Source organism: Homarus americanus, unplaced genomic scaffold (assembly GCF_018991925.1).
Source record: "Homarus americanus isolate GMGI-L3 unplaced genomic scaffold, GMGI_Hamer_2.0 scaffold11202, whole genome shotgun sequence".
Taxonomy (NCBI): domain Eukaryota; kingdom Metazoa; phylum Arthropoda; class Malacostraca; order Decapoda; family Nephropidae; genus Homarus; species Homarus americanus.
The window spans coordinates 33,417-104,096 of NW_024757073.1; the positions used below are offsets into that span (position 1 = coordinate 33,417).

Consider the following 70,680-nt stretch of genomic DNA (forward strand, 5'->3'; position numbering starts at 1 on the left):
TGCATATTTATGCACTTTTTTACAATTTTTACAATTTAATATTATATTTTTCAGTGTTAAGTGGTTGTATTTGGGGGCCTGGAACGGATTAATCCTATAACGAACGAATGCTATAACGAACAAGGTTCTAGAACCAATTAGATTCGTTATAGCATACCCCACTGCACCTTGTACAGGTTGTACCTCTCTAGTCCGGCATTCTGTGGTCCGGAAACTCCTGTGGTCCGGAACGATTTTAGTTTGTCCAATAGGTAGATAGGCAGTTTTTTTTTTTTTTTCTTATCTGAATTATTATTATTATTACAGGAGTATTAAATTTTTGCCCCTCAGGCCCCAATGTGGGTCAGTGACCTATGCCCGGGTGGGCTAATCCCCTTAAAAAAAAAAAAAGCCGCGGGAAATTAAGGTTTGTTTACATCCGGCAGTTCGGCTGCTCTCTCTCTCTCTCTCTGCTTGTCTATACAGAGTACAACATTTAACCCTTCAATATATATGAGCAGTAAATAAGTGTTGCTTTCATATTCTTATGTAGAGTAATGACGATATATTTTCACATGTGCGCACTTACATACGAGCAGTCTCACTTTTTTTTTTACCATTAATGGTTAGCTACTTATATTGTTCCATTTATTAACATTAAATAACATTACAGGTACTTCAAGCAACCATATTAATTTTTTACATTAATTTTACTACAGCTAAACTCAGGGTCTTATTTTCTTCAGTTTTATATGTAGAACCAATCAGTCACTGGTTTCGTAAGCTTTAACATAAACAATGCCGGCAGCCGTCTCGTCTCCTCTAATATTCCACGTATTATTAATAAATTGTATTGTTAATTTTGCACACACGTACATTAATTCAATAAAAACAAATTCAGAAACATTAATTAAAATATATATGAACAGTAAATAAGTGTTGCTTTCATATTCTTATGTAAAGTAATGACGATATGTTTTCACGTGTGCGCATGCGCACTTACATACGCGATCTCTCTTTTTTCTTTACCATTATCATTAGCTACTTCTATTGTTCCATTTATTAACATTAAATAACATTACTTAAAACAACCATATTAATTTTACTACAGCTACAACCAAGGTCTTATTTTCTTCAGTTTTATATGTAGAACCAGTCAGTCACTGGTTTTGTAATCAACGAAAACAATGCTGTGTCATTTCCTCGTGTTTTAATATTCTACGTATTATTAATGAATTGTATTGCTCATTTTGCACACATAAACATTAATTCAATAAAAAAGACATTCAGTAATAAACAATAATGAATCTTTTGTACACAAGAGAAATGATGCTGTTTACACGATTATGCACGTCGTCTGCACGTTGGCGGGCCGTTCAAACCCGTCGAAATTCAAGTTTCTGCCGTCAAAATTTTTATTAATTTATTTTTTTGTGTTCCAATAAAATGCGTTAAGAATTAAAAACTCGCGAAATTTGAGAAGCTACTATATGACATTTAACCCTTCAATATGTCTTCAAAGAGACCATGACGAAGAGAAAGTGGTGCTAGTGCTTCCAGGCATAAGCACAAGTCACTATCTATCCAGGAAAAGGGTGAATTTCCATGGTCCGGCAATTTCCATGGTCCGGCACCGGTCAGGTCCCGAGGTTGCCGGACTAGAGAGGTACAACCTTGTAGTACCAGTAACTTCAGCACCTACTGAGAGAGTATTCAGTGTTGCTTGCCGAATCTTCATGCCAGATAGGTGCCAGTTTAGTGATAAAACTTTCCAGAGTATAATAAGCATTAATTTCCAAATCCCTGCTGTCCTGAGGTGTAACCATTCAATATTTTCTTACTGTTATTAATGTATATTATGTACAGGACATTTTATTTGTTTAAATGAATAGCATTAGATTGTTTTTATTCTTAAAACTATGTTTGATTTAATGGACATAGTATGTTTCAAAACTTGAGGTCTAATTCATGTCTATAAATAATTAATGTTAAATTTGAAAATTAATAATACAGTATTGTTTTGATAATCTACATTTAGTGAAAGTAACGTCTTAGGTATATCTGAGTATGCAGTATACCATACATTTAATTTTATCAGAGCACTAAATTACTATCCTCTAATAAGCATTTATGTTAAAAAAAATTCCAAAACTTGAGAACACTTCAGAGTTACTTAGGTCAGATACATTCCTGTACAGTATTTATAATTTCCATATTAATCTTATAAAAATTTAGAGCCATCTATTCAAGATTTTGATTTATGCACATTCCTTTCGAAGTAATCATGATTGTAATCATGATTATGCTTCATGTAATCATAATTGATTACATCCATTTTTACTGTAATTGTAATCATACTGCAATCATAAAATTACCATGTAATCGTAATTGAATACATTACCGATGTAATCGCCCCAAGTCTGTTGTACTCTCCTGAATATTTACAAAGAACACATTAAAAACTGGTAAATATTTAGTAGTTGCCAACACCTACTAATATATTGAGTCATATAAGGAGAATGAGAAAAAATAAAAATAACTTATTCTATAGCATTTCTGTTAGAAATTTTAATTTTTTTAGTAATTCAATCAATAAAATTATGAACAATATTAGTTAATTAAAGTGGGCAGGCCTTTGAAGTAGAGAAAAAGTGCGGGGCAACACACTAAAAAGAACACCAAACAAACCTTTAAAACCCTTACCTAACCTTTCCTAATTCGTAAAAAGGTTAAGAATCGCGCTTTCAAGTTTATGAGTCTCTCCTCACCTGAACACTGAAAACACCACCATCACATACGACACACTGAAAGCACAAATTACGTAAGATTTTTATAGTTTTAGGATTTTTATAAGTTAGGAAAGGTTAGGTAAGGTTTTCAAAAGTTTGTTTGGTGTCTTTTTTTTTTTGGTATTTCAACCTAACATTTTCCCTCTACTTCAAAGCCCTGCCCACTTTGAACAACTAATATAGTTGGTAATTGGAGGGGTCATATCAGTTAAAATACTTGAAAATTTTAGGATTTTAAATTTAGGTTAGGTTAGATTAGTTTTGGCATGGTTAGGTTGAAATTATGTTTTTTTTCCAGTGGTTTTTTATGTTTTTTGAACAACTTCCAAATAGGTGCATGACCAAAACAAAAGTTTTATTGAAAAATATAATTTTCTGACAGAAATGCTATAGGATTTTTTCTTTCTCACTATATAAGGAAGCATTGGTAACTAGTAAATATTAACCGAAAAAGTAAACCTCATTGCTTGGTCGAGGAGTTGGTGTGTATATAATCACCGTGCTTCCTCAAGTTGGAAATAAGACTATACCACTCTCATCAAGTATTAATTTACCCCCTTGGAATTACACTACTCATTCTTTGGTACTGACATATAAAGTTAAATGGTTAATATTGACAACTGACCAAGAGACGAGTTATTTGTTTTGCTGTTTATTTTCTTACTCTACTTTTATCAGCGAGTTCTGGTATGATAATCAATTCTTGTGCAAATGCTTCGTTTGGTAGATAATTAGGAACCTATGCATGCACTACTCTGTTTTTTCAGCAGTAATGCAGCGAGGGCGTCTCATCCCAGGATGTAAACAGCCAATCATATTGACGTATTTCAAAACACTCCGCCGCCCAGGCTGGATCAACGCCGATGCTCAGTTTATGCTTATGAACCGGTCGGTATGGGCAGCTGCTCTCACGTCCACAAAAAAATTAAAATTACACCACATCATAGTAAGTTCTTTCTGTTTAATATACAGCTAGGAAGTTAGGTAAAGTGATAAAATTCCAGATTACAGCAACCAAAGAATCTAATAAAAAAAAAAGGTGTTACCTAACCTAATTGTTACCGCAAGCAGTAATGATTACGATGACCCATAAACAAACATTATGTTAGGGTGTAAGTCATGTCATGTTTATTGGGCGTGCCTGCCCATATATAGAGTATTGAGATGGTGGAGATGGAGATACCCAGAGGAGGTTGGGGTGTTGGGTGGTAGTAAGGGCTGGGCATGTGATGCCGGGAAGGGCACAGTCACTGTAGCTATCCCCATCACAGAGTCAACACCTAACCTGTTTCTCTTGAGACTTTCAACCCGTAAGTTTAACTTGTACTTAAGTTTACACAGGTAGACTGTGTCCATTGCATCGGTTATCATTGTGACAACATAGAAATATGGCAAATTAAGTACTCTTTATAAGTGTTAAGATTAGACTAATTACATAGCTATGATTGTTATGTGAATATATATTGGATTAAACATTTATGTATGATTTATTATTTGAAATACTAAAATGAATTGTATTCAACAGGTTTGACCAAATTATAACGTGAAGAGTTTAACGTGAAGAGTCTGATTAACCTTTAAACGCTCAGAAGGCGTTTACACTAATGTAATGTAAGAAAATGATCATTGAAAAAATAGTTCTATTGATTGAGTGTAGTGAATTCCCAAAATTCTATGGTTGCTGTTTACTGCAATATTATCGGTAAAGTTAGGTAGGTTTGTTTGGTTAGGTTGGTGAGGTCTTCTAACAATGCTTTTACCACTTGTTTACCTTATCAACTAAGGTTAGGTTAGGTTTAATTTAGAAATAACCACTTTTTAACACATTTGCTCAAATTACGACAGTGTCCAGTAGAAAACACGGTCAATTTATATTACCACACCGGAAATCACGTTTTTTTTTTATACCCCCCCCCAAACAATCATAATGGAAAAAGTTGGATTTTTTTTAGAATAAAGAACATAAGTTATTTTACCAACCAACCAAGAAAGAATAGAATCAAACCAAGAAAGAATAGAATAGAATAGAAAAGAAAAGAAAAGAAAACCAAACCTAACCTAACCCCCGTCGGAGGCCTGTAGCGATGTGTGAGCAGGGGGTCAGATCACCTCCGCCATAAGCAAAAAAATCATGGAGACACTTGTTACTGAGCGACAGTAATAATCTTGAAAAATTATCTCGTTTACCCTTAATTTCCGGTGGAAATATCATAGAAGAAAAAGCCTTAGAATTGTGTAAACATTACGAGATACATATTTTTAATACATAAGTAAAGACCGGTGTGATACTATAAATTCACCAAAAGCAGTGAAATTGCAACATTTTTATAATAATGTTCTATGAAAAATCGGCCGCAGGTCAATCGTCATTAATTATCAGTTAAAATTGGATTATTGGTGTTCCATACCAATCAGATATAGGACCAGTAAATTTGTGATATAAAAATTACATTCAGGGTAATCATCCACAAATTCAGTGTACAGTATGAACTTTAAAGGAAGTGTTTTTGCTGTTTTCCACTTAGAAAACAAAATAAATTTTACCATATCCATGAAAATCAATTCGACATTAAAGCTTAATGCTTGTTAATCTCTTGATCGTTTATAAATTTAATTGGAAAGTATTGAGTTGGGAACTTGATAAGGGTCAACATACGCCCACCTGAGGGAGGCCTTGCACCATCACATATCAACTTACCGCTAAAACAGAGCTTTCGCACCTTCTTTATGTCTATCACATCTTGGCTCAGTACCGTGTCAAACTCTTGCAACCTGAAAAGCGGGTGACATTTAATACGAGGATCATAATACCAATATATCATAAAGTGTACGGAAATAACCAAGGGCTTTGTTTACCTCGCTTTGTATGCAGCCATGATTTACTGAGACATGAGACGTTTTCTGTGGAAATAAAAGGTAATGATTGGTACCAAATTAGTGATTCACATAACATACATTGCTAGGGCATAATTATCTTATTCATAATTTGTGATGCAAAAATATTTGTAATGTGAGTTATTGAGGTTGAATAAAGAGGTGACAGTTTGGATTGACGCATGCGCTGTACCCGTCACCATCCGTCCCCGAGAACGAGTAACAAGGGAACACTTCAAGCCAATCTTTGTTAAAATTCAATTAAACTGTTTATTCCATATCATAAGAAACGGATTTTTAGTGCTGTCCCTGGTTCCGCCTGTACTATGCTGCCATAACTACTTGGCTTGACTCTCGGGTACATACAAATTAAATAATATATAGGCCTTAATAAGCCTAAGTAAGGAGGGACATTCCTTCAAAAAACATTATTATTTATGAAATATCTAGCCAGCATGCAACGTTTTATAATTTGTCCCGCGAGGGGGCTAGTTGATTGGGCATCCCGTTGCATCCTGTGCAAGGCAAAGCGCAAAAAACGTTACTAGGTACTCAGTTAATCGAAAATATCCAAAGGAGAGCCTGTAGTGGATTCCTCCCCTACAAGCACCGAACCTTCTCGAATTCCCGTCTACGCCTCCAGCGCCGCCCACGGAGCGGGGGTCAACTATCTACCCATGCCTACCCCCGCCTTTTATAAGGCCTGACACCGCTGTGACCACCCTCTTTCTACACAGTGCCACCAGCAAGCAACACCTCCTCCTCCGCGCCAGCCTAGCGGCTGCCGTTCCCGCCAGCGACCTTGGCGTCCCTCAACCTTGTAGGGGTATCGAAATATTAATGTTGTCTAGCACTCAGGATGGAAGGAAACTCTAATGTGGTTTTCTTGTATAATATATAAGTTATATGATAGACAGTCTGGTGCTGGAGATGCCGTGTGGTGGGGAGCAGCTCAGTAGAAGACGTTCGGTGAGTAGCGTGTTGAAGGAGGTAGATGTGCAGGAGCTTCGTTAGAGAAGATGTTGCCTGTTGCTGGCCTCCTGGTTGAATGAATGCTGGATAGCTAGGAGCTTGCTGGAGGAGGTGTTGCGTGCTCAGGAAGATGGGCCAGAATGAGAGTTGGTTGGTGAGGAAGCTCAGAGAAGGACAGCTGGTGGGTCGCCATGCTCGCTGGCGGGAGCGAGGACCGCCAGGCAGGCGAGGAGAAGCGAAGGGAGCCAGGCAGCGGCTGAGGAGGTGTTGCTAGTTCAAGAAGAATGGTCAGAATCAATCTCAATGGAGAGACAGAGCTTATATACCCAGCAGCAGCCGCTATGAGTCATGTTGGGAAAACCCGAGAAGTCGCCGGTGACTAGTTCCGTTGCTAAGATACGGTAATATCTGGTTGGTTGCTAGGGAGGCGGTAGCAGTTTGGTGACGCCGCTACGCAGTTGTAGGGGAGACGTCCACTACAATACTCCCCCTTCCCTCCAGGCGGTGTAGGAGACTTGTTGTCTGTAGAGTTGCTTAGCACATGTGAGGCAGACCGGGCGGTGCATGCCTCATGTGAGACAACGGCGATGGCGTGATGAGCCGATCGCTGAAATACAACTGTCTAGATACACATTATCTGTGGGAGAAGGGAGAAAAAGGGTGTGTGGAGGCGATGGATGTTGTGCTTCCCTCACGACAGGTACAGGGTCGTCAGATGCGCCTGCTGGGGTGTGGGCCTGGGTCAGCGTCTGAGGCAGGGCCAGGTGTGCTGGGGTCGTGGGATGTGGTGCTTGGGGCAGGAAGAGGCAGTGTCTGCTTGAAGACTGGGAGGCGTGATCAGTGTCTCCTCCATCCTGTGTAGTGCTAATCTCTGGGAGTCACCATTGTAGGGGTATCGAAATATTAATGTTGTCTAGCACTCAGGATGGAAGGAAACTCTAATGTGGTTTTCTTGTATAATATATAAGTTATATGATAGACAGTCTGGTGCTGGAGGTGCCGTGTGGTGAGGGGCTGCACGGTAGAGACGTTCGGTGAGTAGCTTGTTGAAGGAGGTAGATGTGCAGGAGCTTCGTTAGAGAAGATGTTGCCTGTTGCTGGCCTCCTGGTTGAATGAATGCTGGACAGCTAGGAGCTTGCTGGGAGGAGGTGTTGCGTGTTCAGGAAGATGGGCCAGAATGAGAGTTGGTTGGTGAGGAAGCTCAGAGAAGGACAGCTGGTGGGTCGCCATGATCGCTGGCGGGAGCGAGGACCGCCAGGCAGGCGAGGAGAAGCGAAGGCAGCCAGGCAGCGGAGGAGGAGGAGGTGTTGCTTGTTCAAGAAGAATGGTCAGAATGAATCTCAATGGAGAGACAGAGCTTATATACCCAGCAGCCGCTATGAGTCATGTTGGGAAAACCCAGAAAGTCGCCGGTGACTGGTTCCGTTGCTAAGATACGGTAACATCTGGTTGGTTGCTAGGGAAGGCGGTAGCAGGTGGTGGCTGTGGCTACGCAGTTGTAGGCAGTTGTAGGGGAGACGTCCACTACAATACTCCCCCTTCCCTCCAGGCGGTGTAGGAGACTTGTTGATTGTAGAGTTGCTTAGCACATGTGAGGCAGACCGGGCGGTGCATGCCTCATGTGAGACAACGGCGATGGCGTGATGAGCCGATCGCTGAAATACAACTATCTAGATACACACTATCTGTGGGAGAAGGGAGAAAAAGGGTGTGTGGAGGCGATGAATGTTGTGCTTCCCTCACGACAGGTACAGGGTCGTCAGATGCGCCTGCTGGGGTGTGTGTGGGCCTGGGTCAGCGTCTGAGGCAAGACGGGTGTGCTGGGGTCGTCAGAATGTGGTGCGTGGGGCAGGAAGAGGAGCCGGTGTCTGCTTGAAGACTGGGAGCGTGATCAGTGTCTCCTCCATCCTGTGTGAGTGCTAATCTCCGGGAGTCACCATTGTAGGGGTATCGAAATATTAATGTTGTCTAGCACTCAGGATGGAAGGAAACTCTAATGTGGTTTTCTTGTATAATATATAAGTTATATGATAGACAGTCTGGTGCTGGAGGTGCCGTGTGGTGAGGGGCTGCTCAGTAGAAGACGTTCGGTGAGTAGCGTGTTGAAGGAGGTAGATGTGCAGGAGCTTCGTTAGAGAAGATGTTGCCTGTTGCTGGCCTCCTGGTTGAATGAATGCTGGACAGCTAGGAGCTTGCTGGGAGGAGGTGTTGCGTGTTCAGGAAGATGGGCCAGAATGAGAGTTGGTTGGTGAGGAAGCTCAGAGAAGGACAGCTGGTGGGTCGCCATGCTCGCTGGCAGGAGCGAGGACCGCCAGGCAGGCGAGGAGGAGCGAAGGCAGCCAGGCAGTGGCGGAGGAGGAGGTGTTGCTTGTTCAAGAAGAATGGTCAGAATGAATCTCAATGGAGAGACAGAGCTTATATACCCAGCAGCCGCTATGAGTCATGTTGGGAAAACCCAGAAAGTCGCCGGTGACTAGTTCCGTTGCTAAGATACGGTAACATCTGGTTGGTTGCTAGGGAAGGCGGTAGCAGGTGGTGGCGTGGCTACGCAGTTGTAGGCAGTTGTAGGGGAGACGTCCTACCCCTCCTCTGGGCACCCTCACCACCCAGCTCTCTCTACTCAACGCTCATTACCATGCTACCTACCCAGCAACAAGCTGCATTGTACATCCAATACAATATGTATACAGTGAGCACATTGTGAGTTTCCTTTCTCCATCCCATCCTGAGTGTGAACCAATATCTCATAACCCTACAAGACACCAGACGGGTGGCTGTACTTCTTTTTTACTTTTACTTTTATCCTCTTCACCACTGATCGGCTCGTTAGCCGCTTGGGCGATCAGTCACGTCTCTGTCACGCACTGTTGGCAAGTACTGGGCATGCACCGGCTCCTGAATGTACCTGAACCCGCTCCAGTGGTAGTCAAGTCTTGTCTTGAAAGAGTTCACACTCGGTGCTGTCACAACACCTTCTGGTAGATTGTTCCAAGAGTTTACAACTCTCACTCCGAAAAAGTTTGCCCTCACAGTTTTCTGGACTTGCGACTTCTTCAATCTTGAGCTGTGACCCCTTGTGGGGCGAGCGTCCGCCAGCTCCAAGTAAGGACACTCGACTGAGTAGTACCCCCTCACATGCTTATACACCTCAACTAGGTCACTCCTTACCCGTCTATAGTATAAGCTAGGCAAGTTCAGGCTCTCCAATCTTTCAGTGTAGCTGAGGTGCCGAAGTGCAGGCACCAGTCTGGTGGCCCTCCTTTGAACATTTTCAACCAACTGACAGTCCCTAGCATATCCCGGGCACCAGACGGGGTGACAGTACTCCGCATGGGGAAGCACTTCACTCTTGAAGATCGTTACGAGGGACGGACCGTCTAGATATCTGAACGACCTTTTTATAAGACCGAATAATTTATTTGCCTGATTTACCTTCTTCTCGTAATGGCCCGAGAACTTCAGCTCATTGTCAACATACACACCTAGGTCCAACTCACATTCAGTCTCAACTAGTGCAGTTTCTTCATCCGTTGGGACATATGATACGCCTCGTTACCGTTGGTACGCCCCAGGTGCATCCTCTAACACTTCGTGACAATTGAATCTCGGCAGCCATTTCTTCGACCATTCCTGGAGCCCACAGAGGTCCTTCTGCAGCTCTGCACAGTCCGCTTGGTTCTTAATTTCCCGAAATAACTTGACGACATCGGCAAACATTTGTATGGAGGAGTGTACAACGTCAGGCATGTCATTTATGAAACAAACAAACAATAGCGGGCCCAATACACTGCCCTGTGGTACCCCACTTGTGACAGGTACGAATGACGATTTCGTGCCATTAATCACCACACACTGCTTGCGGTCATGTAGAAAGTCTTCTATCCATGCTAGGACATTTCCCCGAATTCGGTACCCTTCCAGTTTGATTTTCAGCCTTTACTTTTACTTTTATCCTCTTCGCCACTGATCGGCTCGTTAGCCGCTTGGGCGATCGGTCACGTCTCTAATTACTTTTCCTTTTCATTTATCCTCTTCACCAAAAGATCGGCTCGCTAGCCGCCCGAGCAATCGGTCACGTCTCTGTCACGCACTGTTGGCAAGTACTGTGCATGCACCGGCTCCTAAATGTACCTGAACCCTCTCCAGTGTTGGTCAAGTCTTGTCTTGAAAGAGCTCACACTCTGTGCCGTCACAACACTCTCTGGTAGATTGTTCCAAGAGTTTACAACCCTCACTCCGAAAAAGTTTGCCCTCACAGTTTTATGGACTTGCGGCTTCTTCAATCTTGACCTGTGACCCCTTGTGGGGCGAACGTCTGCCAGTTCCAAGTAAGGACACTCGACTGAGTAGTGCCCCCTGAGATGCTTATACACCTCAAGTAGGTCACCCCTTGTCCGTCTGTAGTGTAAGCTAGGCAAGTTCAGGCGCTCCAATCTCTCAGCCGATTCAACACTCGGTGCCATCACAACCATGCGGCGGTCGACAAAATTAAGAAGAAAAACCAGAAATTCAAGACGTGGGTTGGGTCAAACGATGAGCAAGACAGGAGGATGTATGCAAGAGCCAGAAACCAAGCAAAGATAGAGTGTAGGAGGGCTGAAAAGGAGTTCCAAAGGCTGGTTGCACGCGAGGTCAAGTCAAACCCAAAGGCGTTTTACCGCTATGCAAAGTCGAAATTGAAAACGCGAGTAGGAGTATCAGACCTGAGGCTTGAAGATGGTAGCTACGCAGATTCTGACCAGGATAAAGCTGAGGCATTGAACAGCTTCTTTTCCTCAGTGTTCACAAGAGAGGATGCAACTAACCTTCCTGCGGTTGAGGACAGACGGTTCGACACAGCACTGACCCACATTGTGTTCACAGAAGAGGGTATTAGAAATAAACTGTCCAGGCTAAAGGTCCATAAGAGTCCCGGACCTGACATGGTGCATCCTAGAGTGCTAAGAGAGCTGTGCAACGAGCTTGCAGAGCCCCTGAAGATCCTGTTTTGTAAATGCCTGGATGAACAAATGGTCCCCAGTGAATGGAAAGTGGCTTATGTGAGTCCTATCTTCAAGAAGGGCGATAGTCACTCCACGAACAACTATAGACCGGTGAGCCTGACCAGCATAATATGTAAAGTACTTGAGAGTATTATCAGAGATGCCGCGATGGAACATCTACCACGAAACAACCTTGTAAAAGATTGCCAACACGGTTTTATGCCGGGGCGCTCTTACTTTTACTTTTATCCTCTTCGCCACTGATCGGCTTGTTAGCCGCTTGGGCGATCGGTCACGACTCTTTTCCTTTATATTCTTCACCAAAAGGTCGGCTCGCTAGCCGCCCGGGCGATCGGTCACGTCTCTGTCACGCACTGTTGGCAAATACTGGGCATGCACCGGCTCCTGAATGTACCTGAACCCGCTCCAGTGTTGGTCAAATCTTCTCTTGAAAGAGCTCACACTCGGTGCCGTCACAACACTTTCTGGTAGATTGTTCCAAGAGTTTACAACCCTCACTCCGAAAAAGTTTGCCCTCACGGTTTTCCGGACTTGCGGCTTCTTCAATCTTGAGCTGTGACCCCTTGTGGGGCGAGCGTCCGCCAGCTCCAAGTAAGGACACTCAACTGAGTAGTGCCCCCTGAGATGCTTATAAACCTCAACTAGGTCCCCCCTTGCCCGTCTGTAGTATAAGCTAGGCAAGTTCAGGCGCTCCAATCTCTCAGGGTAGCTGAGATGCCGAAGTGCAGGCACCAGTTTGGTGGCCCTCCTTTGAACATTTTCAACCAACTGACAGTCCCTAGCATATCTCGGGGACCAGATGGGGTGACAGTACTCCAGATGGGGAAGCACTTCACTCCTGAAGATCGTCACGAGGGACGGACCGTCTAGATATCTGAACGACCTTCTTATAAGACCCAATAATTTATTTGCCTGATTTACCTTCTTCTCACAATGGCCCGAGAACTTCAGCTCATTGTCAACATACACACCTAGGTCCTTCTCACACACAGTCTCAACTAGTACATTTTCTTCATCCCGTTGGGACATATGGTACGCCTCCTTACCGTTGGTACGCCCCAGGTGCATCCTCTTACACTTCGTGACATTGAATCTCAGCAGCCATTCCTTCGACCATTCCTGGAGCCCACAGAGGTCCTTCTGCAGCTCTTCACAGTCCGCTTGGTTCTTAATTTCCCGAAATAACTTGCCATCATCGGCAAACATTTGTATGGAGGAGTGTACAACGTCAGGCATATCATTTATGAAACAAACAAACAACAGCGGGCCCAATACACTACCCTGCGGTACCCCACTTGTTATAGGTACAGATGACGATTTCGTGCCATTAATCACCACACATTGCTTGCGGTCATGTATAAAGTCTTCTATCCACGCTAGGACATTTCCCCGAATTCCGTACCCTTCCAGTTTGATTTTCAGCCTTTCGTGGGGTACACTGTCGAAAGCCTTGGCAAAATCTAGGTAAATATTGTCGATATTACCACCCCGTTCTAGAATATGGGTCCAAATATCCAATACCTTGAGCAATTGTGTCAAGCAAGAGCGCCCCGGCATAAAACCGTGTTGGCAATCTTTTACAAGGTTGTTTCGTAGTAGATGTTCCATCGCTGCATCTCTGATAATACTCTCAAGTACTTTACATATTATGCTGGTCAGGCTCACCGGTCTATAGTTGTTCGTGGAGTGACTATCGCCCTTCTTGAAGATAGGACTCACATAAGCCACTTTCCATTCACTGGGGACCATTTGTTCATCCAGGCATTTACAAAACAGAATCTTCAGGGGCTCTGCAAGCTCGTTGCACAGCTCCCTTAGCACTCTAGGATGCACCATGTCAGGTCCAGGACTCTTATGGACCTTTAGCCTGGACAGTTTATTTCTAATACCCTCTTCTGTGAACACAATGTGGGTCAGTGCTGTGTCGAACCGTCTGTCCTCAAACGCAGGAAGGTTAGTTGCATCCTCTCTTGTGAACACTGAGGAAAAGAAGCTGTTCAATGCCTCAGCTTTATCCTGGTCAGAATCTGCGTAACTACCATCTTCAAGCCTCAGGTCTGATACTCCTACTCGCGTTTTCAATTTCGACTTTGCATAGCGGTAAAACGCCTTTGGGTTTGACTTGACCTCGCGTGCAACCAGCCTCTGGAACTCCTTTTCAGCCCTCCTACACTCTATCTTTGCTTGGTTTCTGGCTCTTGCATACATCCTCCTGTCTTGCTCATCGTTTGACCCAACCCACGTCTTGAATTTCTGGGTTTTCTTCTTAATTTTGTCGACTGCCGCATGGTTCATGTGTAGGGATCCCCTCGTATTCCTAGAAGCACTGGGTTTGGTCTTGGGTATATATTTATCGATCAAATGGGTCATTTTACTAGTTATGATATTCAGCGTAGTGTCTGCGTTCTTGTACCTTAATAAGTCAGGCCAGTTGATACCCCTCATCTCTTCCCTCATCCCATTGTAATTTCCCTTGTAATATTTGCACCTTGGCCTGGCCTTATCTTGAACTAGGTAACAGTTAAATCTGAATGACAACACTGTATGGTGACTGGTGCCAACTGGGGCAAGGTGTTCCAGTTTGGCCACCATACCCTCCTCGTTTGTTATGATGAGGTCAAGTGGCTTGGGTGTTTGCTCCCCTCTGTAATGTGTCGGGTCTCTCACATGCTGGAACAGAAAATTATCTCTCAGAGTTTCTACAAAAAGAGTAGCAGGATTATTCAAGTCATTCGGGGTGGACTCGTTTCTCCAGTCGATGTCGCCATAGTTAAAGTCCCCCATGATAAGGAGGTGGCTGGGGTTGAGCATCGCCGCATTGTTTATGCTAACACAATTGCTCAAGGTATTGGATATTTGGACCCATATTCTGGAATGGGGTGGTAATATCGACAATATTTACCTAGATTTTGCCAAGGCTTTCGACAGTGTACCCCACGAAAGGCTGAAAATCAAACTGGAAGGGTACGGAATTCGGGGAAATGTCCTAGCGTGGATAGAAGACTTTCTACATGACCGCAAGCAGTGTGTGGTGATTAATGGCACGAAATCGTCATCTGTACCTGTAACAAGTGGGGTACCGCAGGGTAGTGTATTGGGCCCGCTGTTGTTTGTTTGTTTCATAAATGACATGCCTGACGTTGTACACTCCTCCATACAAATGTTTGCCGATGATGGCAAGTTATTTCGGGAAATTAAGAACCAAGCGGACTGTGAAGAGCTGCAGAAGGACCTCTGTGGGCTCCAGGAATGGTCGAAGAAATGGCTGCTGAGATTCAATGTCACGAAGTGTAAGAGGATGCACCTGGGGCGTACCAACGGTAAGGAGGCGTATCATATGTCCCAACGGGATGAAGAAAATGCACTAGTTGAGACTGTGTGTGAGAAGGACCTAGGTGTGTATGTTGACAATGAGCTGAAGTTCTCGGGCCATTGTGAGAAGAAGGTAAATCAGGCAAATAAATTATTGGGTCTTATAAGAAGGTCGTTCAGATATCTAGACGGTCCGTCCCTCGTGACGATCTTCAGGAGTGAAGTGCTTCCCCATCTGGAGTACTGTCACCCCATCTGGTCCCCGAGATATGCTAGGGACTGTCAGTTGGTTGAAAATGTTCAAAGGAGGGCCACCAAACTGGTGCCTGCACTTCGGCACCTCAGCTACCCTGAGAGATTGGAGCGCCTGAACTTGCCTAGCTTATACTACAGACGGGCAAGGGGGGACCTAGTTGAGGTGTATAAGCATCTCAGGGGGCACTACTCAGTTGAGTGTCCTTACTTGGAGCTGGCGGACGCTCGCCCCACAAGGGGTCACAGCTCAAGATTGAAGAAGCCGCAAGTCCAGAAAACCGTGAGGGCAAACTTTTTCGGAGTGAGGGTTGTAAACTCTTGGAACAATCTACCAGAGAGTGTTGTGACGGCACCGAGTGTGAGCTCTTTCAAGAGAAGACTTGACCAACACTGGAGCGGGTTCAGGTACATTCAGGAGCCGGTGCATGCCCAGTATTTGCCAACAGTGCGTGACAGAGACGTGACCGATCGCCCGGGCGGCTAGCGAGCCGATCTTTTGGTGAAGAATATAAATGAAAAGAGACGTGACCGATCGCCCAAGCGGCTAACAAGCCGATCAGTGGCGAAGAGGATAGAAGTAAAAAGTAACACATTCTCGTAGATTGTTCCAAGAGTTCACAACTCTCTCTCCGAAAAAGTTTAACCTCACAGTTTTCTGGACTTGCAGCTTCTTCAATCTTTAACTGTTACCTCTTGTGGGGCGAGCGTCCGCCAGCTCCAAGTAAGGACACTCGATTGAGTAGTGCCCCTTGAGATGCTAATACACCTCAATTAGGTCACCCCTTGCCCGTCAGTGGTATAAGATAGGCAAGTTCAGGCGCTCCAATCTCTCAGGGTAGCTGGGGTGCCAAAATGCAGGCACCAGTCTGGTGGCCCTCCTTTGAACATTTTCAATCAACTGACAGTCCCTAGCATATCTCGGGGACCAGACGGGGTGACAGTACTCTAGATGGGGAAGCACTTCACTTTTGAAGATCGTTACGAGGGACGGACCGTCAAGATATCTGAACGACCTTCTTATAAGACCCAATAATTTATTTGTCTGATTTACCTTCTTCTCGCAATGGCCCGAGAACTTCAGCTCATTGTCAACATACACACCCAGGCAAAGTACTTGAGAGTATTATCAGAGATGCCTCGATGGAACATCTACTACGAAACAACCTTGTAAAGGATTGCCAACATGGTTTTATGCCGGGGTGCTCCTGCTTAACACAATTGCTCAAGGTATTGAATATTTGGACTTATATTCTGAAATGGGGTGGTAATATCGACAATATTTACCTAGATTTTGCCAAGGCTTTCAACAGTGTACCCCGCGAAAGGCTGAAAATCAAACTGGAAGGGTACGGAATTCGGGAAAATGTCCTAGTGTGGATAGAAGACTTTTTACATGACCGCAAGGGGTCACAGCTCAAGATTGAAGAAGCCGCAAGTCCAGAAAACCGTGAGGGAAAACTTTTTCGGAGTGAGGGTTGTAAACTCTTGGAACAATCTACCAGAGAGTGTTGTGACGGCACCGAGTGTGAGCTCTTTCAAGACAAGACTTGACCAACACTGGAGCGGGTTCAGGTACATTCAGGAGCCGGTGCATGCCCAGTACTTGCCAACAGTGCGTGACAGAGACGTGACCGATCGCCCAAGCGGCTATAAGCCGATCAGTGGCGAAGAGGATAAAAGTAATAGCACGAAATCATCATCAGTACCTGTCACAGGCGGGTTTCTTATGCAACAGTTCTACACCACTGTATCGGGTTGATGTACCATCAGTAGTGTTTGAAACTCCGCTGTCTTGTCAAGGAACGTGTCATTAATAGTATTCATGACTTTCAAGCAGAAAATTTTCCTCGTAAACGTGTAAAAAACGAGTCATTTGTGATGGAAATGAAGGTCAAAACATAAAAGACCATCGGAAAAACGTAAGTCATGTCCAACACCCTTATGGGCAACTTCTAAAAATTTACCGATGTAAGTTTGGTCATGTACAGTAAATAAGTGATAAAAAATAACTGATGGCACTGTAGTTATATTTTATTCGTTAGCATGGTAGGTGGCCTGGTCGCTGGTACCTGATGTTGCAGGAGGCAGAGCGGCAGGAGCTGGTCGCTGACACTGTCTGGAGGGAGTCAAATAAACATCGTTTTGCAGCATGAGGATAACACTAACATTATTTCGTAGAAAAATGCCCCCTGGTAATATTTATGGCGGGTAAGTGGAATGTTTAATAATTATGAAGCTATTGCATCTTTAAATTTTATATATATTTTTTTTTTATAACGTTATGGCACTAGTTAGGATAATGACCAGGATGTATACACCACTTCCCATTTCGTCTATCATATGGTGCTCCCATTATGTTTACGCCGTGGATATTTTGCCGTGACCTAATTTCCTGCTAACGCTATTTTACCGTGAGTGCGCTTTGATTGGCTAAGTACTTTCTGTATAATATGACGGGGGTGCCGCCTCCCGGCTGGTAAGGTAGGTTTCTTTGGTTGGTTTCCTCAGGTTGTACTAGGTTCTGCTAAATGACGCCTCGTTTAGGTAAATTTTTATTTTCGGACATGAATCCCTAGGGGTTGACCAATATGTTTTTCCACTGTATTTTTGTGCGTTGTAAACGAATATGACCTTCATTTTTGGCCGAAATTGATACCCCCTCACCCTCCAACAATAATGGGGGAAAACCTGGGAAATTGGGGTTTTGGGTTGGGGAGAACACTAAAACGAGTCAGCTAACCTAACCTTTGGGCCGCACCATGTCCGAAAGTACAATACCTTAGGAGACCAAGATTATGTATTTACAAATTTTCGTTTTTATCTTCTCTACAACCCTTCTTGGCCAATTACAAAACAACTGATGCTTGTCCTTTCTAAATTTACAGGGTAATTTACAGTGTGAGCACTCGTCAGACTTAGGGAGAACACGGTAAATTTGCATTAGTGCACACAACCCTGTTAGAAAGTCAAAACTATGTTTTTCTTGTGTATTTTTGTGTTTTGATTGGTTATGACCTTTATTTCCGTCGGAAATTGCCCGTTTTTTAGTTATCTGGAGTGTTTGGTGGGTCATTTTCCGACAAAAAATATATTTTTTTTTTACGGGAATTAGCCCACCCGGGCACAGGTCAAACGACCCACACCGGAGCCTGGGGGGCGAAAGAAAAAGAACGGAAAGAAATTGTAAATATAGACGAAAAGGTTATACTGTATTAATCTACACCACGAAGATGCTGGAAAACCAGCTTTTTAAAGTGAGACAGATTGTAAGAGCATGGAAACACAGAAGAAGGCAGAGCATTCCACAGTTTGGCTGTGTGAAGAAGGAAGGAGGTACTATAACGGGTTATTCTCGTGTGACCGACATCCACAGAGAAACGGTGGGCACCGCGGGCAAGACGTGTGTTACGGACCCACGGCCTTGCTGGCAGTACACAGGATGCCAAATCCACCGAACACTGCCCATTAAAGTACCTGTAAAAGAGAGAGAGTGAAGCAACATTGCGGCGAAGAGAAAGGGTAAAAAGATTGTCGACTAAAGGAGGAGAGTTAATAAGACGAAATGCCTTTGATTCCACCCTATCTAATAGTTGGACAGAAGAAGAGCCACCCTAGATATGAGAGCAGTACTCCAAGTTAGGACGAATGAATCCCTTATATACTTGGAGCAACTGCTCAGGAGTGGAGTAGCTGCGGCATCTGTACAGCATTCCCAACTTTCGGGAGGCAGCTTTAGTTATACTAAGGATGTGTGATTTCCAGGATATTGGAGGAAATGGTGAGGCCTAACATATTTATTTCAGAATTTGGGAGGATGATAGCGTCCTGAAATGTAATTGGTGGGAGATCGTCTAATTTACAAAGTGTAATTGATAAATATTGAGTTTTATTACTATTGAACTCAACCAAGTTTGTACCTCCCCATTCAGAGATGCTGCACAGATCCGCGTTGATAGACGTAATGATATCACTTTTAGAAACAAATCTAGTTTTAGAGTTAGAAGGAAGGGGAAAATGTGAGGAAGAGTGAAGAGTAGAATCATCAGCGTATGAATGGATAGAATTAGTTGTAGTGTGAAGTAAATCATTGATAAAAAGAAGGAAGAGAGTTGGTGAAAGAACAGAACCCTGTGGGACGCCACTACTGGTAGAGAAAGAGCGAGAAATCGATCCCTCGACAACAACTGCCATGGATCGGTTCTTAAGGAAGCTAGAGAGAAAACAAAGTGGGGAGAGAAACCAAAAGAGGGAAGTTTAGATAGCAAAGACTTGTGGCTAAACGAATACAAAATACACTAGAAAAACATAAACCTGACCTAACGTAACCTAACTTAACTCTCACCATATGATGGAATCACTTATTTCTTACCTTATTGACCTAGTTCTGGTTTGTCGTTGGATTCTAAGAGTAGTACAGGTTGCTAACGCTGATTCTCGCTTAATGGGGGGTATAAGCAGGCAACTTGCACTTAAGACACTTTACTGAGGTCGGGAGAACACCATGAGAACTAAAAAATGCTATAGCTTGTTGGTTTTTTCCCCCAAAACGCACAATCACCGCCAAAATATCCACTGCTTTATTTTTACTCATAATGGCTATTACACTACAGTAATTATGCCTACCCTTTGTTGCGTTATGATTCGGTAGAGTTCATGGTTAATATTCGGGGTAATAGTGTAAGAGATGGTTACTACTAGAAGGACTTTATGGAATTGTACCAAAAATTTTGTATTATTTCATGTGTTGCCACTAAGCGAATCTGAATTATTTCAGTTGTTGCCACTAAACGAATCTCTGGAATTTTATTGTTAGAATCAGGGTTAATATTTAGTTAGATGTTGCCAACTCCAGTAAAATTTCATTTCAGTCATGTAGTGAATTTAAGGATTTTAAGTTTTGGAATCGGTACTTTAGACAATTCTAAGGAACTTTATATCTATAACATTTCCGTTAGAAATTTATATTTTTTGAGTACTGTACTGTAATCGATAAAATTACCAACAATATTACAACCCCCTGTACTTGTTTAAAGTGGGCAAGGCTTTGAAGTAGAGGGAAACTGTTAAGTAAAATAGTAATAAAACACTGAACAAACTTTTGAAAACCTGACCTAACATTTCATAACCTTTAAAAACCCTAAAACCCTAAAAAGTTTACCTTATTCATGTTTTTGGTGTTTCGTAGGTGATGGTGTTGATTTCGGTTTTTAGTATGTGTTGGTGTTGTTTTTGGTGTTCAGATGAGGAGGGATCCATAAACTCAAAAGTGATTCTTAAAATTTTTAGAAGTTAGGAAGCATTAGGTAAGGTTTTCAAAGGTTTGTTTGGGGTTATTTTTTAGTATTTTACCCCGCATTTTCCTATATGTCACGGCCACTACTGAATAACCTTCTTCTTTCAGCTGTGCTCCAACTCCTAGGCCCATTAAACAGACTCACGTTCTGAAATAACGGCTTTGGTTAATAGACCAGGATCATGAAAACACTCCTTGCTACTTCTGGCTGACAGTTGAAGATGATATTTAATAATTAAGAGGAGAACCAGGGAAAACACATACATCTTGACAAGTTGGGTTTCTTTAGTTACTAACGTTTTGGAAGATCATTTTCCATCAGAGCCTAGAAAACAGGCAAAAAGTTTTTTTTAAAGTTACAGGTAATATCAATAAAAGCGGAACTTTATTCTAAAATTTACCTTCCGCAAATTTTTTTAAAAGAGCATTATAATTTTAAACCAATACAAAATGATGGGAGACCCATGTACAAAACTAAAATCAGAAAAATAAAAAAAAAACATACAGGGGGTATTATGAGGACACATTTTTAATTTTCAGATCACGTCCCATGTTTCTAAATTATCTAAATTCGAAACTTGGTAACATCAAATTTACTTGTGAATTAGAAAAGAACAATATTCTACCATTCCTTGATGTTAATATCCATCGTCTTCATAATAGTTTTGAGACAGTCTTATACAGAAAACCAACATTCACTGGTTTGAGTACAAAATTTCATCATTCATTCCTCTTAATTACAAACGAAATCTAGTGCGTACTCTTACCAACAGACCCTTTAATATATGTTCAAGCTACAGTATTTCCACCTGGACATTGAACTGAAATACATAAAGGAACTACAGTCAGTTCTGCTATAATGCGATAGTTGTGTTCTTGTAAAACATCGTGTTATAGAAATTCGCTTAATAGAAATAACAGGGCTTATGGACAAAATAGGGTTAGGTGCAGATTACTACTCAAAATCGAAAAAATTTAGTAGTTAGCCTAACACAAAGGTTGCACAGTCTAAATAAATGTTACATTCATATCTAATAATGAAATCATACAGTAAATGTAACACTTTACCTTGAAAAAATATGAATATAACTTGATGGGGGAGAAGGGTGATTTTGAGGTAGATAACATCGAGCTACTCTTCAAGGGTTATAGCCTTTCTTTTACGATCATCACTGGAAGTGCGATCACCAGAACGCTTCTTGGAGATATTCTTCTTTACCATATTCACAGTTAATACCACTAAATTGGAGAAATAGTAAGCAAAAATTGCGTTGCAGCAAACAAGCGTTCGCGTTATACAAATATCGTTCCTCTATTCATAAATCACGTTGGAGCCAATTCGCGTTGTCAAAACACGCATTATAGCAGAACTCACTGTACTCTTTAACAATGGTTTCCCTAAGAGATTTACAGATATTTATATAGGCAAAACCCTTAATAGGATTTTTGGTCCCACACAGCTTCAAATCCACACTGTTCCTAAATATTCTATCTATTTCACCATCCCATATACTGGCCCACTCATTTTCTCCCTTAGAAACAAGCTGAAGAAGCTTCTCAATAAATTCTATCCACAAATTTCTCTTAGATGGTCTTCAAAGCCCAGAATTCAAATAAAAAATTCTTTAAAACTAAAGACACCATACCCACACACTTGCTATCCTCAGTTGTATATCAATTTACGTGTGCTAGCTGTAGGGCAGCATATATAGGTAAAACAAAAAGACACTTGATAATTCACATCCATGAGCACTTGGGGCCACATTCAGCTCTATGTAACCATGCCCACCAACATGACCACCTGTTTTTGCAATCTGATTTCTCAGTTCTTGGCAGGAGCAACTGAGACAGCCCTCCTCATTATGGAAGCCTTATATCAATATAAAGTAAAGCCATCCATTTGTGATATGGCTTCCTGTCAATTGTTGTTCCTCACACTAAGGCTCGTCTAAATTAAGGTAATGTTTTAGTTGTTGTTTTTTCTGGGTTTAGTTTTGTATGTAGGTCTCCAGTCATTTTGTATTGGTTTTAAATTATAATGCTCTCTTTAAAAATTTTGCAGAAGTTAAATTTTAGAATAATGTTCCATTTTTATTGTATATCACCTGTATTATTTTTTTTTACATTTTGTTTGTTTTCTAGCCTCTGATGATGGAAAATTATTTTCCAAAACGTTAGTGATTAAAGAAACCCAACTTAGTGAAGATGTTTGTGTTTCCCCTGGTTCTCCTCTTTATTATGAAACTATGCATTCCACGTAACAAGTCCAATGCTGAAGTTATATGACATTTAATATAAATACACTGTGAGAATACATCCAAGGAAACTATTCATTATACAGTGCAAATTGAGTCAGAACTGAGAAATACTAATTTATAACTATTGTATTTACAATAAAACAAGAGTACAGACTTTGACACTTTGATAACACAACATACATACAGTATATCGTTTCTCAATCTTAATATTTTTTAATTTTTGTATTTACGTACTATATTTATGGTTCTACAGTATTATCATTATTGTTATTATTTTATTCTTTTCATTTTTATAATTTTTATTTTGTATTAATTTTTATTATTATTGTTATTACAGTACTGTATTATTATATTTTCACCCCAGGCCCCGATGTGGGTCAGTGACCCGTGCCCAGGTGGGATAATCCCCATTAAACATTTTCCCTCTTCTTCAAAGCCCTGCCCTTTTTGAACATATAGTATTGTTGGTGATTTTATCTGTTAAGTTACTCAAAAAATATAAATTCCTGACAGAAGTGCTATGGAAGAAAAGTGTCTTAAAATTGATTTAACTACTGATTCCAAAACTTAAAATCCCAAAATTTGCTACATAACCGAAACGATAATACCCGAACACCTACTACATAATATATTGAGCCTTAAATAGGGAGAAGTAAAAAAATTAAAGAAAATTAATATATTGTATGAAGTTTCTGTCAGATTTATATTTTTCAAATATTTTAACCGATAAAATTACCCTCAATATTAGTTGTTCAAAGTGGGCTGTGCTTTGAAGTACAGTAGAAGGAATTATGTTACTTTACTTTTACTTCTAATTTTATCTTCTTCACCACTGATCAACTCGTTAGCTGCTTTGGCAGTCGGTCACATCTCTTTTATGCACTGTTGGCAAGTAATGGGCATGAACTAGCTCCTGAATATATCAGAACCTGCTTCAGTGTTGGTCAAGTCTGACCTTGAAAGAGCTGACAGTCAGTGTCGTCACAACACTCTCTGGCAGATTGTTCCAAGAGTTCACAATTCTCACTCAAAAAAGTTTGCCCTCACTGTTTTCTGAGCTTGTCGTTTCTTCAACCTTGAGCTGTGACCCCTTGTGGGGCGGGCATCTGCCAGCTCCAGGAATGTACATTCGATCGAGGAGTGCCCTTTGAAATGTTTATACTGTAGTATGCTTCAATTAGGTCGCCCCTTGGTCATCTGTACAATGAGCTAGGCAGTTGCAGGCATTTTAATCTCTCTGGGTAGCTGAGGTTCCATAGAGCAGACACCAGTCTGGTGGCCCTCCTTTGGACATTTTCAATCAGTTGACAGTTTCTAGCATATCTCGGGGACCAGACAGGGTGACAGTACACCAGACGGGAAAGCACCACACTTTTGAAGATCGTGACGATTGATGGCACGAGAACTTATGTTCCTTGTCAACATCACACCCAGGTCCTTTTCACATTCGGTCTCAATTAATGTAGTTTCTTCTTCCTGTAGGGACATGTGATACACCTCCTTACTGTTGGTGCAACCCAGGTGCATCATCATTTAACTAGGGAAAATATTGAAAGACCCAGAACAAATTGCAATAGTAATTATTTTAACGATATTCAACTTGAACACATGACTCAAATAAAATAGTAAAAGTAGAACTGAATAAAAAATGGGAACATTGTCTAAAATGCGTAACTTCTAAATGGCCATCAAATAACCAAGTTATACCAAGTAGAGGCTGATTTTATCAACATATTTGTTTTGTGTTGATCTACCCTAGATGTATTGGTCACATAATGCCAGGGTCTGGGCTTCAGGAGTTGTTAGAAATTGTCAATGATAGAAATGCTGTGCCACACATCCTCAGTGGTAAAGCAATTGCCAGAGTTGTCCGTGGGCATCTTCCTGTGAGTGCTGCTATCCACATGCTACTTGTATCAAAGGTCTTTAAAACTGTGTTACCAAACAAAGCAGAGGTTGTAGATGCACCAAATGAAGATTCAGTCTCTGTAGATGATGATTTTGAGAAGCAGTTCACCTGAGCAAAATCAGGCTCCTCAGGAAACTTTATGATGACTTGATGGCTAGAATAATCACATTGGAAGATCTAGAGAAATCGGCCACATTGGAACAGATACAGAATCAGCTTGATATGGTCAAAGAAGATTTGAAAAAATCACGGACCTCCAAGCTTTAGTTACAGTGCTTAGAAATGATTTCTATCCCCCAAGCATTCATAAGGGCTGAATGCACAGGAAATTGGATACTGCATCTGACTGTGATGCAAAAGATGTTGCCATTTATAACAGCTTTTGGTCATAACCATTACACCAAATCATTTTTTCTGTATCTGCAGAAAATGGATCATCTAGAGCAGTGTTCCCCAACCTTTTCAACACTGGGTCACAATTCCCAGCACCTTCAAGATTATTTGGTCGCGTTTCAGGTTTATCATCTGAGAAATGACAACCATTATGGGTGTACAAGTATATTACAGTAATAGTTACAGTCACACAACGCTCACAGTCAGCATAGCGAATGAAGCACATCAACTGAACCCTGTTTGTATGATCCGTGGATTCGTCAAATTGCAATCCATAGCAGGGACTTTTCTTGACCTTTTTTGCTAGCTGTACAAGCAGGTCTTCAGCAATCGTCAACGTTCGTCATTCAATTGTTGTGGTTGAAAGGGGGACCTCATTCAACTTCATAGCAGCACTTTCACCAAGCACTTCTTCCAAAAGGATGCTCATTGCTGGTACGATGATTTCTTCACCTGTGAAAGGTTTCTTTTTGGTAGCGAGCAGGTACGCTACTTTCAAAGTTGCAGTGACGAGATTGGTATCTGATATCGCCTTGTAGTGCTCTTCAAACCTTCGCAAAGACTGACCCTTCTTGTGGAGCAAGTTTTCAATATACAGTAAGTCTGCTGCGTACTCTGAAGATTAGAATTTCTCTCCAGGTGACGGCGAAGCTTGCTTAGCACCAGGCATTGTTTTGACAGCATTTGGGGGCATAGCAGATATGATGCTGTTGGATGCTCCTTTTATCCTTGTTAGTCAGATGAAATCCATACTTGATATAAGCTGCACTCCATTTCCTCTTCGCTGCTGTAAATTTCACTTTTTTCTTCGGTGAGTCTGCAGTGCTGCCAATCGCCTGTAATGTGTTTAGTGGTCTAGGTAGTTCACCGGGTCACACTTGTAAGTGGTTTGGGTCCAGAGCCGTCCCTAGGGTATGGCAACCGGTGCGACCACCCCAGGCTCGTAGCCCTTACCTTACCTAATACCAGAATTAGTGACGTGGTTAAGCTGACCTAACCTTACCACCCAGATTCAGTAGACCACCTGAAGGATTAGTGACCAGCACAGTTAGGCAATGCATCTGCTAACATGAGGTCAAAGGTAAGATTAAGCCACCCCATCTTACCACCCAGACTGAGAACAATGACATTCTTTACTGTGCTCTGTCAAAGAGGAGTGAGGACGTTGACAGCGGTCACCTGTCAGTGTTGTCGAAACTCTGAATCTCCGGTTGTCCGTGATTTGTGTTTTGGGAAATTGTTGATATGCATTATTTTACTATCATACCATGGCCAGCAGGGATAGAGAAAGTTACAGAAAATACATCTCGGGTGCAGAGAAAAGGAAGAGAGAAGAAATTGAAATGTCAATGAAAAGTTCCCTAGAAAAATATGTGTTTTCAAAACCCCAGAAACTAGTGCAAAAAAAAGACCTGAGTGACTGTTATAGTGTGGGTCATATTCAAGCTGGGGAAGAGGAGAATACTGAAAAAATACTAATAAGGCTTTTAAAATGGACAGTTCTACCCACGCTACCGGTCATGCCGATGAAGATCTATGTGATTCAGCTAACTGGCCACATTTACTAGACACTACTGTTATATATGTGTGTTTATATGCTGCCTTTATTGATATATATATATACATTATATATTATGTTACTTCTTAGCAAAGTTAGAAAGTGTTTAGGCCTGTGTAATGTGCTAGGCACGTTGTACACAACAACAGAGAATAAACACCCTAAGTAAGAACGAGCATGTGGCTTCTCATTCTCCCATTAAATCATGTAAGATATTACACTGGCGAAGAGGATGGGATTCACAAAGTGTTGGTGAAGTCCTTGAAGAGAGGACAGTGACCACTGAAGGGAAGGCTACTGTGATCCTGGAGAATTTAAGTGAAGAAAGCAAACATGGCATACATCGGACGAGTGGGAGAGTATGATGGAGACAAAGAGAACTTCACATCATATTGTGAGAGAATGGACTTCTTCTTTCTGGCAAATGAATTAATGGACGACGGTGGTGATGCTCAGAAGAAGAAGGCCCTTGAAGAGAAAAGGAAGGCAGTCTTTTTGACAGAGGTAGGAGCTATTGTTTATTCTACTTTGGTCAATCTGCTTGCTCCAGACAAACCAAAAGACTCCTCACTGATTCAGATTACCAAGATTATGAAGCAACATTTTGATCCTGCTCCACCTGAGATCGCTGAAAGTTACAAATTTGGCACAAGAGATAGAGGGAAAGATGAGTCAGTAAGTGATTATATAGTTGCTTTGAAGAAGTTATCCATTCACTGTAACTTTGGACAGTTCTTGAATCGAGCTCTAAGAGACAGGTTTGTGATAGGTCTGAATTATGAAAAAATACAAAATGCATGTCAGATAGCTACAAGCATGGAATTAGCAGAGTAAATCACCAGAGAACAAGAATTATGCCACAAAACAAGGAACACATGCTGATTTAAAATGTAAGAGATTCCTAGGGAAACATGAAAGCTTTCAGTGTAAGTTAAAAAATTCAAGATGTTACAATTGTCAGCGTATTGGACATATTGCTCCTGCCTGTATGAAAGAAATTACAGCCCCTGCCAGAAGTGATAAAAGAAGAGTACTGTATGTTGTTAAAGGTGATGAGAAGGAAACGAAAAACAGTATTCATGAGAGTGTTAGTAATTTTGAACCTGGTAATGATGAGAGTGCCCATGTGTTTACTATTTACACCAGTCATGAAGAGAAAGTTAAATAAAAGTATAATGTGGACTTGTGTATTAATGACACCTGTAACCATGGAAGTGGATACTGCAGCTGATTTTCCATAATGAGTAGAGATATGTATGAGAAGCTATTTGTGCATGTGCCTTTAGAAGACTCAGGTGTCAAGTTGAGAACTTATACTGGAGAGATTTTGAACACAGAAGGTAAATTAGAGTGTGAGGTAAAGTACAAAAATCAGAATTTAAAGTTGCCATTAATTATAGCTAGTTATGTGAATAGACCAACTTTGTTAGGTAAGAACTGGTTGTGTGAACTTGAGATGGACTGGAAGGAGATATTTAGTGTTAGAATGTGTAACAGTATTCCAGGTCTTGAGAAATTGCTTGAAAAATACAAGATTTTATTTGTTAAGGGACAGGATGGTATAAAGGGTTATGAAGCTCATATCACCATTGACAATGATGTTACACCTATATATGCCAAGTCCAAACCTGTTCCTTATGCATTGAAAGGTGAGGTTGAGAAGGAATTAGACGACTTGTGAGTGAGGGAATTATTGTGAAAACCGCCAAGAGCAATTGGGCTGCTCCAATAGTAATTGTACCTAAAGCTGATAAATCTGTTAGACTATGTGGTGATTATAAAGTTACCATTAATCAAGCTGTTGAGGAAGAGCAATATCCCTTACCCACATCTCAAGATTTGTTTGCTGCACTAACAGGTGGAACCATTTTCACTAAGTTAGACTTGTCCCAAGCATATGCTCAGGTCTCTGTTGATGCCGAAAGCCAACAGTATCTTACCATCAACACTCATAAAGGATTGTATAAGTTCAAAAGGTTGCCTTAGGTGTTAAAAGTGCACCAAAGTTATTTCAGTGCATCATGGACAAAATTCTTGTGGGGCTTCCCAATGTGTTATGTTTTCAGGATGATGTCCTTATTGTTGACAGTGCCATCCAAAATCCTGTCAAAACCCTAGCCACAGTATTCGAAAGATTTTTGACACACAATGTCAAGCTCAACAAGAGCAAATGTTCTTTCCTGGCTAAAGAAGTAACTTATCTTGGCTGCAAAGTGAATGCAGAAGGGCTGAGACCTGTAGAAGATAAATTAAGAGCCATAGTAAATTTACCTGCTCCAAGAAATGTCAGGAATTGAAAGCTCTCCTGGGTATGATACAGTATTATTCAAGGTTCTTGAGTGGACTTTCATCAGTTTTAGCCCCTCTGCATGAACTGTTAAAGAAAGGGATTCCATGGAAATGGAACAGTGCAACTCAGAAGTCATTTGAAGATTGTAAAGCTGCTGTCTAGTACTGATGTTTTGGTCCACTATGATACCAGTAGAACACTAAAGCATGCTTGTGATGCATCGGGCTATGGATTAGGTGCATATGCCTCGAGAACTCTTACCCAAAGCAAGAAAAATTATGCACAAATAGAGAAAGAGGCTTTGTCTATCATATTTGGTGTAAAGAAATTTCACCAGTATCTATATGGGAGGAATTTTGTTTTAATAACTGATCACAAGCCTCTCTTGGCAATTTTGGGTCCTAAATCACCTGTTCCTACACTTGCTGCAGCAAGAATGCAGAGATGGGCTGTGATATTGTCTGCATATGACTTTGAGATACAGTACAGACGTTCAGAGGATCATTCCAATGCAGATGCTTTGTTCAGGTTGCCATGTAGTGGATCAAATGATGTAGTAGAGCCTTAGGTTTATGCTGTAACCATGTTAGCAGAAGATTTTCCAGTCACCTCCAGAATGATTGCTCATGAAACAAGGAAAGATGTTGTACAGTATTAGGAAGAGTTCTGGAGTATACACTAAATGGATGGCCAGAGATTTTTCCATCCTTAGACTTTCAACCGTATCATTTAAGGAGATGTCAATTATCAGTAGAACAGGGATGTGTGTTGTGGGTTATGAGAGTGTTAATTCCACAGTGTTTTAGAGGGCAAATTTTGAATGAACTGCATTTTGAACATCCAGGTATATGTGCTATGAAAGCATTGGCCAGAAGTTTTGGTGGTGGCCTAAACTGGATGGTGAAATAAAAATGATGATATGTGAGTGCTCTGTTTGTCAGAATGTTAGGAGTATGCCACCCAGCACACCTTTGAAAACCTGGAAATGGCCTACCCGTCCCTTCCAAAGAGTACACATTGACTTCTGTGATAAGGGAACAGACAAATTTCTTGTATTAATTGACAGTCATTCAAAGTGGATTGATGTTAAGCACATGTACAGTACTAATGCTGGTAGCACCATTGATGAATTAAGATTAATATTTGCTGAACATGGAATACCAGAAGAGGTAGTATCTGACAATGGTCTTCCATTCCAATCATCAGAGTTTAAAAACTTCATGAGACTCAACGGTGTAAAGTAATGTACTGACCCCACCCTATCAGCCTGCCTCTAATGGTGCAGCTGAGAGATCAGTTAGAATTGTAAAGGAAGCACTTTCCAAGCAGGTAATTCAAGGAACTGTTGGAAAATCATTGAAACACAGAATAGCAAATTTCTTACTCAGATACAGAACCACACCACATATTGTGACAGGATGTATTCCTGCAGAGTTAAATATGTGTTAAAGGAATATCCTTCCTTCCTTAGGCTTTAGTAAGCCCCTTCATAATATTTATACTGTATATACTTGTCACACTTGCCAGATGCTTCTGGTATCATCTTACAGGGGTACCTAGTGACAGCACTAGGATCCCGCTTCCTCTATCAAGGAATAAACAATTGAAATTGAAATTGAATTGATTAAGTTTAGTTAAGCCAAGTCTGTTTGAAGTTGTAGAGAGGAAACAAGCTCAACAAAAGATATATCATGATAAGAGTTCCAGTGAACGAGTGTTCAAGGTAAATGATAGGGTGAGAGTTAGGAACATGGCTAAAGGTTATGGTACTGTACATGCAAAGTGGATAACTGGTGTCATTGACAAGGTATGTGGACCTAGGACATATTTAGTGAAATGTGGTAACTCTTTCAGTTATGTTCATGTGGATCACATCATTCAGGCACATGACGAGATGAATGTAGCACCAGGACATGATGATAAACTTGACACAGTTTCAGATGATCATCATCATGATGATGATGTCATAGATGATGTTTCCCAGCATCCACTCACTGTGTCAACTGACTGTAGTGATGATACGTCTGTCACTGATAGTGCACAGAGTGCACGTGAAACCCCTGTAAAACTTGATGGACGGAATAGTCCTAGAAGATCAAACAGAGTTAGGAGACCTGTAATTAAATTAGACCTCTAATTATCTGAATTGTGAACATGCCTTTCAAAACTGTTTAGTTAGGAAGTTATATTTCTTGTGTTCTATTCTCTTCTTCCCTGCCATCTATAATTGATATATATGCATTATGTACTGTATTATGTTACTTCTTACCAAAGTTAGAAAGTGTTTAGGCCTGTTTAATCACGAATGTGTTAGGCACGTTGTACACAGCAACAGAGAATAAGCGTCCTAAAGTAAGAACGAGCATGTGGCTTCTCATTCTCCCATTAAATAATGTAAGATATTACAACTACGACAATTGATATTTTGGTAGAAAAGGGACCTGGTAAGGTATCTAGTGAAAATTAAGCGTTTCCAAAAAATGGTGAAAACCGACACTTTTCAGAAGACATTTACATGTGAAGATTGCCAAATGGGGTAATATATGAAAGATGTTATAACAGTAAATTACAAAATACTTGGCATAGTAATAGTATGAATGGGGGATTAACAATATGTATATTACAGTACAGTATGCAACTTCTTTTATTTCATATACATACAGGGGGTATTATTATTTTTATTATTATTATTATTATCATTATTATTATTATTATCATTATTATTATTATCATTATTATTATTATCATCATTATTATTATTATTATTATTATTATTATTATTATTATTATTATTATTACTACTACAGTATTACATTTTCACCCCTAGGCCCCAATGTGGGTCAGTGACCTGTGCCCGGGTGGGCTGATTCCTGAAAAAAAAACCTAACCTAATCATTCTGAAATCCGAAAAATTCCAAAATCCAAAACACATCTTGCCCCAAGGATTTCGGGTAAGGGATTTATTAAAGGGGTTAATAATGATATCATTGTCCTGAGTCTTATTGGTGAGATGGGGTCAGTCTGACCTTACTTTTGACCTGATAACAGAAAATGCAGTCACTAATCCTGGTGTTGGATAAGGTTGATCACAATTCTTATGGACCCCCTACCCTAGGGACAGGCCTTAGTATGACCACACAAATACTTTAGAAATTAACTTGTGTTTTTCCTTTTTTGTAGGAAACATCGTAAGACACCCAAGGTAACGGAGTTAGAAACTGGGAATGCTACAAAGAAACTACAGGTGGAAGAGCAAAATATGTTCTATTTGCGTCATCCTTACCTTACACTGGTGAGTTGAGTTTGTAATATTTGAGGCATGTATAACTACTGTACAGTACCGTACCGTATACGATGTCATATTAAAGAAACTTCAATTTCTTGACCATATGAATTAGGGAAAGAAAAGTATTGTACAGGAATACCCTGGGGTATTTTATTTCACACCTACCCCTCAGCTGCTGTTGTTGTGGAGAACAGATAATGAGCCCACCCTCTTCGACTCTCACTCCGATAACCTCTACCTCCAACAGATCTCTGGGCTTGATTAATAGTCATTCATAATTCAATGTTTGAAGGACCAGTGTATAAAATACATTTGTAATAAAAAAATAATAGTATTCCTACCCAACTTTGGTGGCGAAGGAATATTAAATCAAGAGAATTGGCGATCACCTACTTGGCTTTAAAGCTCCTTTGAAGCCTGATAGGATACCGATAACAATCCTCACTGGAATCAATATTAGTAATTATTCGTTCCATTTATTGAATTATAACTTATATTTGAGTGGACTAATCATATTTCATCTATTCTAGTTGATCAATACCAAGCGCCAAAATATTTACCTTTTATTTTGAATTAACTTGCGTCGTAACAATACACCGAAGATATAAGTTTCAGTGTACTCAACCACCTCGTTTTCTATGAACCTAGCTATGGCCATAAATAAGATTCATAGATATAATTATTAACTAAGTACAGGGTATTAACTCATAATCCCTTACACAGTAGAGTCGGGATATATAGCGACTTTATATAAACAAAAATTTATATCTCAGCTACCAAAATTATCGACATTTTCTTATGTAGAGCGATATTTTGTTTATTTAGCGAGGGAAATCGTGCAGGAAATATTTCAAATTTATCACTGCTACCAAAATTATCAAAATTTTCCAATACTATACAGTAGACTCGCAAATTAGGCGAGGGTTACGTTCCTGTGACCTCGTGTAAATACACAAATACACCTAAATCGCCCTTAAATCACTATATATATATATATATATATATATATATATATATACAGTAAATGTACATATGCACTAAAAGCTCCTAAATCACTACTGTAATGTGATAAGTACAGGTGATTAATTGTTATCTCTTGTGCAAAATATATGACGTTTATATTCAAATTATTCACTGTCTTGTATAAGATAAAAATTTTAAGCCTAATACTACCCAACCCTGGCTGGGAAGATGGGAGGGGGGGGGGGGGTGATATATGCTTGACAGTTGATGCCAAGGTCTAGTGCTTATTTATTTATCTGCCCTTAAGAATGACTTTAAGTTTTTCTCTTAGAAAATGTCACTGAACTGACCTGGGAGAATATAATTAACATTGCTGGAATTCTTAAAAGATAGTGATTAGTTTGAATATAAACATGCTATAGTTTGCAAGGGACATACAAATTTTAGTTTAATTAGTTATTTTATAACAAAGGGCTAAAATTTTCATCTCTTGTGCAAAATATATGATGTCTGAAATAAAATTATTTGCTGTCTTGCAAGGATTCCAGCAATGTAATTTATGTTCTAACTTTAGACTGCACCATTTTATGTTTACATGTAATTATATATCGCGATTTAGTATAGTGTAGTATAGCGAACATCCTTGGACTCTATCTCGCGATATATCCCGACCCTACTGTACCAAGCTAATTGTTACTTATCTTTGAGGTGTTTGTGCGGTGCTTGAAGATATTCACTCACTAAACTGAGTAAACTGACTGAGAGAGAATTCCATGTTTCTTCCACCCCGGCTGTTTCAGCACTGACGTGGCTACCCACTCCTCCCGAGCCTCCTGTCATTTTACTCTGACATCAGTCGTAATAGTAAATGATTTTCATATTGATTTATTACTAACAAATATGCAGTATTTAATTAGTTAATTATTAGTTATTCAGTACAGTATAGATTATGGAGCTAGTTATTATTTTTTGTAACTCATGAATTTAATATACAGTTGTACCCCGCTTAACGCGGTCAATTGAACCCACAGGGTACCACGTTAAGTGAAAACCGTGTTAAGTGAACAACAGAACATATGGGATTAATTCCAATAGAGACTGGCCCGACCCCCAAACCTCACTTTTTGACGACACACAACTATGTTCTAGTAAAAATAACATCTTAATTTTATGATGGTACATGCACACAATTAATACTTAAGAGAAATAGAGAAATACAATCGCCAAGTTAATGTCCATTCAAATAATGGACTCGACTCCCTCCCCCTCTTCTCACACTACACTGCTGGCTCTTCCCTCTCTGAGAAATTTTTTGGGGAAAACCACTAGATTTTAATAAATAATACCTCAAACTAAAGTTAGGATAATATATTTGACATTGCTGGATTCCTTGTAAGACCAGGAATATTTTGAATATAAAGTCATATATTTTGCACAAAAGATAACATATTTACTCAGAGTAAACATTATATCTAAAATTTGTATGTCTAATGCAAATCTATGATGTTTATATTCAAAATGATCATCAATTGTAAGAATTCCAGCAATGTAAATTATATTCTGGGTAATTTGTATGAATTTATGAGCTAAAACAAATATCTTCAGTTAATAAAAAAAAAATATTCTTCACAACACTATCTGTCAATCAAAATACCCCACCTCCCCTCTTCCAACTTGGCAGATGGTGGGTCCGTCCCAACCCTCCCCCACCCCCACCACCCTCCTACCAGAGAAGCTTTGGGAAAAATAGTAATTTACATTTTAGTAATAAAAAATAACTCAGATTAAAGTTAGGATAATATAATATAATTGACATTGCTGGATTCCTTGTAAGACCAGAATATTTTGAATATAAATGTCATATATTTTGCACAAAGATAACATATTTACTCAGAATAAACATTATATCTAAAATTTGTATGTCTAATGCAAAATCTATATTTATATTCAAAATGACTCATCAAGTAAGAATTCAGCAATGTAAATTATATTCTGGCAGTAATTTGTCTGAATTTATGAGCTAAAACAAATATCTTCAGTTAATAAAAAAAAATATTCTTCACCACTTGGATGACGATTTGGGTCCTCCCTACCAATTGTTGGAAAACAGAATATTTACCTTTTTAGTAATAAATAATACCTCAAACTAAAGTTAGGATAATATAATTGACATTGCTGGATTCCTTAGACCAAGAATATTTTGAATATAAATGTCATATATATTTTTACAAAAGATAACATATTTACTCAGAGTAAACATTATATCTAAAATTTGTATGTCTAATGCAAAATCTATGATGTTTATATTCAAAATGATCATCATATTGTAAGAATTCCAGCAATGTAAATTATATTCTGGCCGGGAAATTTGTATGAATTTTATGAGCTAAATAAAAAAATATATATATTATACTTCACCGAGTATATGAGAAATCGCGTTAAGTGAAACAAACAGCTTAACTAAGCGGGTAACAACTGTACAGTAATGTTCTTAGTCAACAAACATGATTGTGTTGGTTACTCATATTTTCCCAGTTTCTGTTCTGACTTAAGGAGCAGCATTTTATATTATGTACACTAGCCTCTCCTGTCAGGGATAATTTTCCATATAAACATCACCATATCCCTATTTATTACACAGTTTCAGTGCAGCCAGTACAATTTAGATTATATACAATCTTAAACTAATTTTACCCTTTCCTGTCAGTGAATTCTGACAATTGTTAAGATATTTTTATTGTAACACGGTGTTATTGGAGTATGTTTGATTATAATATATTATTATTATTATTATTATTATTATTATTATTATATATTCAGGAAAATCATCATAGAAGTTTACAATTGGGTGTACTACATAGACTATGCAGGTGTAGTTCAGCATGTGTATAGACAACAAGTATATCGTGTACATACAGTAGATCATGGAGGTACTGTTCACCATTTCCTATGTACCTAAGACAATGCAGGTATACCCCAATAGTAAACAATAAGGCAATTTTATTTAAATTAGCCAACAAAGCCATCAGATGCATTATTTTCAGTAGGGTAAAAGAAATATGGTTGATAAGCATATACACTTTTTTTTCACTCAAATGTTAATGAAACATAAATGCTTCTCTTTAATCAGAGGAACTAAAAATAGAGGTAGCAGGAGCCAAGATTGGTGTAACCAGCTGTTGTGAAGTACAGTATCATAAAATAACATACCTTGGTGACATCATCTGGGTATTCACTTGTGTTTATAATACAGCAGCATGATCACATTAGCTGCAGATTATTGACAATATATTGCCTGCAAGTTAAAGTTGCATTGGTCACCCATGGTAACACCCTAGATCATATGACTATAGTTCATATTTTATAATTGTCTTATATGGAGAGTATAGCCTAAAACAAAACTTTTAAATTGAAAATGAGTCATCTTCTATGCCAAGTTGCCTTATGTTCCAGTATGTACGGTTTGAAGTAAATTCATCATCCAGAAAAACAAGGTGGTGTATGGCGAGCTTTATGAACTTTGGTAACGGATTCTCTTCACTCTTCTAAAGAATCTTAGCCACAGTTAAATTACCCACCATTCCTGCTTCTTAAGTGGCCTTCTACAAATGAGTTTATCCTGAAATCCCCTTACCCCCATAACCCAGAATATGCTGGAACTAGCCATCAGGATATTTGGAGCTCAATTTCATTTAGAAATTGATTGGAATAATACACAAATGAAGAATTTTATCTTTTGTTATGTCCCGATGCATGATATGGGTAATTGTCTCAGCTCACCATGTAGAATCGTTGACTCTTCCTCGTTGAACACCCAGCCAGACGACCAGAGAGGTAGAATCAGCTGACGATCTGGTAACAGTGTGTGTGTGCAGGGGTGGAGGGGAGGGGGAAAGATGGGGAGTTCTTGAGTTACATGTTAAATAATATAATCATATTTTATTTTATACATTACAAAGTAATGGAAGGAGAAGGGATTAGTAAATTTCGGAATACATTTTTTTCCAGTACAGGAAAGCCTTTGATAACGACGGTTCTACTAACAACGATACATATATAAGACCCTGGTTAATTTAGGACCCAATTCAATTTACTGTAAACAGCGATTTTCTTCGTATTTACAACGAAAATAGAATAAAAAATAAAATAAAATTACGTTTTCTTACATTTTCATATAAATAATAAAGAAATCCTGATATGTATTATACAAAAAACAAAAACACGCCTTGTGAGTGGTGACGCCAGCATAAACAGTCGCATCTGAACAGGAAAGGAGAAACATTCTCATGTTTCTTATGGTATTTTTTGCATCCTTATTCAACATGAGCAAGGGAGCAAGTGACAGTAGTGCTGGTTCATAAGGTAAAATAAAGCATATAAGCTTAGCTGACAAACTAAATGTGTTAAAACAATATGAAAAAGGTGAGAGGTCTGTGGATATTATATGGAGCAAGCAATGAACATATTTTTGGGAGTGGATCCATTAACAGAACGAAGCATTAAAATTAACGGACGTGAAAAACACATTTGACTTCTATATAAAGATGTATAATGAGAAAAGAAAGTGGCTGTGAAAGGTTCTTTCGACAGCTTTATTATTCAAAGGCCTAAGCCATCAACTTCAGCAACAACTTCAGTTTCAGAAATAGCTATGATATCTTTATGGAAAGCTACAGCTTCAGCCAGAGTTCAACCTGATGACTTCATCATCTGAGTAAAAACTCGCACAATATTCATTGGCTGTCCGTATGTTTTAGACTTTACCACCATTTGTGAGTAGAATTTTGTTTTTGCATTAGTAAGTATTATTTAAAACATATATGAACAGTAATAAGTGTTGCTATCATATTCTTATGGAGAGAAATAGCGATGTTTTCATGTGTACGCACTTACATACTTTGGCAAGTACCATTCTATTTTGTATTTTCTTTACCATTAATAATTAACTACTTCTATTCTTCCATTAGTTAACATTAAATAACATTACTTAAAACAACCATATTAATTTGTTTACATTAATTTTACTACAGCTACAACCAGGGTCTTATTTTCTATATAACCATCGTCATTCGTCACGGGTGTTGTAAACATGAACGAAAACAATGCCATCTCATCTCCTCTTGTGTGTTTTAATATTGTACGATATTAATGATTTGTATTGTTCATTTCACATATATAAACATTAATTCAATCAAATACACATTCAGTAATAAACATTAATGAATCTTTTGTACTTATTCTTAATAAGATAAATGACGCGGTTTCCTTGAGGGCGTAAGTACAAGTATATACAGTGGCGCTATCAATTTTTTCATCAACATCAATGGTTACTTCTACTGTACATTAAATAACATTAATTACAACATACCTATTTTTTTACTTTAATTTTACTAAAGCAACAACCAGGGTCTTATTTTCTTCAGTTTCAGATGGATAACTGACATTATGAGTGTAAACACTGACAACAGCAATGGCATCCCATCTCCTCTTGTGTGACCTTATTATTACTGATTTATATTGTATAAGGTGTATTCAAAAACATTATTTAAAGAATATAGTTTGCATTTATCATAGATTGTATTGTTTGGGGGAGAGGTTAAAAGCCACACAAAAGTTATGAAAAGGTCACACTTAGGAAAGCATCTCATTATTATTGTTTTATTTTAATGGTAATTAATGATTCACGATACAGTAGAAGTCCAAAAATCCGGACTGCTTGGGGATTGGGTCGGTCCGGATTTTCGGATTTTCCGGATTCTCAGGCAGTACTTTTAAAATTCAAATTTAAGGAGGAATAAAGAAGAGATGAACAGGTACATTTTGATAGTTTATTCATTAGCAAATATAGCATGCTTCATTTATCAAAACGAGCAGTTTTAATGAAAAAGCTGTGAATTCTAGAATTTTATTCTTTGCCTTTTTATATCATAAATTGTAGACTTTCCAATGGCGTATGTTTCCATTAGAACAGTATTGCTCACACCACATTCTAGTTTCTTAATTATTTCAAGTTTGTCACCAATTTCAACGCTGTTCTCCTTTCTCTTCACACAACGAAGTTTATCTACTTTAGAGCCATTATTATGGGCTTGTACAACCATACTCTGTAAATGGAAAGAGTAGGACTCAAAATATTGTTATATTACAATGGTATTCTATTCATACTGTGCTTGATATAATGCATTCACGAAATAATATTTTAGGAAATAACGACGATACAGTGGAAAGAGGATAAAATCGTGACGAAAACAATGACTTTCGCTTTCTTTCTGCTCAAAAGATGTTACGTAACCGCTTTTCGAATTTTTTTCAGTTAAAAACTGTTGTATTACAATAATATTCTATCCTAATTGACTTGAATAAATACTATGATACCATATTTCTGAATATTTTCATTAAAATCCATCCAACACTTTTCTTGTCATCGTCTGCAGCACCAAACAGCTTCTCCCAGTCCTCTCCTTGAACAGGGCTAGAGGGCACGTTTTGAATCGTTTTCAGTTAAAACTATTACATCACACGATATTTACCTAAACTGCTCCTGAATGAATATATTCTCAGAAAAAATAGTAGTTTTGCTTGAAACGTGATGTATTTCAATGTAAATAGGATAAAATACATGACAAAACAAAGGACTTTACCTAAGCTCCATGTTCTTGAGATGTTACTCGTTAATAGTTTTCGGTTAAAATTCTGTTATATTACAATGATATTCTATTCATACTGTGCTTGATATAATACATTCACGGAAATGTAATTTTTTGTTGAAATTAAGTACCGGATTACAGTGGAAAGTGGATAAAATCGTGACTAAAACAATGACTTTCACTTTCTTTTCGCTCAAAAGATGTTACCATAATCGCTGAATGGTTTAGTTAAAAACTGTTGTATTACAATTATATTCTCCTAATTGACTTGAATAAATACTTGAATGGAAATATACAGTATTTTTGTTGAAACTACCCGCTTTCAGTGTAAAGTGTCGAATAATAAATGGTAAACAATTTGCCTTCGCACTGTGGTTTCCGGCTCGTGAGCCTCAGTTTATAGGACGAGAGCTTCTTACTGAAGAGTTGTTGTTCCATTACTCAAAAAACGTGGGTCGAACTATAAACGTAACAATATTGTAAATTAATGATTTCCCGGTAAAAAAAATCAGGGACTACCGATAAACGAGGGGGGATTATAGACGAGTATATACGGTATGTTGTCACAGTTTGATTGCTCATTTTAAAGTGGTGACCACGTGGTCGCTTGTTGTCGCTGTGCAGCTGTGGCGCTCACGCATAAATAATAATAATAATTGACGGTTTATTGAAATGCAGCCCGGCTACATTGGACATAAATGACTTATTACATACATTGGTGGTTTAACAAAAGCCTTCATTAGAGAAAGGTAAAGGAACATAAACATACAGATTAATGTAGGTGTTGAACAGCAAACACGAGGTGTAGTAACTCTCCCAGATGGTGTTAGGAGGACCTCAATGGCGAGTAGTTCCCTCACAGATGGTGTTATGAGGGCCACATGGTAGTAGTTCCCCACAGATGGTGTTAGGAGGGGCCTCACGTGGTGTAGTATTCCCCACAGATGATGTTATGAGGGGCCCCACATGGCGTAAGTAGTTCCTCACAGATGGTGTTAGAGGGGCCTCACGGGTTTAATAATTCCCCACAGATGGTGTTATGAGGGGCCTCACGTGGTGTAGTAATTCTCACAGATGGTATTATGAGGCCTCACGGGTGTAGTAGTTCCCCACAGATGGTGTTATGAGGCCTCACGGTGTAGTAATTCCCCCACAGATGGTGTTATGAGGGGCCTCACGTGGTGTAGTAATTCCTCACAGATGGTGTTATGAGGGGCCTCACGTGGTGTAGTAATTCCTCGCAGATGGTGTTATGAGGGGCCTCACGTGGTGTAGTAATTCTCACAGATGGTGTTATGAGGGGCCCACGGGCGTGAGTAATTCCCACAGATGGTGTTATGAGGCCCTACGTGGTGTAGTAATTCCCCACAGATGGTGTTATGAGGGGCCTCACGGTGTAGTAACTCCTTCACATATGGTGTTATGAGGCCTCACGTGGTGTAGTAATTCCTCACAGATGGTGTTATATGAGTGAGGTGTGGTTCCAGGCCTTCCTATCGAGACGGATTAACACATCGCTGGTTGTTGGGTCTCACGGGTCGTTATCACTGGGTACCTGGGACCTCAGTGTGAAGGTCAACTTGGGTACCACTGTTACTGTTGAGTTGTTCTCACTGACTTAAGCACTGTTCACCTCTGTTAAACACTGGTTCCATTCCTTTCTAAATGAAATAGTAACTTCTGGCGAGAACATGTTGATATTCGTGGAGGAGGGTTCAGGGAGGGAGTTGGTAGGGCCAACATAACAGTTGACCTGGCTGCCCGAGAGGAGCATGCGCCGATACACACAAAGCCCGCTAAAAAAAAAAAAATAGTTTTCGAAAAGTCCGGATTCTCGGGTGGTCCGGAATTCTGGCATCCGGATTTTTGGACTTTTACTGTACAATGATCCACCTTACGCTGCAATATTGGAGGATACATTACCGTCATTATTCGAGGCTTTACTGTAGTATTACAGTATAATGTTTGATATTTGTACTAAATGGTCATTTTTTTATCTAAAGTTCAATGCCAGAGAAACACACGATCTTAACCTTCCCGCACCAATTCTTAGTAAAAATAGTATGGGAGAACAGGTGCCAGTCAATGGTTGATGTTGACCAAATATTTAGTTATAATACTCATTCTTGTAATAAACTTATCTTTAGAGGATAGGAATACAGGTCCACAATCCCTTATCAGCAATTCCAAAATCTGAAAAGCTCTGAAAACCGAAATTTTTCTGGAACATCACTCGTGTGCACGACATACCCAGAGTGACGCTAACATGACCCTACAAGGCCAAAGCTTGAACCATGCAGGTGTGAGGCGTCAGTTGTGTCTCAGCAGAATATAATTTGCATTGCTAGAATCCTTGCAAGACCTCAAATAATTTGAATATAGACATCATATATTTTGCACAAGAGATTAAATTTTTAGTCCATTAGTGTACTACATTTTAGTACAAGTTTTTCAACAAATATTTTTGGGTAGATATACTTAACTTTCTTCATTTATTTTGAGTAATTTACATGCTCACACACTATCCTATATATATATATATATATATATATATATATATATATATATATATATATATATATATATATATATATATATATATATATATATATATATATATATATATATATATATATATATATATATATATATATATATATATATATATATATATATATATATATATATATATATATATATATATATATATATTGTGTAAAACGTAAAATAAATAATTGTCCTAAGGGCAAACCTGTACTGTTCTCAAATGTACTAAATACCGGTAATTACTAAAACTTTTATGTCTTGTGCAAACTGTAGCATATTTATATTCTAATTAATCAATATCTTATAAGAATCCCAACAATGTTAATTATATTCTCCCAGGTCAGTTCAGTGACATATTATAAGCGAAAAACTTAAATTCCTCTACATGACAAATAAATAAATACACACTGGGTAAACCTTGGCACCGGCTGTCAAAACACCTCACGTCCCCTCCCTCTCCCTCCCCCGCCCCCTCCCCTATCCTCCCAGCCAGGGTTGGGTGGTTTTAGGCTTCAAGTTTTTATCTTATAAACTATCTAAAATTGGCAGAATATAATTTGCATTGCTGGAATCCTTGCAAGACAGCGAATAATTTGAATATAGACAGTATCTATTTTGCACAAGAGATAAGATTTTTAGTCCAATAATGTAGTACATTTTAGTACAAGTTTTTCAACTGTATTTTTGGGTAGATATACAGAACTTTCTTCATTTATTTTTACTCATTTACATGCACACACGCTAGCCTAAATACGGGTACAGGAAGTTCTGCTATAACGCGATAATTGTGTTCTTGTAAAATATCGTGTTATAGAAAATCGCGTAATAGAAATAACAGGGCTTATGGAGAAAATAGGGTTAGGTGCAGATTACTCGAAATCGAAAAAATTTAGTAGTTAGCCTAACACAAAGGATAGCACAGTCTAAATAAATGTTACATTCATATCTAATAATGAAATCATACAGTAAATTTAACACTTTACCTTGAAAAAATATGAATGTAACTTGATGGGGGAGAAGGGTGATTTTGAGGTTGATAACATCAAGCTTCTCTTCAAGTGTTATATCCTTTCTTTTACGATAATCACCGGGAATTCTATCATCAGAATGCTTTTTGGAGATATTCTTCTTTACCATATTCACAGTTAATACCACAAAATTGGAGAAATAGTAAGCAAAAATCGCGTTATAGCAAACAAGCGATCGCGTTATACAAATATTGTTCCGAATTCATAAATCGCGTTAGAGCAAATTCGCGTTATCAAAACACGCGTTATAGCAGAACTCACTGTAATTCGCATTTTACGCTCGTTAGATTTAAGCGTTTGGAAATAATGTGATTGTTCAATTAATACCAAAAACTAATTTACGCTCACCTATTTTTTAAATAACGAGGCCATGGCAGTTTAAATTTGCTGCGTGTATTTGCCTGGTCGCCTGGCAGTGGAGTCGCGTGTGATGCCGGGTGAGGTGCTTGTAAGTTATTTCTACAGTGGTCCCTCGGTTAACAAGCACAATTCATTCCAGAAGGTTGCTCGTTAACCGAAAAACTCGATAACCGAAATCATTGTTTCAATGGGTTTTTGGGTAATTGGTTACAGCTCACCGAAAATTGCCTAAAATCAACCAAAAAGGTAGAAAAGTACACTTACTTTGAGATGTGTATGTAGAAGGCTCCTGGATGATGATGATGATGATAATGATGGGAATTAGAATGGGGGTGGAGGAGAAGGGAAAAGAGAAGGCATTGGGGTGGAAGAGAAGTCACCCCATGGTGCCATTTCGCCAATAAAATTTTAGTTCTCTTGGTGTAATTCAAGATTATTTTCTTTAAATCAACACTGCACTGCATTATATATTGCCAATATGTAAAATAAATTTCAAATTGACCAATAATTTGCTTGGAAACACAGAAAAAAAGCGTTTAGTTGAAGAGAGTCTGAAGCAAGATGTTACCTCCACTGAAAAGACACAGAGACTGACGCCTGTATGGTGTGTTGACAGGCTGTTTGGCGCGCAAAAAACTAGTTTCCTATACTTCAATTATGTTCAATAATTAGTATAAACTTCTTGATATTTACTAAAATACAGTAGTAAGGAATTTAAGCCCTAGAACCGATTACTGTATTGGCAGACTAATACTACAGCTGGTGGATCGCCAAATGCAAGCAAAAACATGTTGAGGTCGGCTCGTTAAAAACTCGTTAATCGAGGGATTACTCGTTAACCGAAGTTAAGAATCTTATGGAAGGTAAATCGTTAACAGAAATCTCGTTAACCGAGGGATTGCTCGTTAACCGAAGTTAAGAATCTTATGGAAGGTAAATCGTTAACAGAAATCTCGTTAACCGAGGCGCTCGTTAACCGAAGGATCACTGTATACAGTCACAGTCATATCAACATCAACAATTTTATTATTATTATTAATAATAATAATTATTATAATAAATAATAAATATTATTACTACTGATGATGAAGATAATGATAACAATGAAGTATTCTGTACAACAACTGTGACGACGTCCAGCAAGCTTCCCGCGTATCACTTTCTCAGTTCACACCATCACTACTTTTTCTCTGTGCTCTCATTTGCATTGTGTGTTTATCACATACCTTTTTAGTGTTAAACGCTGTTTTCTCCATCGAGCATGTCTGGAAAACGTCCAACTGCCACCTCTGGGGCGCCTAAAGCTAAAAAGGCTCGAAAAATAATCGCAATGGGTGTAAAATTAAATGTGATCACCCTTCTTCAGAGAGGAGAGCGTGTGTCGGAGGTTGGCCGCGTGCTTGGTTTAAGTGAGAGCACTGTTCCTTCCCTGTGCGGTATATGATGGTGCCCCTAACCTGTACTATTTACATGTATTCTTATGGAAAATTATGTTTAATTTATGCGTTTTCTTAATTAAGCGGTGGTTTTCAAGAACGTAACCCCCACGTAACGAGAGGTTGTTGTACAGTACATATTTATCCCACAATTTCATTTATACCAAACCTAACCATTCTGGAGTCCGAAACACATCTTGCCACAAGGATTTCAGATAAAGGATTGTCAACCTGTATTGTAATAAAAAAGTATGGGAAGTTGTGTTCTTACGTGAAATCAAGAACGTAACCCCCGCGTAACGAGAGGTTGTTGTACAGTACATATTTATCCCACAATTTCATTTATACCAAACCTAACCATTCTGGAGTCTGAAACACATCTTGCCACAAGGATTTCAGATAAAGGATTGTCAACCTGTATTGTAATAAAAAAAGTATGGGAAGTTGTGTTCTTACGTGAAATGAAACAAATAGTAATTGTTATCATAACGGAAAATAAGTCACTTATTATTAATGAGAAAATAAAGTATACAAAATTGTATTAAATTTTTTCACTCAAGAGTGTGAGAGACAACCTAGTGAAAGCAAAGCTCATAAGAGGTGGCTAGATTTTTGCTTTCACAAAGACTGTCCTAATAAGTGACGATATGAGGTTGGACTTGGGCATCAGAAATCATTGACAGAGGAACACTGTGCCACCAGACTTGTCTTGGTTTTTCAGCATTAGGCACAGGACTTCTGGAAAACTGTCAATTTTTCTTTGTGGGGCATTTCTCCTCCTCATCATTAGCTAATTTTTGAAGAAGGAGAGCACTTTGTCCTCAACATTACACAAAATAAGTTCTGTTGTTTCCACATCAGGGTGCCTTGAAGCCAGTTTCCTAAACTTCTCCCAGTAGTGAACAGCATCTTTTAAATCTGAAGAAGACATATGGTCATCACTTTCCCTTTCCTCCTCACCACTGTCAGCTTCTAACATCTCATCCAGTTACTGCAAGTCTTCAGGAGTAAGTTCCTGCTCATGAGACATTACAAGCTCTTCCACATCATTCTCCTCTACTTCGAGGCCCATTGACTGACCAATGGACACAATCTCCTTGTCCAACTCTGCTTCTTCCTCAAATCCCTCAAAATCATGGACTGCTCATGGCCACAGTGCTTTTCATGCAGAATTGAGGGATCTAATGGAGACTTCTCGCCATGATGACACAATCAACTTTACAGCCTCCAGGATGTTGAATTGTGTCTTCCAGAACTGTGACAGTGTTAGTTCAGGATCAGTGGAAGTTGCCTGATAGCACCTCCTGAACATTTTCTTCATGTACAGCTTCTTGAAGTTGCTGATCACATTCTGGTCCATTGGCTGTATAATTGATGTAGTGTTGGGAGGCAAAAACAACACTTTGACAAAGTCAAATTGAGACTCCAAAGTGCTGGCAAGTTCAGGGTCATGACCAGGGGCATTATCCATAAGGAGAAGAGCCTTTAAAGGGAGTTTATTGGTGGTGAGGTAGTTATACACAGAAGGGCAAAACACCTCAACAGTCCTTTCATTCAAGAGCTGTCTTGGCACCCATGCCTTACGGTTGGACTTCCAATAAACTCCAAGTTGTCCTCTTACCACCTTTTGTTGCTTGAACACCCTGGGGTTCTCAGAGTGGTAGACAAGCATAGGCTTCAGTCGGAAATCCCCTGAAACAATGGCACCAAGCAATAGAGTGAGACCGTCCTTAATGGGTTTATGCCCAGGTAAAGAGGCTTCATCTCTGGTGATGAATGTCCTTTTGAGCATTTTCTTCCAGAACAGCCCAATTTCGTCCACATTGAACTCTTGCTGTGGAAGATAATTTTCTTCCTCCACCAGTTCCTTAAAGTCCACTACAAATTTTGCTGCTCTTTCTTTATCTGCACTGGCAGCCTCACCATGCCTAATAACACTGAAAATGTCACTTCTTTTCTTAAATTTTTCAAACCAGCCCTTGCTGGCCCTAAACTCTTCAAACTCTGTGCCAGAAGAACCAGGTTGCTCTTCCTTCAAATGTTCATAAACTTCCCTGGCTCTTTCACAAATAAATTCAGTCGAAATTGAATCTCCTTTCGTTTGTTTTTCCTTAATCCAAATGAGAAGTAACCTCTCTGTTTCTGCAATTAAGGATCTACCTTTAGACACTGGTAGATTTGTCTCTCACTTTCACTTCTTTGAACTTGTCTTTCTGTGCAAGAATTGTCGACACAGTTGATGCCGACATGCTATATTCTTTACTTAGCACATTTGTTCTAATGCCTTCTTCATGTTTCTTTGCGATTTCCTGTTTTACCTGGATTGAAATCGCCTTTCTAGATTTCTTTGGACCCATGCTGGATTCAATAACAATTTCAACACTAAAATTTTAATTAATTGCTGTAAATAAAGTTTATTTTATTGAATTCAACGCTGCACTGCTCTTTATATTATCAATATGTTAAATAAATTTCAGAATGACCAATAATTGTACTGTAAAAAGGGAAAAAAAATTATGTTCAAGAGAGCCACAAGCAAGATATTACCTGCACTGACCAGAGATACAAACTGACGCCTTGGTGGGTGAGTCAAGTGGCTGATGGGCACACCAAAAACTAGTTTCCTGTACTGCAATTATATTAAATAAGTGTTAAAATGGCTAAAAAATTTAATATAAAACTTGGAAAAATATTGAATAGTACAACCTTCTTAATATTTATTCAAATGGGAACGAATTTAGCCCTAGAACTGATTACTGTATTGGCGGACTAATATTCCAGCTGGTGAACAAGCGAAAACATGTTGACATGATTTCGTAAGAATTTCGTTAACCGAATTTTTGTTCGTTAACCGAATTGAAGATTCTTATGGAAGGTAATTGTTAACCTAGGGATCACTGTACAGTAAAGTACCGTATTAGAAAAACAAATACAGTGGGGTATGCTATAACGAACGAATCCTACTACGAATATTCCTATAACGAACGGTTTTACCTATAAAATTGAGAATGCTATAACGAACGAAACTCCTGCAACGAACATAATTTAATTTTTTTTTTTTTCTAATTTATTGTTTTATTATTACAAATATTAATGATATTCTTTATTTCAGGGGTTTAGATGCATATTTATGCACTTTTTTACAATTTTTACAATTTTATATTATATTTTTCAGTGTTAAGTGGTTGTATTTGGGGGCCTGGAACGGATTAATCCTATAACAAACGAATGCTATAACGAACAAGGTTCTAGAACCAATTAGATTCGTTATAGCATACCCCACTGTACAGTAGTACCCCGATTTAAGATTTACGCGCTGTCAATTGAACCCTGAACCCACAGGGTACTGTGGAAAGTGAAAACCGCGTAAAGTGAACAACAGAACATATTGGATTAATTCAAATAGAGACTGGCCCGACCCCCAAACTCCACTTTTTCCGACACAATACCTATGTTGTAGTAAGAATAACATCTAAATTTTATGATGGTATGCTCACACAATTAATATTTAAGAGAAATACAGTCGCCAGGTTAATGTCCATTCAAATAATGGACTCAAATCCCCCCCCAACTCTTCCCAGCTCACTAGCTCCTACCTCTCTGAGAAATGTTTGGGTGAAACCACTAGATTTTAACGTTTAGTAATAAATAATACCTCAGACTAAAGTTAGGATAATATAATTGACATTTCTGGATTCCTTGCAGGTCAGGGAATATTTTGAATGTAAACTTCATATATTTTGCACAAAAGATAAAATATTTGCTTTGTGGAAACCAAATTATTACATTAGATCTCAAATTTGTATGTCTAATGCAAAATCCATGATGTTTATATTCAAAATGATCATCATATTGTAAGAATTCCAGCAATGTAAATTATATTCTTGCCGGGTAATTTGTATGAATTTTATGAGCTAAAACAAATATCTTCAGTAAATAAACAAAGAAATATTCTTCAAGGACACTATCTGTCAATCAAAATACCCCACCTCCGCCCTCCCTCCCTCCCTTCCTACCCCTCCACCACCCACCTTCCCTCCCTACCAGAGAAGCAATTGGGAGAAAATAGTATATTTACATTTTTAGAAATAAATAATAACCCAGACTAAAGTTAGGATAATATAATTGACATTTCTAGATTCCTTGCAGGTCAGGGAATATTTTGAATGTAAACTTCATATATTTTGCAAAAACGATAAAAAATTTGCTTTGTGTAAACCAAATTATTACATTAGATCTAAAATTTGTATGTCTAATGCAGAATCCATGATGTTTATATTCAATATGATCATCATATTGTAAGAATTCCAGCAATGTAAATTATATTCTGGCAGGGTAATTTGTATGAATTTTATGAGCTAAATAAAAAAAAATGAAAAAAAATTATACTTCACCGCATATATGAGTAGATGCACCGCCCGCGGAAAGTGAAAGTCCAAGTCCAGTTCTGGCAAGGTACCGCATAAATGAGAAATCGCGGAAAGTGAAATTTGTAAAGCAAACCGTGTAAAGCGGGCTAATACTGTACAGTAGACCCTCGTTAATTCGGACTAATAGGGGGGGGAAGGGTGACCGTTTTAGCCGATTGTCCGAATTAACCGATTTAGGGGTTAATATTGCATTATATTTCAAAGTCATTGTTTTCGTCACGATTTTATCCCACTTTCCACTGTAATACGTACGTCATTTCAGCAAAAATATTACATTTCCGTGAATGTATTATATCAAGCACAGTATGAATAGAATATCATTGTAATATAACAGTATTTTAACCGAAAACTAGTAAAAAAACGAATAACATCTCAAGAACATCGGAAGCTTAGGTAAAGTCTTTTGTTTTCGTCATGTATTTTATCCTATTTTACATTGAAATACATCACGTTTCAGCAAAACTACTGTTTATTTCCAAGAATATATTCATTCAGGCGCAGTTTAGGTAAAATATACGTGTGATGTAACAGTTTTTTAACTGAAAACGATTCGAAAAACACGTACCCTCTAGCACTGTTCAAGGAGAGGGCTGGGAGAAGCTGTTTGGTGCTGCAGACGATGACAAGGAAAATGATTTGGATGGATTTTAATGAAAATATTCAGAAATATGGTATCGTACTATTTATTCAAGTCAATTAGGATAGAATATTATTGTAATACAACAGTTTTTTAACTGAAAACCAATCGAAAAGCGATTACGGTATTATCTTTTGAACGAAAGAAAGCGAAAGTCATTGTTTTCGTCACGATTTTATCCCACTTTCCACTGTGATACGTACGTCATTTCAGCAAAAATATTACATTTCCGTGAATGCATTATATCAAGCACAGTATGAATAGAATACCATTGTAATATACGCGTAACAGTATTTTAACCAAAAACTATTATAAAAAACGAGTAACTTCTCTTGAACATCGGAAGGTTAGGTAAAATCTTTTGTTTTTGTCATATATTTTATCCTATTTTACATTAAAATACATCACGTTTCAGCAAAACTACTATTTATTTCCGAAAATATATTCATTCAGGCACAGTTAAGGTAAAATATACATGTGCTGTAACAGTTTTTTAACTGGAAACGATTCGAAAAACACGTGTACCGTCTAGCTGATACTCAACAGCTGGTGGTGCGTCATGCGTCGTTGTAAACAATAGGAGGTTGAAGTAGATTTCCGGGTATTATATTAAGTGTGAAATATCAAAAAGGTTTTTATTACCGGTATTTTCTGTAGATTAATGAGAACTGTGATACCGTATATGATATGATAAGTTAGCCTGTGCTAAGAACTTCAACATAGACTACTGAAAACACGTTGTAAGGTAATTTAGCCTATTGTAAGTTGGTGAGCTTCATTTGCTGAAGAAACTGCACAACTTTTCATTACTAATTGGTACATATTTTACGTTTCCATTGTTTACTGGCAGTAAATGGTAAATATTTTTCATGTCTGAAGCTAAAAGTTGCATCCCCCCCCCACACTAGTGGTGGAGATGTTACATTTAACCAAAAAGACGCTGGTGTTTTATCCCAGCAGTGGGTGGACCAGCATTTTAGCTTAAGGTCCGCATAGGTAATATTCTTAAAAAAAGTTCGTTCAGATTTTGTCCAAATTAACGAGGGTCAACTGTATATGTATTTCATGAGTAGTGTCCCCTAAAAGGTAGTTTGGGATGTTTTCCTTGAAATAAATATTATACAGTCCTAAGTTTCTCTTTTTGTTTTAAGACAGCTATTAATGTCACATACACTTACAGTATTCTGGAACATTATTATTTTTACAAATATCTTGAATAACATAATTAAATTACAGCTTGTCTTATTCAAAATTTCTTTACAGGATCAGTCATGGGGACATGCTAAAGCACTTGGCAAAGCCAAAGCTTTCATAAGGCAGAAGAATGTGGAACAACAAAAGGTAATGCCGAATGTGACTTTAGAAGAGAGGTACAAAAATCTCAGACTCACAGATGTCTGGGATTAAGAATAAAAATTTATAAATTATTACAAATGTAAATTAGTAAATATATATACAATGTCATATGATACAGTACAGCATACTGTATAAATTTAGCATAATTTGTCTCATTACCCTCTAATTTTATTACTGTACTTATAAGGTTCTGCTGAGATTGAATTGATTGGAAATTTTGCTATAAATACCAGTGGGTGTTTTTGTTTTTTAGAGTAATGTATCTCATTTTCTCATTTTAAAAGGACCTAGGAAAGTGTACAGTCGGCCACAAGAATAAGTATACACCTAAGGTTCGTGTTTGAGACAAAATATCGAGTAACACTGTCCTGAACAGAACAGACAAAATTACAAAATGACCTGTAATTTATGTTTTATTCCTACATATATGTTATAAATACATTTGTTGTGAATGTTTTACTTGTGTCTTGTGTTTATATTACAAGGAATATATTGTATCCAATGGTAGTAAACTTGTTGCCGAATGGGATTGCAGTTATCGTACAGCTCCCTCCTCCTCTCCCACTTTTTCTCTAACCATACTTTTTTTTTACTGATGTTTGGATTACTTAGTAGGAAGAGGAGTAAATAGAATAATAAAGAAGGGGCAACAGAAAATAGTTAGAGATAACAGGTGGGGGGAGCTGAGTTTCATCATGCAACTGGATGTGCAGTTTCAACGTTACCAGACCATTTTCAGACCTTACAGCTACAGTGTGTATTCTTATTCCTGTGGCCGACTGTACCCAAAAGTAATTTGAATTATATCAATTGGTGCATAGCACTTCAGGGGATGAGAGATTTCCGGCTAACCAGATGGCTTTCTCAAACTCGGAAAAATTCCTTATCCCCGGAATCTTTTCCGGCTACTGGGAAAAGTTTGCTAGTATCTAAACTAGACATCTTGCACACACAGACATTACCCCACTTCCCCAGAATGTTTCTGGGTGTTGGGGATGTTTTCCTCGAGTCTAAACTACCGGAGTCCATAAATGCAGTTCTAATCAAGTTAGAAACTGCATTTTTTTACTATAATAATCCAGAATAGTTTATCTAAAAGTTTGGTAAAATGAATATATTTGAAAACTAAAAATCTATATGATATGGGCGTGAATGAAACTGTGTTACAGCAAAGACTGGTATTTTTCACCCCCATGGAGCTGTGGGGGATTAGTGGGTCTCATGTACCTGACCATGTAAGGGCGGCAGATTCTACTGCTGAGCCACCAAGGCCACCCTTAAGGGCGGCGATTTTCTACTCTCCCTTATATTCTTAATACATACTTCTTTCTGTCTTATTTCCTTCAATTGTTCTTTCTACTTATTTCAGTTCATGGTTACTTCATAATCTCAGTTCTTTTGGTAGCATGGCGAGGGTCTAGGGCACATGGGCACTGTAATTCTGGTATCAAGTCACTTGGACGGAAATAAAGGTGAAATACTGCGGGAAAGGAATACCCCTAATGTACTCTAAGAAATGGTTTATTAACATGAAATTAAAGTAGGGAAAAAGATGTCATTAACATACAACTACGAGGCTCAACACTTGGCTTAACTCAACTGCAATTCACTTAGATACTGTGCTCTTCTTACAACATTACTGGATGGTACACTACATTAACACACAGCTACAAGGATCAACTCCTTGGCTTTTACTTATCTGCAGTTCCAAGTGGGTACTTTTACTTCTCACACATTACTGGTGATACATTACATTGCATACAGTTACCAGGATCAACTGCTTTACTCACATTACATACAGCTACATGACAAACTTACATATAGTATTTCACTATAACTGTTGGTATTGCATATGAAATGCACTCACAACACACAACACTTTATTACTGATACAAACAAGTTTACATGGGTTCACTACCCAACATGGGATAATTATATTCCAGATAATTATCCCCAAACCATATACAACAAACACTGTCGACCATATAACTGTACGGCGTGTCCCAGGGTAGGACACTGGCGTCTCACAACTGACGACCGCTGTTATGATCGGTGGTAGTCGAACACGTGGCGAGAGTCTGGGGTCGAGCCCCCACGATGCAGACTTGCAGTTTTAATCATGTCAAATCAGCGACATTGGCCACTACCGCTAACTGTTAGGTATCCACCGACTCCGGGCAGTCGGTGGGGTGTTCAAATAACCCACACACTGGATCTGAGAATAATTGTAGACGTCAAGAGGGAGGAATGATGATGACTCAATAACAAACAATCTTTCGTCTAGCAACGTCAGACGACATTTACTTTTTATTAATTCTCACACTGGGTAAATGACAATTCCACTGTTACAACATGAACACTGATACTCACAAAATTGACTAAGTCAAACTGAACGGCTATATCAGCGGGGAACACTCGCTAACATATCTGAGAGCAAAGTTGTAGACGTCAAGAGTGAGGCTTGATCCTCCGTCCCGCCCGGGTTTATGTACCCGTGAGTTGCTTGAGGTGGCTACTCACGCAATGACAAAAATTACATACAAACCAACTGCTACACATTCAAAGATGACCCTTAGTTGACAAGGGTCTGGCAAATTACTTAAGTTGATTTACATAAACTAACTCAAGATTGAGCTTGCCAGTAGAAAGTGGAAATATACATATTGACAACTGTGTTCGAATGGCGGTGTAAAACACGTTTCTTCCTAGGGATACCTAACCAGTATCCACATGTTTTGCGGGCGTGAAGTATAATAAGAATCAAGTTCTAAAACAGACCAACCGTCAATGTGACCATGACAACCTGACGCAATGTCAGGTGAAGGTAGGGTGTGGGATTAGTGGTCTCATATTACGGACCTTCTGATGGAATGTCAGGTCACCCTTTCTCGACCGGGGTATTAGTGGGTCTCATGACCTGAAGATTAGGGTGTGACCGTTGCCCTCCAAAAATAAAAAAATGGTCCTACAATGCTGTTCAAAGTTTTTGTGTTGTGTATTTATCTAGGAAACACCCCTGTAAATTTTCTTGGAGATTGGTGCATGTTTGAGCTAGCACCATCGGCTTTACAAAATAACAAGGAATATTATTATCTAATGAACAAATTTAGTGGAATTTCTTTTATTAGACTTATAAGATATACTAACACCAAGCAAATGATCGATCATATCAATCTTAATACCCCTAAAACAATATTATAGATTAGTACGAAATACAATAATCCCAATAATTGCATTTCTAGGTTCAAGACCCATTTCTCTCAACTGGTGTACAATGAAAAAAGAAATACTACTACCCCGCAATGCCTGGAGTGTTTGAAGAGCGCCAGCAGGAGATGGCTGACTTTTTCCGTGAACCTCTAGCCCAACCATTTACACGTGGCGACTACAAGGAGCTGGTAGAGCTTTGTCTGCTGCTTGTAACTAAAGGATCCGAGCCAGTGAACTTCACGATGGTCTACCCCGGCGCACTTCACAAAGCAAGGTGGATGGCTAAACTTCTCTATACCCTCAAGATTGTTCTTTTGTCAGGCCAGATCAAGGAGCAGTTTCCCAAAGCCGAGGTTGTGACTAAAAGTCAAATCAGCAAGGTAGAACGGTTTGCTGTGTTCACAGTCGCTGTTTATGTCCCATGGTGGATTGTTTGCCCCGTCCCAGCAAGTTCGCCACTGAATGACTTGAATTTGGTCGAAACCTTGGCTGAATTTGCCCCATATGACGCCACAATAGTTGACAAATCACGTGTGGCACTCGGTAGACACACTTGGTACCTAACTGAGGAGTTGGCCCCACTGGCTTTGTTCTCGTCCCAAGTACAAGAAAGGACAAAAGAGGAGATGAGGAAGGCCCTTCTTTGCCATGAAGGCACTGAAGTTACTAAGAGAGTGGGGCTCAATCATGGGGGCTATGGAAAGCCATATCTTCCCCCTGTCCCAGAAAGTGGCACTGCCCTGGTGGACCTAATTGGGCCTGACTCAAGCCGTTCTTCACCATTTTAGGCATGCCCTATCAGTTTCTCCACAGTCCAGCCAGTGAATGGGCGGATCATGACGACTACCTGAACATGAAACGGGTTGTGGACAAGCTTCAGGTCATCAATGAGGCTGCAGAGATCGGTGTAAAACTTTGCCATGACTTTCCTAATGTTGCCAGGGATGAGGAGCGCTTTCAAGAAGTCCTTCAAGTATTTGAAAATGACAGACTCCGCGTTCCTAATCAGCGCAAACGATCATCTGTTTCCAAACAGAAATCATGGTTTCTTGCTCTAGAGAAGTAATACCTTGTGAATATATGATAAAACCCCTAAATGTACCATGAGAGAATATGAATGATTAACTTTTTTGTGTTAGTGATAACAGCTTTTAATTAAGACAGGCAAATGATTTGTGTTAATATCCCTTATGATGGTTGTGTAATCTCATATATAGGCTCGTATGCCGTATAAGCAAAATCGCTATTTTTCAAATTGTTGGTGCTCACTCAAATATGCATGAATCTTCAAAAAATTGCACGTGGATATTTTTTATGTCAATATGCAACACCAAAATTTTGAACAGCATTGTAGGACAAAGTTGGGGCAACTGTCACACCCTACTGAAGATGTCTTGAATAAACACGAAACCTAAAATATTTTTAGAGAGATTGTGATAAGTATAAGTATAAATAAGCAAAGTTGTATCTTTTCAACAGTACATTACATAACATTTTAAAATATGGAGTGAGAAAGCAGAAAGGTGTGAGTGATTAGAGAGATGGAGTGGAAATGAGTGTTACCAAGCACTCCTCAACAGCTGATATTTAAATCGCAGTCACATAATAAGACCCTTTCTCCTTATGTTTGCTGTCTTAATTCCCTTGTTAGGGATATGTAAGTGGTGTTGGAGTGCGTGTGGGTGTGTGTGATGGTGTGTAATGTTTGGCTGAAGAGTGTGCGAGTCGAACCATTTTGGGAGGGAGGGTGACCCCCCCCTTGCTCACTCAAGCTATGGCTAATTATGATGGGGAAATGAATTTGATACCATAATGATCCTTAATAATTTCTTTACGAAGCATTTCCAATAAGATATCCTTAAACGAAATATTTCTATTTGATATAGTGATGGGAATTCCATTCTCTTATAAAAAAACGTAAGAAATTTTGATGCCGAAGTCAGCAAAAACAGTTCTAATTTCGTTAGACACCATTTTTTTTATTTCAAAATAATCCTGAATACTTTGTCAAAAAGTTTGGTTAAATAAATATATTAAAAAAACTTTATGATATGAGTGTAAATAGAGTTGTTAATTTTATGCTCTTCACCACTGATAGGCTCGTAGTTGCTTAGACGATTGGTCACGTCAGGCCAATTGCAAGAACAGTCATGGGTGTAATGACGCCATTTACGATGAACTTCTTGCCCTGATCTTGTTTCAGGAATACCACCTTTCGCTCTGGAGAGATCCTTTCGATATTTTGAGTACAGTACTAGCTAATATCCCACCAGGAAACTTGCTTCGAGACTTCTCCAAAGCTTCAAAAGTGCAGTTCCATGTGTTAAAGGCTATATTGCTGAAAAAAAGATCAGGACAAGAAGGTTATCGTAAATGATGTCGCATAACCCCATGTTTTGCAATTGTGTATACACTTCGCTCAATTGACTAATACTTAACTAATCATGTCTTAACACATGATGAAGGTTGGGTCGAGATTATTGGGTCACATTACTAACCTGACCCAGTGTTGGGTTGGGGATTAGTGGGTCTTATGTTCCAATATATCTTGAATGACATTATTTTTTACCTCTGAGGTATATACTGTACATAGTACTGTACTGTACCGTATTGTATATGAAGGAATGCGGTATTAATAAGCACAGATTATTACAGTAACGATTCTCTGAGAAATTTTTTGGGAAAACCACTAGATTTTAATAAATAATACCTCAAACTAAAGTTAGGATAATACAATTGACATTGCTGGATTCCTAAGACCAGAATATTTTGAATATAAATGTCATATTTTCATAAAAGATAACATATTTACTCAGAGTAAACATTTTATCTAAAATTTGTATGTCTAATGCAAAATATATGATGTTTATATTCAAAATGATCACCAAATTATAAGAATTCCAGCAATGTAAATTATATTCTAGCCGGTAATTTGTATGAATTTTATGAGCTAAAACAGGCAGTCAGGCAGGTGGCGGGTGGGCAAATCTAAAAATAGCGTCTCGAGCGGACACTCACTGCGTATATGTGGAAAAAATCCGTGTTAAGTGGTTCAGCTCTGGCGAGGCAACACAGATATGAAAAACGTTAAGTGAATCCGCGTAGGTTGGGTAATACTGTACTCTGAAATTTGAATATTACATATATATATATATATATACATACATACATACATACATACATAAAATACATACATACATACATATGAAAGACACTCCGTTAACGAACTCAATCCGTTCAGAAGGTCGTCGTTAACCAAAGTTCGTAACGAAACCATTGTTTCAATGGGTTTTTGGGTAGTGGTTCCAGCTCACCGAAAATTTCCTAAATTCAACAAAAATGGTAGAAAAGTTCACTTACTTTGAGGTGTGTATGTAGAAGGCTCCTGGATGATGATGATGATGATGATGATGGGATTTAGAATGGGGTGGAGGAGAAGGAAGAAAGAAGGCATTGGGGTGGTAGAGGTCACCCCATGGCACCATTTCACCCATAAAATTTTAGCTCTCTTGGTGTAATTCAAGATTATTTTCTTTAAATCAACACTGCACTGCATTATATATTGTCAATATGTAAAATATATTTCAAAATGACCAATAATTTTCTTGGAAACACAGAAAAAAAAGCGTTTAGTTGAAGAGAGTCTCAAGCAAGATGTTACCTCCAGTGAAAACAGAGAGAGACTAACTCCTGTTTGCTGTGTTAAGAGGCTGGATGCAGCGATAAACTAGTCACTTTACCTTCAATTATGTTCAATAATTGTTAAAATGACTAAGAAATTGAATATTAAACTTTTAAAATTATTGAATAGTATAAACTTCTTGATATTTACTAAAATAGTAAGAATTTAAGCCCTAGAACCGATTAATGTATTGGCGACTGATACTAAAGCTGGTTGCCCGGTCAGTGCAAGCTAAAACATGTTGAGGTCGGTTTGTAAGAACTTCGTTAACCGAATTGAAGATCCTTATGGAAGGCAGTTCGTTAATCGAAATAACGTAACGAGGGTCACTGTATATATACAGTAATAATAATAATAATAATAATAATTAACGGTTTATTGAAGAGCTTGGCAGCCAGAAGGCTGAAAATATACAGTTACATATTTGGGGAATGGTTTGAATTACAAATAATATACAAGAAACATAAGGATACAAATAAGATATATAATAACTAGATGGGGAAAGCTCAAACTACAGTGCATTTCAACATAGTGACAGTGCAAGAAGTAGTATTTACTGGGAGTGAATACTGGTTTATTACAAGTTATTGATAATTTTACAATGGTTGGGACTGGGCTGTTCTTATAGCGATCAGTTCCAAGTAACGTATGGGCTGGATGCGTTGTGGTGTCGAACAGCAATTCTCGGCTAGGGATCTCAGGTGGTAGTAGGAGCCGGTGTCGAGGATGGTGTAGAAGCTTACCAAATTTGCAGATGAGGTCGTGGTGATGGTCAGTGAGAGTCAAAGGGTTAGTGTGTTTAGCTTGATATGTGGAGTAGGAAGGGAGAGAATAATCTTGCATGCCCCTCTTTGCACTTTTTCTAGGTGTTTATGTTGTGTGGCATTTAGGAGGAAGACCAGGTAGGGGAGGCATAGGTGAGCTTGGGAAGTATGAATGTTGTGTAAACACTGAGGAGCTCGGTGCAGGAACTCCGAGGGACTTGAGTCGCAGGAGGAGGTGGAGACGGAAACTGGAGGACTTGACAATTCACTGGCGTTGATTTCAATTTAGTTTGTTGTCTTGTGACACCGAGAGCTTCGTGGAATCTACAACCTGGAGTGTGTTCGGACCTAAAGTAATGGAAGGAGGTGGGACAATGTCGGAGGAAGGTTGATGTGCATAACCATGGTCTTGGTATGGTTGATGGCGCATATGGTTGTTGGGCCCAGTTTTGGAGACTGTTCAATAAATCCTGAAGGGGTATAGTCGAGCAGAATATACTGTATATATATATATATATATATATATATATATATATATATATATATATATATATATATATATATATACAGTCAACCCTCACTTTACGCGTCCCACATTCCGCGCTTCCACGCTACGCCGTGCCATTGCCAGAACCCAGGATGCTCTACATTCATGGGTGGGTGTACCCTTACATGGGTGAAGTATAATTTTTATTTAGCTCATAAAATTCATACAAATTATCTGCCAGAATATAATTTACATTGTGGAATTCTACAATTTGATGATCATTTTGAATATAAACATCATAGATTTTGCATTAGACATACAAATTTTAGATATAATGTTTACTCTGAGTAAATATGTTATCTTTGTGCAAAATATATGATATTTATATTCAAAATATTCCTGGTCTTACAAGGAATCCAGCAATGTCAATTATATTATCCTAACTTTAGTCTGATTTTTTATTTATTACTAAAAGGTAAACAGTCTGGTATTCCCACACATTTATCTAGTAGGACGTTGGTGGGGGTGGGGGAGGAGGGAGGGACCGCGACCGACCATTCGTTACCGTGTGAAGAAGAATTTTTTTTTATTGACTGAAGATTTTATTTTAGCTCATAAAATTATACAAATTACCGCCAGAATATAATTTACATTGCTGGAATTCACAATTTGATGATCATTTTGAATATAAACATCATATATTTTGCATTAGACATAAAATTTGATATAATGTTCACTCTGAGTAAATATGTTATCTTTTGTGCAAAAATATATGACGTTTATATTCAAAATATTCCTGGTCTTACAAGGAATCCAGCAATGTCAATTATATTATCCTAACTTTAATCTGAGGTATTATTTAATACAAAATGTTAAAATTTATTTTTCACCACTCTTTCTCTTGAAGGGAGGATTGGTGGGGGGTGGGGGAGGGTTGGGACTGACCGGCGGTTGGAAGAGGGAGAGGCAAGGTGGGGTACTTTGATTGACAGATAGTGTCGTGAAGAATAATTTTTTTTATTAACTGAAGATATATGTTTTAGCTCATAAAATTCATACAAATTACTCGCCAGAATATAATTTACATTGCAAATCTTTACAATTTGATGATCATTTTGAATATAAACATCATAGATTTTGCATTAGACATACAAATTTTAGATATAATGTTTACTCTGAGTAAATATGTTATCTTTTGTGCAAAATATATGACATTTATATTCAAAATATTCCTGGTCTTACAAGGAATCCAGCAATGTCAAATATATTATCCTAACTTTAGTTTGAGGTATTATTTATTAAAATCTAGTGGTTTTCTCCCAAAAATTTCTCAGAGAGGGAAGAGCCTGCAGTGTAGTGTGAGAAGAGGGAGGGAGTCGTGTCCATTATTTGAATGGACATTAACTTGCGACTGTATTTCTCTATTTCTCTTAAGTATTAATTGTGTGCATGTACCATCATAAAATTAAGATGTTATTTTTACTACAACATAGTTATGTGTCAAAAAGTGGAGTTTGGGATCGCCTGACCCATTTCAATTAATCCCATATGCCACGTTATTCACTTTACGCTTCAGCTTTCTCGCCGTACCGGTTACATTAACCGCAGTGAGGTTAACTGTATATATATATATATATATATATATATATATATATATATATATATATATATATATATATATATATATATATATATATATATATATATATATATATATATATATATATATATATATATATATATATATATATATATATATATATATATATATATATATATATATATATATATATATATATATATATATATATATATATATATATATATAAAAAAATATATATATATATATATATGTATAAATAAAGCAGAGTCTTGGACTGCTTTTAGTAACCTGGTGGTCCAGAGGTAGCGCTTCCGTCACAGTCATGGGCTGTGGGTTCATTCCTGACGAGGTGAGGTGTTGATTGTATGTAGAAGTCCTGTGCTTTATTGGGGTAGAAATATACATGGATCCTCTTTTTGAGGCGGATTTGGTAATACGTTACTCTGACCACCTACGGATACGGGTAGTCCCCATTAGAGGTTCACGCGCCATAAGCTCATTGAACAGGCTTTGTGAAATAACAGAGTCTAGGACTACTTTTAGTATCCTGGTGGTCCAAGAGGTAGCGTTCCGTCACAGTCAAGAAGCTCGTGGGCCGTGGGTTCAATCTTGCCGGGAGAGGTGTTGATTGTATATACAGTAGTACCCCGATTTAGCGTCAATTGAACCCACAGGGTGCCGCGAAGTGAAATCCGCGTAAATGGAACAACAGAACATATGGGATTAATTCCAAAAGAGACTGGCCCGACCCCCAAACTCCACTTTTTGACAACACACAACTATGTTGTAGTAAAAATTTTATCTTAACTTTATGATGGTATGCACAAACAAGTAATATAGAAGAGGTTAGGTTAGGAAAATAAAGGTTAAGTTAGGAAAAAATAAAGGTTAGGTTAGGAAAACTAAAAGTAGGTAACACTTACGTTAGTAGAAGAGATGGTCGGCATACGGGCCTGAGGGATGAAAATGCCATGCTAGGTCGCGTCGTCTTTTCCAACCCTCCATCCTCCCCCGGTGGACACGCCATAATTTTTAAACCAATTACAGCTAGCAGCAGAGGGGGTAGGGATGCATGGCCAATCACAGTCCGACACGTCATATGACGTCAGTGATAACGCAACAGAGACATGCACTGCGCAGTAACCTACCGCGCTTGCCCAGCGGAGAAGGGAGGAGGCAGGAGCAGGCAGGTGGGGTGCAAATAGCGTAAAGCCGGACACTCTAAAGAGTATGGGTAGATGAAATGAGAGAAAAGTTCAGCTAGGAAATTTATATCACAGACCAAAGATAAAGGGTATGTATGTGTGTGTGTGTGTGTATATATATATATATATATATATATATATATATATATATATATATATATATATATATATATATATATATATATATTATATATATTAATATATATATATACAACACACATTCATACAGTATTACCCGCTTATGCTTTCACTAACGATTTCTCAAATGTGCCTCCAGAACCAACTTTCACTTTCAGGTTCATCTACCCTATATACGCTGAAGTATAATTTTTTTTTAGCTCATAAAAATTCATACAAATTACCCGCCAGAATATAATTTACATTGCTGGAATTTTACAATGTGATGATCATTTTGAATATAAACATCATGGATTTTGCATTAGACATACAAATTTTAGATCTAATGTAGGCTACTAATATTTTGGTTTACACAAAGCAAATATTTTATCTTTTGTGCAAAATATATGAAGTTTACATTCAAAATATTCCCTGACCTGTAAGGAATCCAGAATGTCAATTATATTATCCTAACTTTAGCCTGAGTTATTATTTATTACTACAAAAATGTAAATTACTATTTTCTCCCAAAGCTCTCTGGTAGGAGGGAAGGTGGGGGAGGGAGGAGGACCACCCAGCTAGGGCCAAGTATTTTGATTGACAGATAGTGTCCTTGAAGAATATTTCTTTGTTTATTTAATGAAGATATATGTTTTAGCTCATAAAATTCATACAAATTACCCGCCAGAATATAATTTTCATTGCTGGAATTTTACAATTTGATGATCATTTTGAATATAAACATCATAGATTTTGCATTAGACATACAAATTTTAGATCTAATGTTTACTCTGAGTAAATATGTTATCTTTTGTGCAAAATGTATGACATTTATATTCAAAATATTCCTGGTCTTACAAGGAATCCAGCAATGTCAATTATATTATCCTAACTTTAGTCTGAGGTAGTTAATACTAAAAGGTAAATATTCTGGTTTTCCCACACATTTATCTGGTAGGGAGGGTTGGTGGGGGAGAAGGGACCAACCGACCATCTGTTACCGTGTGAAGAATATTTTTTTTTATTAACTTAAGATATTTGTTTTAGCTCATAAAATTCATACAAATTACCCGCCAGAATATAATTTACATTGCTGACTGTTAGAACATGAACACTGATATTCACAAAATTTACTGAGTTAAACTGAATTAATGTGGGAGGCGTGGGAACCTACACATACCTGAGATATGATGGAGCAGCATCAGAGATGTGAGCTACCCTTGGGCACGAAGTTTATATACGCTAACTGGCAACTCAGGCCTGTACGCTACCCATGCCAAAGGCTAATCAACTAATGACAGAAATTACATTCAACTCAGTTGCTGAACATTTAACTAAGAAAATTAATGCCATGAGTCAGGTGAATTTCTTACGCCTATTTTATAATCTAATCAGAGATTGGCTTGCCAGGAAAAGTGAGATGGACGTCAAATACACAGGCTGTTAACACTAGTTTCACAAACTTAGCAAGGCTAACAAGGAACTATTCAAAGGATTTGAGATTATACAGGTTAACATAATAGTTCAGGAGATTAATGACTTTCTTAAATAGACAACTGACACTACCTAAACTACAGATATCAGATTCTCTGATGTTTTAAGAACAAAATAATCTAACCAGTACAATTGGAAATTCATGGCTATTCCAAGGACAATATCATGGGATACCATTCGTACTGGCAGACCCTCGACCACTTACTTAACTAGTGTTACTAACAATAAAGACAGTTGAAGCTTTCAACATCACCACAAAGGATCTTGAATGCTTCAACTGTAATCAGAGATATCTAAGTTGACTCAAAACAATGGTGTTCTCTCTCACATTCAAACTCACTTTATAGAGAGGTTGGTTTCAGGAAGTCAGAGAAATGGACGCACCCAAGCTTGGGAGCAATGAGAAAACGGACCTCAGATGGGAGACTCAATAAAGAAGGCATAGCTACACGTTTTGTGGGTTATTGAGCGTAATATGAATTATCTGATTTACGTAATTGACATGTACGACCATGGTCATTACAGCAGTACGAATCCGAGTTTTCCTCCGGCGGCATCTGTCTGTGAGTGTGGGGAGCATCAAGATCGAAGTGTCCAGGATGGGCGGCTCCACTAAAATCCTCTTCACTTTGGAAAGCGGCGCCGTGTTCGTTGTCCAGCTCCACTCATGTCGGGCCTCAGTAGGTCGCGCAAAGGGCTGGGCAGCAGACACAACGGCAGGGGAGAAACTCCCAACTGGTTGGCGAGGCCTAGGAAGGATTGTAGGTCGGTATGGTCTGCGGCCGTGGGAAGTCCGTGATGGCATTCACTTTCTAGCATCCACTGTGCAACCAAGCTACGATGGTGTAGCCGCAGTAGTCCCACACTCATTTTGGCGGAGGGAATTTGTCTCGGTTCAGGGTGATGCCATACTTGTCGCAATGCCCAACGCATGGTGTTGACATGTGCGAGATGCCCCAAGGAGGAATCATCATGCCAAATGTCATCCACAATTTTGACAGTGTGTGATAGATCGCTAGTACCTAATCACCACTGCGTTGTATTCATCACCTGATGAAACCAAACCCATAGCAGCTGATTAAACCTGTACCGCCCAATAGGGTGATGAAGCACATCATATCTTGATCTTCCTCCACCATCTGTCTTTGTGGTACCCCCATCTTCACATCCAGCGTGGTGAACCACCTAGAACCAGCATCCATGGAAGTGATGGCTAACATACAGGATATGAGGGCTTGCAGACGTAGCGGAAGTTTAGTTAAATCCACACATAAATTCACTCCTGACGGCTTCTTGGCTACGGGGACCATGGGGTGACATGCAAGTCCACAACTCTTGAGAGTACAAATGTCTGTCTGTGTACACCAGTGATTATAACTAACAGCTCATCCGCCTACACCAGTGACGCCCGTGGTTGCACTGATGAAGCATGCAGAACACCTACATAGTATATCAAATAACAAGTAGAATATGTCCTTTCTCTAAACAAGGTGTTGTCAATCCTTATAAACACCTAAAAACTATATGTACTAAAATTAAAATATCTTACCTCAGATCATTTGCAGTCAATAAATATTTACTTATATTGACATTCGCCCGAGAATTTGCAAAATTCTTATTGACATTGACATTGGAAGTTTATTTAGCCAGAAGAACACAGATAAAAATTAGTAATTTATAATAATAACAATGATAATAGTAAGGAACCATGAAGAAATAAAATTGAAAAGGGCCTCCTTTGAACATTTTCAACCAACTGACACTTCCTAGCATATCTCAGGGACCGACAGGTGACAGTACTCCAGATGGGAAGCACTTCACTTTTGTTGATTGCTACGAGGGACGGACCGTCTAGATATCTGAACGACCTTCATATAAGACCTAATGTTGCCTGATTTACCTTTGTCTCAAGAATGGCCCGAGAACTTCAGCTCATTGTCAACATACACACCTAGGTCCTTTTTCACATTCAGTCTCAACTAGTGCAGTTTCTTCATCCTGTTGGGACATATGATACGCCTCCTTACCGCTGGTATGCCCCAGGTGCATCCTCTACACTTCGTGACATTGAAGATAAGCAGCCATTTCTTCTCACCATTCCTGAGCCCACACAGGTCCTTCGCAGCTTTCACAGTCCGCTTGGTTCTTTATTTCCGAAATAACTTAGTTTCATCGGCAAACATTTGTATGGAGGAGTGTACAACGTCAGGCATGTCATTTATGAAACAAACAAACAACAGCGGCCTAATACACTGCCCTGTGGTACCCCATTTGTGACAGGTACAGATGATGAATTCGTGCCATTAATCACCACACACTACTTTAGGTCTTGTAGAAATGCTTCTATCCACGCTTAGGACATCGAATATTGTCGATATTACCATCCTGTTCCAGAGTATAGCTGCTACTACCTACTACCCAACAACAACTCTTAGGAAATATAATATCACCGTTAACATAAGACTTCAAGCTTATCAAAAGAAAGGGACTGGTAACAACTGTATCACTATACTGCCTGATTCTGGGGTCACTAATTCTAAGGGGGATAACTTAACTATAGTCTTAATTTTAAAGGTTGCTGCCACCAGACCCTCTTGGGCAGTATGTAGCTCGTTAGGTAGTGGGCTGAGTGAACTAGGCATTGAGTTGGGTTTTTCATTGACCAAATCGATAAGGGAAGAAGGGTGAAACAATAACATGTCTTAACTGATTTATTCCTTTTAAAACATATTGCATTCCGTCAAAATACCAGAAGAGTTGGCCTGCCTCAGAACATCAATGATTTTAGTTACGGCTTCTCAACAACAGGCGTCTTACATTAATTGCGTGTCATTAACATAATCATTCCTCATAACAATCATTGACCTCCTTACCTCGGTCATTCCTTCTAACTTATAACATCAAACACTATTATTTTCATTACATTTCTCTTGATGAGCAGATGGGATACTTCCCAGGTAATCATACCAGTACTGGTTCCACTCCTGGTATTATAGGTCGCTAAGCGTAGCGACAGCGAATCTTCTCAAGTATACAGTGATTTTCTCCTATCCTGGGTGGTGATATGTAGGGTATAAACAGATTCACAGTGGAGGTGCAGGACCACTGTAAGCGGCGCCCCCACCCCCACATGGTATGGCCACAGTGTGGTCATGGCGACGCCGAGAGGCGCTCAGGCAGCGTCCTGTGTTGGGTGTTGTATTCAGTATGGTCAGGCGAGTTGGCGATTGGATTATTGAGAGAGGGCTACCTCTCCGGAGGTGCTTGCCCCCACGTTGACTCCTCATGCTGGCAAAACTTGCCGGCTGAGGGTAGTCGGGTCTAAGGAGGACCCTTGCAGAAGTCAAGAGCACCCTGAGACCGTCTGTCCTCTAATGTGGTCACACCACGACTGTCCGTTATAACCGGGTGGTCTGGAGCAGATGGTGGGTCACTGGGTTCAATCACTATAATGGTGTTGACCCTGGGGTCAAGTGAGTGCTAAGACAGGTGTTGATAATCCAAGACAAGTGTGGTGCAGATGTTGTGGGAATCTGGGGGTGGGGCTTCTTATCGCTGGGATAGCGCCTGTTGTTTACATTAGGCCTCGTAGTGTAAACATTCCCGGCTCGCGTTTGAAGACAGGATTGCTAAGACATCCAGAGATTGGCAATGATGCTTGGTACCATAAGTGATAAAAATGCATGTAATCACTTGTAATAAAAAACCTTTGGACTTGTATGATGAAATGGAATGTTGAACAAGCTAAAAAAAAAATTAAGTCTCTCAAAAACAGGTGGTATTGTAGTGGATTCTCCTACAAGCACGAACCTTCTCGAATTCCCCAGCCCTCGCCTCCAGCGCGCCCAGGCGAGGGGTCAACATCTACTCACCACCCCCGTCTTATTAGGCCTGGCCGCTGTGACCAGCCTCTCTTTTCTACCCAGTGCCACCAGCAAGCAACACCTCCTCCTCCACGCCAGCCACGTGCTGCCTGCCCGCTCCCTGGCCGACTTGGCGTCCCTCAAGCCGCCTGCCTCACTCTGGGCCCCCTCACCACCCAGCTCTCTCTACTCAACGCTTATTACCATGCTACCTACCCAGCAACAAGCTGCATTGTACATCCAAACAATATGTTTACAGTGAGCACATTGTGAGTTTCCTTTCTCCATCCCATCCTGAGTGTGAACCAATATCTCACACCCCTACAGTATCACATGTGCAAAATTTGAAAGCTTTAGAAAACACTGGCTAATAATTTAGTTTTTTGTAAAACATTGATTTTTTGAAACACTGAATTCGATATTCTTTTGGCTGCCACCTTTATGAATCCTTCTGTTTACCTGTAGCAACCACTGTTGAATGTCCTTTAACGTGAGTCTGCCAGGTTCTTGGAATATCATAAATTAATATTTATGGGTTAAATTATCAAACCCAAATGGCTTTTTCTCCATTTATTAAGATAAACTAGTACACAAATAGTTATGATATCACCATAAATAATGCTATGAGCTGTGAGCATTAATAGAAATATGAAACTGGCATGTATCTGAGCTTCAGGAGCCTCACGGTGCATCGAGGGCGGAGAGTGAGTTCAACTGAGGGTAAACTCTAGTCACAGGCCAGAGCCCTGGTCCTTTATATGTTTACATAGCCAGGGTAGAGGCTATAGATCAGATGTCATGGGGTCATCTGTTAGACAAGAAGATATATTACCATACATGACTCTCTAAGTATTAGAGAGAAAATGATAGACACTTGCTTATAGGCTTATAGTTTAATTACCAGGGAGTAGTAATTATATATAAATATAATGCATGTAGTCCACATTTATATAAGTATTGCTGTCTGTTAGACCGGGCTAATAAGGCATCTTGGTGACTCTTCCTTAAATCTTCAGCCACAGAGTCTCACCTGTTGGCATTCAACCACCCCTCAGAAGGTGGCAGCCATACAAGTATTTCCAAAACCATGACTGACAAAAGCTCTAGGAATTCTTGGGGAAAGCCAACTATTATCACTGCTTCATCATTCAGGCTGCATATATTTTTGCCCGGCTCCATGATCTCATCAGCGGCATTCAAGTGCCCTTCCAGCTTGTCACCTCATCCTTAGAGCAACAATGGAATTCTCTTCCATAAAAGACCACATCACACCCTCATCTACTCTCCTACCCTGCCCCAGATGCTAAGACTATCCTCAGTACAAATGTTTCATCCCACCTCAAATAAGCGCCTTTGATTGTGAGCTCTTGAATATATACTGTACAAAAACCTCGCAGTCAAGCATTTACAGCACTTCCTGAAGGCCCACCAGTTCATCATATTCACCTATCACAAGCCATTCACCTACACCTTTCGAATTCAAAGTCACACTCCCCCAATAGTCCTCACGTCACCTGGCTTGCATCTGGAATTTACCAGCGACATCAGACACATCGGGGCTGCACAATGAAATCCCTGAGGCTCTCTCTCTCCCAGTGTTTCTGCCATTCTTCCATCATTTTCAGGAATCGACTACAATCATTTTGCTACTGCCCAGTAAGATGATGACATCGCCTTCTTCAAGATATCGCCCACTAGCCTCGTCCTCCAGGAACTACCCATCCCAGTACAAACCTCAAGTTGTAGTGTGATGTCTCCTGTGGTCGCCCTAGACCGTTTGCCCCACTCTTTTCCACTGTGCCACGTGACCACTTTCATGGATTCAATCACCCAGGCATATGAACCTCTCAATACCTCCTCACTCAATGCCTGGTGTCAAATCGGACTCCTGAACATGGGCTGCCTGTCAATCCTCCAAGGTCAGTACTCCTCACCAATCATCTCACTGCCCCAACAACATTCCCTGTTCTTCTTGACGCGAACAAGTTCTTCTCAGGAGTGATACCAGCTAGACCCCACTCCAGAGCCCTTATAATGGTCCTTTGCCAGTTGTATCCCGTTCAGTAAAGTTCCTGACGATCTACCGCTGGAGACACAGCACCATCATGATTGACTGCCTTAGCCAGCCATCTTGCCCAGTGAGATCCCAAATGGACCCAGCATCGCCACTCCCCCTCATTCTCATACATCTCCTTCATTCCCAAGCCTCCCTCCACCAACATCAGCTTCACCGCATCCACAGGACTTCTGGGTACTTCCTGAGACAGCAACTCCTCCTGTTCCTGCTCCTATTTCTACCACTTTCTCTCCTCCTCCTCCTCCTGCTCCTCCTCCTGTTCCTACCACTTGCTCTCCTCCTGTTCCTACCACTTCCTTTGCTCTTGCTCCTACCACTTCCTCTCCTCCTTTTGAGGACACCTTATCTTTTCAATGCGTCTTCACCCGTGGCGGCCGCTGAATCAACACCCAAGCCCACTATGTCTCCTGTGTCTACAACAGCCACCAGGAAGCTTTCAAATCCTTGTAACCATCTTGGCGTCCGGAGTCGCAATGAGTGGGAATATTATAAGGGACACCCTACAAAATCTCATGAGCGTGCACTCTCTCTTGATGCACATTGACTTGACTTGACGTCTGTAGATAAGGTAAAGGGCTATTGCTTGTAATGCTGAGTGGGAG

The 70,680-nt window shown here is 39.1% G+C and overlaps 1 protein-coding gene and 1 long non-coding RNA gene across 2 annotated transcripts in view; one reads left to right on the forward strand and one right to left on the reverse strand.

The window, feature by feature from the left end:
• Positions 1–5,662, reverse strand: part of LOC121857368 — a 15,518-nt gene extending 9,856 nt beyond the window's left edge. The window contains exons 1-2 of the long non-coding RNA XR_006087176.1: positions 5,625–5,662; positions 5,467–5,540 (exon numbers count right to left, since the gene is read on the reverse strand). This is a non-coding gene — a long non-coding RNA (uncharacterized LOC121857368). The remainder of the gene's footprint in view (positions 1–5,466; positions 5,541–5,624) is intronic.
• An 11,575-nt stretch (positions 5,663–17,237) lies between these two features.
• LOC121857367 (ribosomal protein 63, mitochondrial-like) lies at positions 17,238–51,717 on the forward strand. The gene is made up of 3 exons (XM_042353376.1): positions 17,238–17,393; positions 32,067–32,178; positions 51,484–51,717. Exons 1-3 carry the CDS (start codon positions 17,335–17,337, stop codon positions 51,625–51,627), a joined length of 315 nt encoding a protein of 104 aa, XP_042209310.1. The 5' UTR covers positions 17,238–17,334; the 3' UTR covers positions 51,628–51,717.
• The last annotated feature ends 18,963 nt before the right edge of the window (positions 51,718–70,680 follow it).

Coding starts and splice junctions, on each gene's coding strand:
- LOC121857367 (XM_042353376.1), top strand. CDS start 17,335: ATGAGGATAACACTAACATTATTTCGTAGAAAAATGCCCCCTGGTAAT. Junction 17,394..32,066: donor CCTGGTAATATTTATGGCGG/GTAAGTGGAATG, acceptor CCTTTTTTGTAG/GAAACATCGTAAGACACCCA. Junction 32,179..51,483: donor GTCATCCTTACCTTACACTG/GTGAGTTGAGTT, acceptor ATTTCTTTACAG/GATCAGTCATGGGGACATGC.